This window comes from Arachis stenosperma, chromosome 4, assembly GCF_014773155.1.
Source record: "Arachis stenosperma cultivar V10309 chromosome 4, arast.V10309.gnm1.PFL2, whole genome shotgun sequence".
Taxonomy (NCBI): Eukaryota; Viridiplantae; Streptophyta; class Magnoliopsida; order Fabales; family Fabaceae; genus Arachis; species Arachis stenosperma.
This window is the reverse complement of record NC_080380.1, coordinates 125,393,423-125,465,511: the sequence shown is the minus strand read 5'-3', so window position 1 is coordinate 125,465,511 and position 72,089 is coordinate 125,393,423. Positions and strand designations below refer to the sequence as shown.

General features: G+C 36.5%; 1 protein-coding gene and 1 non-coding gene across 2 annotated transcripts; both read left to right on the top strand.

Annotated features, from left to right (window-relative positions):
- The first annotated feature begins 36,991 nt into the window (after positions 1-36,991).
- On the top strand, positions 36,992-39,605 carry LOC130976864 (protein LURP-one-related 10-like). The gene is made up of 3 exons (XM_057901804.1): positions 36,992-37,315; positions 37,975-38,211; positions 39,141-39,605. The coding sequence occupies exons 1-3, from the start codon at positions 37,115-37,117 to the stop codon at positions 39,369-39,371; spliced, it is 669 nt and encodes a 222-aa protein (XP_057757787.1). The 5' UTR covers positions 36,992-37,114; the 3' UTR covers positions 39,372-39,605.
- A 29,649-nt stretch (positions 39,606-69,254) lies between these two features.
- Positions 69,255-69,362, top strand: LOC130977784 (small nucleolar RNA R71). The gene has a single exon (XR_009085460.1). It is a non-coding gene; the product is annotated as a small nucleolar RNA R71 (small nucleolar RNA).
- Positions 69,363-72,089: the final 2,727 nt, after the last annotated feature.

Here is a 72,089-nt window from a genome sequence, read left to right as displayed (position 1 = left end):
TAATTCCTCTGCAGTATGTTCTGAATCTTCAATTCCTTGTATTATTGACTTGAGAAGACACAAATTAAAAATATTTTTGGAATTTTTTAATAATCAAAATGCAACAAGAATCAAATAACAATGCATGCAAGACACCAAACTTAGCAGTTTGTATACTACTGACACTATATGAGACACATAAACACTCAAGTCAAAAGAATTCAAAGATCAGAGTAAGAAATCATCAAGAATTACTTGAAGGTCCTTAAGACACATGAATGAATGCATGCTATTGACACCAAACTTAAGATGAGACACTAAACTTAAGCAAGAAACATCAAATATTTTTGGTTTTTATGATTTTGTGATTTTTTTGTATTTTTCGAAAATTAAGTAGGAAAAAATATCAAAATTCTTAATGAGAATTCCAGGAATCAGTGCAATGCTAGTCTAAGACTCCGGTCCAGGAATTAGACATGGCTTCACAGCCAGCCAAGCTTTCAAAGAAAGCTTCGGTCCAAAACACTAGACATGGCCAATGGCCAGCCAAGCCTTAGCAAATCACTGCTCCAAAAGCAAGATTGATAGAGATCAACAAGCTATTGTGATGATCAGTTGAAACCTCGGTCCAATAAGATTAGACATGGCTTTTCAGCCAGCCAGATTTCAACAAATCATCATGAAACTCTAGAATTCACCTTCAAGAATTTCGAAAAAAAAAATAAATGCCTAATCTAAGCAACAAGATGAACCGTCAGTTGTCCATACACAAGAACAATCCCCGGCAACGGCGCCAAAAACTTGGTGCACGAAATTGTGATCAATACTTTTCAAAACATAAACAATCCCTAGTAATGGCTCCAAAGACTTGGTGCTCAATACCATGGCATAAACACAACTTCGCACAACTAACCAGCAAGTGCACTGGGTCGTCCAAGTAATAAACCTTACGCGAGTAAGGGTCGATCCCACGGAGATTGGTGGTATGAAGCAAGCTATGGTCATCTTGTAAATCTCAGTCAGGCAGACTCAAATGGGTATGGTGATAAACGAATAAAACATAAAGATAAAGATAGAGATACTTATGTATATCATTGGTGTAAGAGCTTCAGACAAGCGCATGAAGATGCCTTCCCTTCCGTCTCTCTGCTTTCCTACTGCCTTCATCTAATCCTTCTTACTCCTTTCCATGGCAAGCTTGTGTAGGGTTTCACTGTTGTCAGCAGCTACCTCCCATCCTCTCAGTGAAAATACGTCCCTGATGCTCTGTCACAGCATAGGCTAATCATCTGTCGGTTCTCGTTCAGGCCGGAATAATATCCATTGATACTTTTGCGTCTGTCACTAACGCCCTAGCCTGCTAGGAGTTTGAAGCACGTCACAGTCATTCAATCATTGAATCCTACTCAGAATACCACAGACAAGGTGAGACCTTCCGGATTCTCTTGAATGCCGCCATCAGTTCTCGCCTATACCACGAAGACTCTGATCTCACGGAATGGCTGGCTCGTTTGTCAGGCGAGCACTCGGTTGTCAGGCGATCAACCATGCATCGTGCAATCAGAAATCCAAGAGATATTCACTAAGCCTCGAATGCTTGTAGAACAAGAGTGGTTGTCAGTCATTTTGTTCATGGGTGAGAATGATGATGGGCGTCAATCATCACCTTCATCAAGTTGAAGAACAAGTGATATCTTGGACAAAGAACAAGCGGAATTGAATAGAAGAACAATAGTAATTGCATTAATACTCGAGGTACAGCAGAGCTCCACACCTTAATCTATGGTGTGTAGAAACTCCACCGTTGAAAATACATAAGAACAAGGTCTAGGCATGGCCGAATGGCCAGCCTCCCAATTGATCTAAGATAGCATAAAACGAAGATAGCTACCAAAGTCTTCTATTACAATAGTAAAAGGTCCTACTTATAGATAACTAGTAGCCTAAGGTGTACAAAGATGAGTAAATGACATAAAAATCCACTTCCGGGCCCACTTGGTGTGTGCTTGGGCTGAGCAATGAAGCATTTTCGTGTAGAGACTCTCCTTGGAGTTAAACGCCAGCTTTTACGCCAGTTTGGGCGTTTAACTCCCATTTAGGTGCCAGTTCCGGCGTTTAACGCTGGAATTTCTTGAGGTGACTTTGAACGCCGGTTTGGGCCATCAAATCTTGGGCAAAGTATGGACTATCATATATTGCTGGAAAGCCCAGGATGTCTACTTTCCAACGCCGTTAAGAGCGCGCCAATTGGGCTTCTGTAGCTCCAGAAAATCCACTTCGAGTGCAGGGAGGTCAGAATCCAGCAGCATCTGCAGTCCTTTTGAGTCTCTGGATCAGATTTTTGCTCAGATCCCTCAATTTCAGCCAGAAAATACCTGAAATCACAGAAAAATACACAAACTCATAGTAAAGTCCAGAAAAGTGAATTTTAACTAAAAACTAATAAAAATATACTAATAACTCAACTAAAACTACCAAAAACATACTAAAAACAATGCCAAAAAGCGTACAAATTATCCGCTCATCAATGACATGTAAGATATTCTAATTATCTATATGATTATGTATTATATAAATGTTAAGTTAGCGTGTTTAGAAAATTAATTGATATATCAATTATTTAATTAAATATTTTAAAATGAATTTTCTATTTTTGTAACTAAGAATAAAAAAGTTACAAAAGTAAGTAGTATTTTGTAACAAAATATTATGACACAAAAGTTTAAATTGTTACGAAAAATATTTTGAAGATCAAAATTTGTTATCACTTTTGTAATGACTTTTAGTTTTTTGTATCAAAAAAATTTGTTACAAAATATTACTTTGAATTGTAACAATTCCATTTTTTGTTACAAAAACTTTTTGTAACGGGACATACTACAACGGCCCTTTTTTTTGTTACAAAATCCTTTTGTTTCAAAATTTCGATTTTTTGTAACAAATTTTTTTGTTACAAAAATTGCTTTTTCTTGTAGTGCACCTCTATTAGCTTGGTTTTTTGATATTTTGTTCCAATTGCTAATTGCTCATTGTTTCAATTCATGCTCATTTACTTTTCTTGTACTCAACTCCAAAACACCAAGAGAACTCCTAACCAATGATGTGCATCTTAGAGCAACTCCTAGGGAGAACGACTCGGGATCCTACTCCCGGTTATTGATTTGAATTGTGGTGACACATTTTCTAAATTTGACGTGAGGATTGCGTGTTGGTTTAGACTATACTCACGACGAGATTTTATTGGTAATTTCTTTACAGACACAAAAACCTTCGCATCAAATTTTGGCGCCGTTGCCGGGGAGTTGCACATGAGTGCCATGTTGTTGGTTAGTGTAAATATGTTGATATGTGCATACTTGCATTTTCCTTGATTGTGTGTTAGTTCAATTGTTAGTTAGGATTAGTCTTTGTTTAGTTCACTTTGTTGTCATGAGCTCTATAATTTCTTCATTGAATTATGCATTCTTTACTAGATCTGAGCTTAGCTACATTTGATCCTGACATTGAAAGAACTTTGCTTCATATTAGGCAAGCTCGGAAACGGTTGGCCTTTGAAGGTGGTGAAAGGGTTTTTACCAATTCACCAACCATATCCGAGGTTGATTCTGAATCGTCATTTGAAGATGGCACTGTTTACTCTTCCATCGATACTACTAATAGCTCTTCCATTGATCTAGGTACAGACACTATGGCCACTGCAAGGTGAATTACTCTTAAGGAAGCGGGTGCTCCAGATTTTGTTCTTCAACCAGCTCAAGTGCGTCATCCAGAATTGAATGCTAATTTTGAGCTCAAAACCGCTTTGATTAATCTTCTTCCCAAGTACCAAGGACTTCCCGCTCAAGATCCTATTAGACACCTTAGGGACTTCCAAAGTGTGTGCTCTACTACTAGGCGTGAAGGCTCCAGTGAGGTCGCAGTTTAGTTGTACGCTTTTCCTTTCTCTCTTGAAGGAAGAGCCAAGGAGTGATTCTATACTTTGTCTAATGAGGTTGTTTGCGATTGGGATTTGCTTAAAAGGGAGTTCTTAGACATTCTTTCCTGTGGAAGTGACAGATATATTACGGAAAGAAATCTCATGCATTGTCCAAGGTGAATTGGAAACTCTATACGAGTATTGGAAGCAGTTCCGAAAGCTTCTTGACTCATGCCCCAACCACATGATTGACACTCTAGTGTTGATTAGCTATTTTTGCCAAGGAATGAAGCCTTAAGACAAGATCCTCTTGGATGCCTCAAGCAATGGTTCCTTGAAAAAATATAGAACCGCGGAAGAAGTATGGCAATTGATCACCGATTTGGCAGAGTCCACCCTACATGCTAGACAAAGGAACAATCATCCTAGAGCCATAAATGAAGTTTTCTCTAGTGGTGAGACCGCCATCCTTACCTAAATCTTGGGTGAGATGACAAGTATTCTAACGCAACTCCAACTTAATCAACCACAACCTCAACCTCCTCAACAACAACAAAGTCAACAATTGGTTCCCCAAAGAGTGTACAAAAATTGCTCTTGTTACTCCCATTACACAGATGAATGTCCAAGTCTCCAAGAAGATAACACCCTAGCGGCTACTAATGTTTATTATAACTCTACCAAACAAGGGTATCATCAACAAGGAGGCAACTATAATCATGGTTGGCAAGACAATTCCAACCAAGGATGGCGAGACAATTACAACCAAGGAAGTCGGGACAATGGAGGGAATCAAAGGTGGAATAACAACCACCAACAAAATCGGTACCCACAAAACCCACTTACCAACAACTAAACCAAGGAAGAAACTACCAAACCTACCAAACGCTTTACCAAAGGCAACCACCTTAACTCACCCAACCACAAACCCCTCAAATCACATATCCTTCCTCTTTCTCCAACCAAGATGAGACACTCCGTTCTATTCTTCAAGGACAAAAAGAGTTTCAATCTTCACTCAACTCTAACATCAATGGTCTTACCTCTACCATCCAAGCTCTTCTAGCCTGAATGGATCCACCCTCGACCTCCACCACTCAAGCTCCAAGTTCTAGTGCACTACCCTCTCAACCTTTATCCAACCTCAAGGGTGGCATCAATGCCATTACCTTGAGGTCCGAAACTAAATTGCAAGAGAGGAATCCCGAAGCACCTAGCCCAAGGGAAGTCACTCAAGATGGGGATAGGGACTAAGGTAGAAGAAATTGAAGAAGAGGGTGAGGTAGATGAGGTAGTTGAAGAAGAGGTCAACCAACAAAGAGATGGAGTTTCTAAGGATGGAGATGTCTTGGAAGAAGTTACTCCCATTCCATTTCCTACATTGGCAAGGAAGACTAAGAAGCGTGTAGAACTTGATCCCAAAATGGTGGAGATGTTCAAAAAGGTTGAGGTAACTATCCCTCTTTTTGATGCTATCCACCAAGTCCCTAAATATGCAAAGTTTCTAAAGGATTTGTGTATGAACAAGGAAAGAATTCATGAGTTAGAAACTATTCCATTGGGGAGCTCTATTTCGGCTTTGATGGGAGCAATACCTAAAAAATGTGTTGATCCAGGCCCTTGCTTAGTCACTTGCACCATAGATGGAGTCCAATTCATAAATTGCATGTGTGACCTTGGTACCTGTGTTAGTATTATGCCTCTATCTGTGTATCATTTGTTGAAGCTACCACCGTTGAAACGGTCGGCATCTCGGTTTGTATTGGCGGACAAGAGCATAATATCTGTAGTTGGTATTGCGGAGGACGTGCTAGTGAGTATAAAGGGATTGGTCTTTCCCATTGATTTCCACATTCTTGAGATGCCGCCTAGTGAATCCGAAAGAACGTTGTCTATCCTGCTTGGGAGGCCATTCTTAAGGACCTCTCGGTTCAAACTGGATGCTTTTTCGGGTACTTATTCTTTTGAGATTGATGGAAGAGTTGTGAGCTTTAGTCTTGATGAAGCCGTGAGACACCCGCCGGATGATCATTCAATTTTCTAGTGTGATTTGATTGACAATGTGGTGGCTGAAGTACATAATGCTAGTCTTGATGAAAAGTGTATGATTCAAAGTCCAAGTGTAGAGAGCCCCTACGAATGTGAAGAGAACACCTTACCCACTCCGGTCTTACCGGATGAGCAAATGCCGAGTCATAAACAAAGTGTAGAGTTGAAACCACTTCCTCCCCACCTAAAATATGCCTATCTTGATGAAGATCACAAGCTCCCGGTAATGGTTGCAAGGGAGCTCACTTTTCAACAAGAGGAGAAGTTGCATCATATCTTGAGGAGAAACAAAAAGGCTATAGGGTGGAGTTTGGCGGACCTAGTGGGCATAATCCCTCAAGTGTGTGAACACCGAATCTTTCTAGAAGAATGAGCTAAACCCATTCGACAACCTCAAAGGCATTTGAATCCTACCATTCTAGAGGTTGTAAAGAAGGAGGTGACCTGGTTATTGGAGGCAGACATTATGTATCCCATTTCGGATAATGAGTGGGTAAGCCCCGTATAAGTCGTCCCAAAGAAGTCCGGTGTTACTACAATCAAGAATGAGAGTGGGGAGCTCGTAGCTACAAGAGTGCAAAACTCATGGAGGGTGTGTATTGACTATCGGCGTTTGAACATGGCCACTAGGAAGGATCACTTTCCATTGCCATTCATCGATCAAATGCTTGATCGATTGTCTGGTAAGTCTTATTACTGTTTTTTAGATGGCCATTCTAGGTATTTTCAAATCCACATTACTCCGGAAGATTAGGAGAAAACTACCTTTACATGCCCCTTTGGAACTTATGCCTACAAGAGAATGTCATTTGGCTTATGTAATGCACTGGCTACTTTCCAAAGGTGTATGATGAGTCTATTTGCTGATCTTCTTGAGCATTGTATGGTGGTGTTAATGGATGATTTTAGTGTCTATGGGGACTCCTTTGACCTTTGCTTAGACAACCTTGCAAAAGTGTTAGAGAGGTGTACTAAATCAAACTTTGTTCTTAATTTTGAGAAATGTCATTTTATGGTTAGATAAGGTATTGTTTTAGGACACATTGTCTCTAATAATGGTATTTCGGTGGATCCGAAAAAGGTCAATGTTATTTCTAGCTTGCCTTACCCATCTTCTATGAGGAAAGTCTGTGAGTTCCTTGGCCATGCAGGTTTTTACCGGTGATTTATTAAGGACTTTAGTAAGGTGGCACTACCTCTTTCTCGGTTGTTGCACAAGGATGTTGAATTTTATCTAAGTGAAAAATGCATGGAGGCATTTGACAAGCTCAAAATTGCTTTGACCCAAGCTCCCATTGTAAGAGGTCCTGACTGGAGTCGGTCATTCGAGATAATGTGTGATGCATTAAACTATGTGGTGAGAGCGGTGCTAGCTCAGCGCGAAGGTAAAAATCCTTATGTCATTGCCTATGCCTCTAAAACTTTGGATGGAGCCTAATCCAATTATACTACCACTGAGAAGGAATTGTTGGCTATTGTGTTTGCCTTGGACAAATTCTAGGTTTATTTACTTGACTCAAGGGTGGTAGTATATTCGGATAATGCGGCATTAAAATATTTGTTGGCCAAGAAAGAGTCTAAACCAAGGTTGATAAGATGGGTGTTGCTCTTGCAAGAGTTTGACCTAGAAATCAAAGATATGAGTGGTTCACAAAATCTAGTGGCGGACCACTTGAGTCGCCTTGAACATACAAAGGGCGATCCCACTCCTATCAATGATGCATTTTCCCTTGAGGGCTTGCAAGCGATATCCGAAATGATCCCTTGGTATGCATCTATTACCAATTACTTGGTTGCTTGCACCTTTCCTCCCAATTTCTCCAAACATCAAAAGGATAAGCTTAAAAGCGAATCCAAATATTATATATGAGATGACCCATACCTATGGAGATGTGGTGTAGATCAAATAATTAGGAGATGCATCCCACAATCTGAATTTCAGTCTATCTTGGAAGCTTGCCACTCCTCTGAGGGAGGTGACCATTTTGGACCTCAGAGGACTGCGAGAAAGATTCTAGATTGTGGATTTTAGTGGCCAACACTCTTCAAAGATGCTTCTCTCTTTTGTAATTCTTGCCCACAATGCCTTAGATTTGGAAATATCTCCAAGAAGGATGAAATACCCCAACAAACTATGTTATTTTGCGAGATTTTTTATGTTTGGGGTATTGATTTCATGGGGCCTTTCCCAAACTCTAATGGTTTCCTCTATATTCTGCTATCTGTTGATTATGTTTCTAAATAGGTGGAAGCGATTCCCACCTGGGCGGATGATGCTAATGTGGTTCTTTCATTTGTTCGGAATAACATAATTTGTTGCTTTGGATCACCACGAGCAATTGTGAGTGATCAAGGCTCTTATTTTTGCAACAAGAGAATGATAGGGCTAATGAAGAAGTATGGTATCATCCACAAAGTGGCCACGGCCTACCATCCCTAAACGAATGGCCAAGCCGAGGTTTCCAACCAAGAGATCAAGCGCATATTAGAAAAGATTGTGAAGTCTCATAGGAGGGACTGGAGTGCTAAGCTCACTGATGCGCTATGGGCCTACCGAACGGCTTACAAGATGCCAATTGGCATGAGCCTGTTTCAGTTGGTCCATGGCAAAGTTTGCCATCTACTGGTGGAGATCCAGCACAAGGCGTATTGGGCCATCAAATAATGCAACTCAGGTTTCGGGGGCAGAATCGAAAGGAAGTTATAGCTGGTGGAATTGGAGTGTCTAAGATTGGAAGCTTATGAGAGTTCGAAGCTCTACAAGAAAAGAATGAAAGCGGTGCATGATAAGAATATCAGAAGAAGAGAATTTAGAGCTGGAAATCTTGTCTTTCTCTATAATTCTAGATTGAGATTAATGCCAGGAAAGATAAGATCAAGGTGGGAAGGACCTTATAGAGTGGAGAAGGCGGAGCCATATGGGGTATATCACTTAAGTCATCCTTCAAGCCCCACAATCTTCAAAGTTAATGGTCATCGTCTGAAGTTATACTATGGAGAGAAGATGAAAAGCAAAAAAGAGGTTGAGGTGTTCCTCCTTGAGGATGTACCCGAAGGCGAAGAGATATAAGCTCATGACCGTCCAACTTAAGGACGTTAAAGAAAAGTGTTAGGTGGGAGACACCCCACCATGGTAATATCTTCCTGTTTGTATCTTTTGTATACAGTTCTTGAACTCTTTGCTAATTTTGTGATTGCTTAGTTCTAGAGTTTGTTTAGATAGACTTGAGTTTGCTTGACTTAGTTATGATATTCATGAGGATTATCATTTATCTTGGTTAGGTTAGTTTCTTAGTGTGGAAGAAAACACTTCATTTTGAGTATTGCATGGATTTTTGAGTGTTTTTGACCTTTTTAGCTTGAATGCCTGCCAAGATTATTTGAAAATGCATTTCTTTATGTTTATGAAAAAAAAGGGGCTATCTACAGGCACACATTCTAAACGCGTACGCATCGATTACATTTCTCCTATTCTTGGTATACAAACCCGAGAGTTGTGCGAGAAGTATGCCAACACTATGCCCCACGCGTGACCCTTCTCACGCGTGCGCGTCCTATGACGCGTATGCGTCCCTCGCTATTTCACGCATGTAAGCGTGGATGACGCGCATGCGTCGATCGCACAATTTCACCTCTTGGTACAATTTTCCCGAGAGTTGCACGAACATCGCGCGACCATTGTGCTGGGAGCACAACTCCTTCACACGCGTAAGAATGGGTGACGCTTACGCGTCATTCTGCTTTCTGACCATCCACGCGTGCACATCGCATGATGCGTACGCGTCGATGTCCCTAAAGCCAACTCTTGGTACTTAAACCAGAGAGTTGTGTGAGATTCATGCTGACTTTGTGCTACTCGCACAATTGTTCCAATGCGTGCGCATCCCATGACATGCACGCGTCCTCCCCTCTTCTGCTGCCCACGCATACGCGTGGGTGACGCTCATGCGTCCCTATTCTTTTCTACTCATCCACGTGTACGCATGGTTGGTGCGCACGTGTCGCGTCCACGCGACGCAACAATAATACAGCGCACCCTGTTTTTCATTTCTTTCTTCTTTCTTCTTCTGCTATTCTATCTTCCATCTTCACTTCTTCACGCCCTCTTACCTCCTTATATCCGCCCACTACCACCGGCGACCACCACCTCCGGCGGTCCCACATTCTCTCTCCTCTCTTTCTTCCATTTATCTTCTCCTTTCTTCACTTACACTCCACCTCACCTTCTTCCTCATCTCAAGGTTTTACTCGTCTTCCCTTTCTTTGTTTTGTTTCAATTTTACTCTCATTATTTGCATTGTATTGCATCTCTTCTTAGTTAGATTTTTATTAATCCATTCTTGTTATTTGCTTGCTTTCTTTTTCTATTTTCCATGGGTGTTGAGGTTGGAGTTATCTCTTGCATTGATGGGTTATCTTGATATGTTTTGACTTCTTTGTGATATATGGTGTTGTATGATGATTGGTAATACATTTTGAGGGTGCTGTTGAATTTCCTCAATTGGCTTGTTGTTTGAAAGTTGCACACCAAGTGTTTGTTGAAAGGCACCAATGAGTTCTTGATTCAAATTTGACACTATGCTTTCAACTTGGCGCCCTTTCTCATTACAGTTGCTTGTTCTTATGTGCATTGAGCTATTGTTCCTTATATTTCCCATTCACATGCTCATTATCTATGACTTGATTCTTTGTGGCATTTTGCAAGACTAGTGTTTTCACTTTCTCTAATTCCACCTCACTTCAATTGTATGCTTCAGTGTGATGGAATTAGACTATGTGTATGACTTTATTGTGCTTATTGCCCTTCTTGCATATGCTACTTTGTCTTGTTATTGATGCTTGAGCTTATGCCTCTCATGCCAATAACTTGCATGCTTATCTCACTCTTTCATCTCATGCTAGGTGACTTGCCCTATGTTCCATTGTTGTCTTACTTGCATGTTGCAGCTGTCATGTCCTCAAGACACCTATTCTTTTGTGGCATTATTCTCACTTGCATGTTACTATTAAAGTGTTTCTTTGAGTTTAATGTCTTCTCTTTTCCTTTCTTTTTCAGGATGGCCATCAAAAAGGGCAAGAAAAAGGCATCGAAGAAGCCGCTTACCAAAAGGACACCTCAAGGATCCACCACCAAGGCGCACTAAGCACCAAAGGCTAAGCCACTCCCCAAGAGAGCAAAGAGCATCATCAATATTGATGAGCAAAAGAAGGACAACCTTGCAAGGGATTCCACTAGGTTTTCCAACCGCTATTGTGAGCTCATGTTCCCCGTTATGATTGAAAGAAATTATCATTCTGAACCTCTTCTCACCCCTCCGGCGCATATTGTTCAGTTTGTGATACCCCGCTTTGAGCGGCGACAATAGGGATTTCTCATGCGCCAACCGCAGGAAGCCAATCTTTCTTGGGTGGTGGAGTTCTACTCCAACTACCACTCACCTTCTCTTGAATCAGTTTTTATGCGTTGGAAGCGAGTCCCCGTTTTGAAAGAAGCTATTCAAGGTGTACTCAAGGTCTTACCAGTGGCGGATAGGGTAGACGGTTACCAAGAGGTCCTTTCGCAGTGCGGCACATACGGTTTCGATTGGGATGCTATCTTTCGCGTAATTGCCAAACCAAAAACATTTTGGACCCAATGGAGACTCGGGCCCCAGCCTAAGAGCATTCATGCGCGTTATCTCACTGTAGAGGCTCGAGCCTAGGCCTAGATCTTATCTCATTACGTGCTTCCAAGCACTCACGAGTCGTCGATCACAACAGACCTATCCCTCCTTGTGTGGTGCATACTCACAGAGAAGACGATCAACCTCCCTCTGCTCATCCGACAAGCCATGGGTCGTGTTCACGTCAAGGATAACCTACCGTTTTCCGTACTGGTGACAAAATTTGTTGTTGCTGCTGGTGTTTCCCCGGAGGCTAAGGACCGGAAAGCAATGATTCTGGCTATGGGCGATGTCGTCCCATCTGGAAAATATCTCAAGCCTCCGGCAGAGACCGAAAACCTTGACATAGCTATCCCCTCCGACATCCCTTCCACTTCATCAGCACCACCGCAATCGTCCCACCAACTGCTTGTAGATCTCCATAAGAAGATGGACCGATATGAACGGTGGAACCAACACCAATTTGCTTATGTGAAGTAGCTTTTGAGTTTTGTGACCCCACCTATGGAGTAGCCAGAGATCTCCACATCCACTTCGAACTTAAGTAAAGATAGCATTCATGAAAGGGATGGTGGAAGTTCTGGACCCGATCGCCCCTTGCGCCTTATCAATAGCACGGAGGACCGTGCTAATTCTTAGGTGTGGGGAGGTCGTTTGACCGATCTCCGTAGGTAACACCCATAACTTTGATTTTCTTTTGTTAATTAGGATATATTGCATGAGTAGTTTTTGCTTTTTAACACTTTTTGCATGATAGTTGTTTCTTGCTAGGACTACTTGGTTAGGGTGATGACTTATTTTCCAAGAAACTATTTTTAGGGCACCCTACCAATTTGAAAAATTTTTGGTGTTAAACTTTCTTGAAGAATGTATTTTGGGACATGGTTTTTGAGCTAAGAACACATGTGAGTTTTGAGCCCAATTGCGTGGTTACATCATATAACCACTTATTTCTACTCTTGTGTGCATTGTTCTCCTTTTATGATTGCAATCCTTGATTTATTTGACTCTATATATCCATTATTGTGTGTATGAATGCATGTATATGATTGAGGCCATCATTTCACTTAGCGACTTACCCAAATAGCCTTACCTTACAACAACCATTGTTAGCCAACTTTGAGCTTATTTTAACCCCTTTTATTCTTAATTTTAGCACATTACAAGCCTTTAAGCGGAAAATCATAAATGTCCTTTATTTGAATCTTTGATTAGTTTAGGATAGTGAGTGTGTGTCATTCAAGTGTGGAAAAACATGGGACATTGGTTGAGGTAACAGTATATTTTGTATTTCATTAAAGATATTGGGATTTGGGTATGTATTCATGCATCAAATACTTAAGCCATATGCATTGGAACCATTGTATATAGTCCACCAAAAGAGAAAAAGCAAAAAGAAAAAAAAAGACATATGAAAAAAAAAAGTTCAGTAAAAAAGGGACAAAAATGCCCGAAAGCAAAGTAATAATATGAATGCATAGGAATGTGAATTAAAGAAAAAGCATGAGTATGTGAACAAGTGGACATCATGGGTAGCTAGATGTCATATTAGATTTGAATAGATTGTCATAGGTTAGGAGAAAGCTTAGGTTAGTCAAAAATTCAAATTTCAAGCTTACTCAACCATATGCATCTATACCTTTACCCTAGCCCCATTACAACCTAAGAAAAGATCTCATGATATATGTATGCATGCACATAATAATTGTTGATTGTTAGAGGATGAAAAAAATTTAGAAAGTATGAGTAGAGGGGAATTGAGTGGTCAACCCTACACACTGAGCGACTAGAGTGCAAACACTTCCGGTGAGGGTTTGAGGCTTAATTCCTTGTTCCTGGCTTTTATGAACTTTCTTCATGCAAGTTATGCACACTTCACTTTGATTTTTGGATTCGTAGAGTTCATGTATTGATTTATCATTTTGCCCTATTTGCTCATAAATGTTCTTAGGATATTGATTCACTCTTGACCAAGTAGGTAGAAGCATTCACATTAGTTGCATTCATATAGGTAGATTGTATCTCATAAGATCCCATTCTCTTATGATTCCTTGGTCTTTTGATTTCTTTTAGCATGAGGACATGTGATGAGCGGATAATTTGTACGCTTTTTGGCATTGTTTTTAGTATGTTTTTGGTAGTTTTAGTTGAGTTCTTAGTATATTTTTATTAGTTTTTAGTTAAAATTCACTTTTCTGGACTTTACTATGAGTTTGTGTGTTTTTCTGTGATTTCAGGTATTTTCTGGCTGAAATTGAGGGATCTGAGCAAAAATCTGATCCAGAGACTCAAAAGGACTGCAGATGCTGTTGGATTCTGACCTCCCTGCACTCGAAGTAGATTTTCTGGAGCTACAGAAGCCCAATTAGCGCGCTCTCAACGGCGTTGGAAAGTAGACATCCTGGGCTTTCCAGCAATATATGATAGTCCATACTTTGCCCAAGATTTGATGGCCCAAACCGGCGTTCAAAGTTACCTCAAGAAATTCCAGCGTTAAACGCCGGAACTGGCACCAAAATGGGAGTTAAACGCCCAAACTGGCATAAAAGCTGGCGTTTAACTCCAAGAGGAGTCTCTACACGAAAATGCTTCATTTGCTCAGCCCAAGCACACACCAAGTGGGCCCGGAAGTGGATTTTTATGTCATTTACTCATCTTTGTAAACCTTAGGCTACTAGTTTTCTATAAGTAGGACCTTTTACTATTGTATTTTCATCTTTTGATCATGCTTTGATGATTAAACCCTCTTTGGGGGAGGCTGGCCATTCGGCCATGCCTAGACCTTGTTCTTATGTATTTTCAACGGTGGAGTTTCTACACACCATAGATTAAGGTGTGGAGCTCTGCTGTACCTCGAGTATTAATGCAATTACTATTGTTCTTCTATTCAATTCCGCTTGTTCTTTGTCCAAGATATCACTTGTTCTTCAACTTGATGAAGGTGATGATCTGTGACACTCATCATCATTCTCACTCATGAACAAGGTGACTGACAACCACTTTTGTTCTACAAGCAACCAAGGCTCTAGTGAATATCTCTTGGATTCTTTAACCGGAATCTTCGTGGTATAGGCGAGAACTGATGGCGGCATTCAAGAGAATCCGGAAGGTCTAACCTTGTCTGTGGTATTCTGAGTAGGATTCAATGATTGAATGACTGTGACGTGCTTCAAACTCCTGAAGGCAGGGCGTTAGTGACAGACGCAAAAGAATCACTGGATTCTATTCCGGCCTGATTGAGAACCGACAGATGGATAGCCGTGCCGTGACAGGGTGCGTTGAACATTTCCAATGAGAGGATGGGAGGTAGCCACTGACAACGGTGAAACCCTTGCATAAGCTTGCCATGGAAAGGAGTAAGAAGGATTGGATGAAGACAGTAGGAAAGCAGAGAGACGGAAGGGAAGACATCTTCATACGCTTATCTGAAGCTCTCACCAATGATATACATAAGTATCTCTATCTTTATCTTTATGCTTTATTCGTTTATCACTATACCCATTTGAGTCCGCCTGACTGAGATTTACAAGGTGACCATAGCTTGCTTCATACCAACAATCTCCGTGGGATCGACCCTTACTCACGTAAGGTATTACTTGGACGACCCAGTGCACTTGCTGGTTAGTTGTGCGAAGTTGTGTAATGCCATGGAATTGAGCTACCAAGTTTTTGGAGTTCATGACCGGGGATTATGAGAGTTGTGAAAAGTATTGTTCACAATTTCGCGCACCAACATGCTTGGTTTAAGTGTGGGAAGGTTGATAAATCCCATTTTTAGGGTTTATCTTGTATGGAATTTGAGGGTTTTATCAATATTCTTTCACACTTATTCATACAAAATGCATGGTTTTGTGTCTCCTTTCTAATTTTGCTTCATGGTTGAAAACATGTCTCTTTGGCCTCAATTATGCCATATTTTAATCCTCTTCTATTACTATTCGATGCCGTAATTTGTTTGTTAAGTGATTTCAGTGTTTATAGGGCAAGGATGGCCTAGAAGAGAGGAAGGAATCATGCATAAGTGGAAGGAGCATGAAAATTGGAGCTTTGGAGCATTGACATCGACGCACAAGCGTGGCCTACGCGCACGCATAGATGCATGTTGCTGGGATTGGCGCGCGAACAAATTGGCGCATTTGCGTGGTTGAGCAATAATTCCATGGATGCGTACATGTGACCTACGCATCCGTGTGATGCTCGGCACATGACATTTTAAGTGAAATCGTGGCTGGCATTTTCACACAAGCTACAGGGCTCAATCTGAAGGAATTCTGAGAGAAAAGACCCAAAAGAACCAAGGGAATAGGGGGGAAGACACACATTACACATTGTTAGCTAGTTTTGGAGTTTTATGTTTCTAGGGAGAGAAACTCTAGCTTTTCTCTAGGTTTTGGCTTTCTCAATTTGAATTTTACTTGGATCCTTTGGTTAGATCTATTGTTAATTCAATTTTCCTTTGGTTTGATTTATAGATCTACTTCTTCTACTCTTGATTTAGTGATCTTGTTGCTCTAGTTATTTTAGATCTTGGATTTGGATCTTGTTACTTTGATTTCTATTAATGCATTGAGGAATTTCATGTTCATTGTTGTTAATTGCTTGATTGCTATTAGTTGTTTGTAGTAGATAACGTTGATTTGAATTTTCTTCTCAATTTCACAATGTCTTTCAATTTTGTTAACCAAGTGTTTGATGAATTGTCAACTATAATTATGGAGTAGACTTTTCACTCTTGGCTTGGGAGTTGGGTAATTGGAGACGCTTGAATTGTCAAATGTCTTTTGTTGATTTGTAATTGGAATTTGCTAGTTGATTTGTATGCCACTAAAGCTAGTCTTTCCTTAGGATTTGACTAGGACTTGTGGACTCAAATTGATTATCTCCACTTGACTTGCCTTTATAGTTAGAGGCTGACTAAGTAGAGCAATAACCAATTATTGTCACAATTGATGGAGATTATGATGATAGGACTTCCAATTCTCACCCCTAGCTAAGGCTTTTACATTGATTGATTGTCATTCACCTTTATTAGCTTGATTTCTTGATATCTTGTTCCAATTGTTAATTGCTCATTGTTTCAATTCATGCTCATTTACTTTTCTTGTACTCAACTCCAAAACACCAAGAGAACTCCTAACCAATGATGTGCATCCTAGAGCAACTCCTAGGGAGAACGACTCGGGATCCTACTCCCAGTTATTGATTTGAATTGTGGTGACACATTTTCTAAATCTGACGTGAGGATTGCGTGTTAGTTTAGACTATACTCACAACGAGATTTTATTGGTAATTTTTATACCGACACAAAAACCTTCGCATCAGTTGTTTATGACTTTGGATGCCAAACGTTTGTAAATATGCCTCAAAAAGCTTTTTTATTGAGAATTTAGGTCAATCTCTTGAAATCATTGCTTGTTCTCCTCTTGTTTTGACTATTTGCATTGATGGAATTTGATTTTTTTTATTGATTTGAGGTTTCTTACCTAATATTGATACACATTACCTTATGGAATTTGATTTGTTTAATTTTAGTTTAATTTAGTTTAGGTTTGATTATAATTTCAATTTTAATTTTCAATCAATTTCAAAGTTAGTTCAGTTTAGTTTTCTAATCTTAGTGGATTTAGTTTTCAATTTTGAATTGAAGTGTTTAGAATTGTGTAATTGTGTTAATTGCTACGTTGATGACTGTTTTGCTGAGAAATTATTGTTGAGATTGTTTGATAATTTGATATTTGTAGACATATCAACATGTAGAGGTGCTGCAGATCAAAGTATTGGTCATGGTCGTAGCTGTGGTTAGGGTAGAGGGAGGATTTCTTCCGGTATCCCTGGAACATCTAGCTCCTCTTCCTCTAATCTAACCACCCTGGTGATGCCACAGATTGCAGGTTTAACGGACCAGCCGTTCATCATGGTCCCTAACCCCCAACTATGTGCCTCTATCTACGGCGATGACGCCGCCTCCTACCGCTCAGTAACCTGCATCCACGTTGATGCCATCTTCAGCGATGGATGTCGCAGCCTCAGAGTCCAGCCACGGCAATGAGCCAACAGCTGATGCCCCACCACCACCTCCCATCGTACGATTGAAGATTTGGTCTGATGGCGGTACAGGGTAAGTATCAAATTAATGAGTCTTATGTATTTTCTGTTTATAAACTGAAAGTGCCTGAAAATTGATTCTAGTTTAGCGGATTTAAGTTTGTATGATGGCTTGTGTTTTTAAGTTTCAATGATTATGGTTAACTTTGTTGCTAAAAGTTCTTGATAATTGATTCCTGTCTAGTGGATTTAGGTTTATTTGGTTGCCTGTTTAGTGTTTCCTGTTTCAATGATTATGGTTGTTGCTGAAAGTTCCTAAAAATAGACTCCTTCTTAGTGGATTTAGGTTGGTTTGGTTAGCTGTCTTGTGTTTTAAGTTTCAATGATTATGATTAACTTGGTTGCTAAAAATTTTTGATAATTGATTCCTATTTTGTGGATTTAGGTTTATTTGGTTGCCTGTTTAGTGTTTCTTGTTTCAATGATTATGGTTGTTGCTGAAAATTCCTGAAAATAGATTCTTTTTTAGTGGATTTAGGTTGATTTGGTTGGCTGGCTTATGTTTTTAAGTTTCAATGATCATGATTTATTTTTTTGCTAAAAATTTCTGATAATTAATTCATGTCTAGTAGATTTATGTTTATTTGGTTGCCTATTTAGTGTTTCTTGTTTCAATGATTATAGTTGTTGCTAAAAGTTCCTGAAAATAGATTCTTTTTTAGTGGATTTAGGTTGATTTGGTTGGCTGACTAGTGTTTTTAAGTTCAATGATTATGATCCACTTTATTGATGAAAGTTCCTACTAATTTATTCCTGTCTAGTGGATTTAGGTTGATTCTTGTTTGTGAGTTGTTAGATTTACGCCGAACAATAGTGTACTCAAGAGATGACCAATGTCATCAAGCTGATGTAGGACCATCCCTGGCCCAATGACACGAAGATTCCTGCTGAGACAAGGGAGCAATGACTTCAGAAATGGGCGGTAATTAATATTTTCTTATGTTCAAATCTCTTTAGCTAGTTTATATATTCTATCTTGCTTAACTAATTTTAAAGTTTCTTTGTTGCAGATGCACTTTAGGTGGGACGCTGAGCACGACCTTACCATCAGGAAGATATTTGACCATAGAATGGGTCCATGGCTCCAGCAGATGCTGGATGATATTCATCACGGGCAAGACCATTGGACGCAATGGCTCCGATCGGACATAAAGAAGGCTCTGTTTATTCCTTTGGAGACCGATGAGGGGTTCTGGTATCAGCGTCTTACCAACAGAGTTAACAAAGCTTCGGCCAGGTCATCCAAGTATACTGACAGTTCAGCTACCTTCATGAAGACGAAGGTCAGGGTTGGTATGTAAAGTGACTTTAATTTTGTTAATAACTTAGTTATATTCTTCTGCATATCAATACTAGGCATCCAAATCATATTATTTCAATGCAACATCTATAGTCGAAGTCAATGGGTCGCGAGGCGACATTAGTGGAGACGTTTAAGTACACCCACCGCTGAGTGAGAACAAAGAGACATTTGCTGATTAGAGGTCTCAGGACCATTATGTGAGAAAACATAAATCTGATTATCTTTTGCTATAAAATTATTAGAGATTAATTGTATATCTGTCGGTATACTAATCATAATAACATGTGTTAATTACACAGGAGTCCTACACACAGAGACTAGAGGCCGCGACTCAGCAGTCTCAGCAAGATGGGGATGACGCCGTCAATGGGTTTGCAGTTGCAGTTGTCGAACCTGATACGGTTTGGCACGAGACCGTCTCGGTGCCATACAAGAAGCCCGTATACAATGGGATTGTTCTTCGCCAGCAGCCTCCACACATTCACGTTGAGGCCGTCGTCAGGCTCAGCTCCACCATCAGTCGAGCCTTCGAGCTCAAGGAAGGCGTGGGTTTGAGGCTATAGGTGCTGGAGCTCCAATGCAGTCTTCAGCAGCAGGCTCATGAACTTAGCGATTATCAGGAGATCCTCAATCGTGTGATATCTACTAATGAGCTCAGGTTAGAGTGGAGGGAGTCAATGGAGCAGATGTAGCGTATGGAGGCTCAGATGGAGGTGTACCAGGCCTAGATGCGCTCTACTGGCATCGACCTTGCTGGTGGCAGCGGTCCTGCTGGTGGCATATGGACATCACCGCCTTCTGCGCTGCCGACTTAAGGCCACGGGACTGACGATGACGATTACCTAGATCTATAGTTATTAGTTTTTCGTTTTATTATTTCATTATATTTATTTGATGTACTTGACTTTTAATTTATTTGAATATTGTATTATTTATTTTAAATAAAATTTTTTCATTAGTTATGAATGGACCACTAATTGTGTGAATACAAATTTATATTTAAAATAAAAATTAACCGTTTATTTCAAATTTAAAAAAAATAAATAAAAATTGACATTACCGTCGGAATTATCGTATGAATACATTTTTTGGCGCTAACAACATGTTGGAAGAATCTGTCGGAAACCAATTGGTTTTTCAAGCCGATATCCATTGTAACTTCTGATAATAATTACCGTTGGACGAAAAAATTCTGACGATAAACATTTATCGATAAAATTTATACCGTTTGATTGTTTCTGACAATAAAGTCAAAGATAATTAAATTATTCGTCGAATTTTATGCGTTTTTTCGATGGTACTCAATATTTTTTTTATAGTATAAATTAGGACTTTTAATCGTCACTCTTTAATATATAAAAAAGGGATCAATAGACACGTTAGTATCCGTTGAATATATCTATTGATATATATACTAGTGTGTATATATATATATATATATATATATATATATATATATATATATATATATATATATATATATATATATATATAATTCACTTGATTTATATGTTAAATACAAATCAATTAACACCTTATACAGCATATTTTGCTACAAATACATAAGTTTGTCTGGACACACTCTTAACTTTTTACATACTCTTATAAATGATTACAACATGTGTTATTCTGATGCATATTTTAAAAATTAGTTTTATTACCATAATTTAAAATGTTACAACTCAATTGATTTTATATGTATAGAAATGATCCAATCATGAAAATTTCTCTAGTAAAAATAAAAAGAGTGGAATTGTGATAGATGAAGAAGAATAGACAAAGTTTAGAAAAGAATGAAAAATAAAGATAAAAAGAATGAATATATTCTCATATCGTCTCTAATTGTATGTTAATAATTATAATATTTTTTTGAAATAAAGCTATGTTCATATATTTATTATTTAAGGATGGGCATCCGTTTAACTTTCCGCCCAACTTTGGTTTCTTTCAGGTCATAAGGCACTTTTAATAGATTTCAAAGCTTTATAAATTGCAAGTAAAGTTAATTATGGTGTAAAATGTAATTTACCAACTTTGTTTGAAAAGTAACATGTATGCTTTTCCTTTATTGATCTCTCTCAAAGAATTTTCAAACGACACATATATTGTTTACATCAATGTCAGCTGACCCTATACATTATTAATGTAAAGCTTGGTAATTGGGGAGCTGTCACGCCATGGAAAATCCTATATAGCTTCATTGTTCTATTGTTTTGATTTGATATGGTTTGGGTGATTATTGAGGTGTATGGATTAAGAAATAAAGAGCACAGTGATAACTTAGTTTCTTAGAAAGAAATTTTATGCTGGATAAATCTGCTCTTGAAGAATGGAAAGTATTAAAGAGAGAGTTTTATTAGATAGACAATCATTTTTGTAAATAATGTAAACAATGGATTTTAGAATTGGCCCAATAAAGTAAAAAAATACTCCACTTCTAAATTATCCTCTAAATCCTAATATTAGGATAACCATTCGCAATTCTGAACACCTAATAAATTGAACATCTACCAATTGTTAATTGTGTATGAGTAAATCGAATCAAAAGAAATAATCATCGTATTAAAAATAATGAACATAATCATCTGCATACCTATTGAATTGAACATTTGACATATCTATTATTCACATTGTTTAGTATTCTCATTGTCTACTTATATTTTTTCTTAAAGAGATTATTGAAGTTTGATAGTTTGCTTTTGTTAGACATATCAAGTTCTTCTAAAAAACTATTTGATGCCATTAGTAAACAGAAATTAATTTATCTAATTTTAAAATTTTGAAAAAATAATATATTTAATTTTAAAGTTTAGAAAGACTAACATATACATTAATTACTAGTTCTCATAAAGAAATTGAATTTAAATTTAAAACTAATATTATAAATCAGGTATGCTATACATACAAACCTTTTTGACTTATAAGTCTTACAAGTTGGTACAAACCCAACAAAATACACGCGCATTACACTCCCATATTCAAGAGTAAATACACGTACGTTACTCAACCACTTCCTGTTTCCAAAGCGCGCTTGATAAACCACTATTTTATGGTTTATCTTGTACTCAATTGAGTGGATTTTATCAACTCTTTACCCACTTATTCATACTATTTGCATGTTTTACATTTGCCTTCCTAATTATGTGCTTTGATTGAAAACATGTTTCTTTGGACTTATATTTGCTTATTATTAATCCTCTCTTATTTCCATTCGATGCCGTGATTAGTGTGTTGAATAGTTTCAGATTTTCTAAGGCAGAATGACTTAAAGGATGAAAAAGGAAACATACTAAAAGGAAAGGAGAAAGCAAAACGGAGTTTTAAGGAAACTGGTATCCACGCGATCGCATGGAGGACGCGATCGCGTGCCAAGCACGAATCAGCAGCAACGCGGCCGCTTGACTGACGCGACCGCGCGCCTTAAGCAGAACGCACATGACGCGGTCGCATGACTGACGCGACCGCATGGCAAGGAAAAGCTCCGAATGACGCGACCGCGTGACCCACGCGGACACGTGACAGAGGCCACGCACCAGAAATTTCAGAAAACGCTCATAACGAGTTCTGAGGCCCTTTTTGGCCCAAATCCAAGTCCAGAAGGCACAGATTAGAGGCTATAAAGTGGAGGAATGTATCCATTCATAAAAAAGCTTTCATAATTCACTTTCCATGATTTAGATTTAGTTTGGAGAGAGGTTCTCTCCTCTCTCTCTTTAGGATTTAGGTAGAGTTTTTAGAAATTAGGATTTAGGACTTCTCCCAGTTTTAGGAGTGACTCTCGATCCCAGGTTCACTGTTCCTTTCTATTTAATTTCGTTTCTATTTTTAGTCACTTTAGTACTTTAATTGAAATTTATCTTTTGAATTCGGCTTATGACTTTCATGTTAGGATTTTCTTATTTAATGATATTTGAAGCATTTCAGTTTATGATTGTTCCTTTTTATTATTCCCAATCTGAGGATATTGTTATTCTAGTAGATTTAGTTTTTCCTCTTTTGGCCTTGGTTAAATAATTGGTGACTCTTGAGTTATCAAATTCATTGTTAGTTGAGAATTAGAATTAATTCATCCACTTAACTTACCTTCATAGTTAGAGGTTAACAAAGTGAGAGAAACATCCAATTCTCATCACAATTGATAAGGATAACTGGGATAGGACCTCCAGTTCTTATACCTTGCCAAGAGATTTTATTGTTATTATTTTATTTTATTTATCATATAACATATTCGCACCTTACTTCCAAAACCCCAAAACACACTTTTTCATAACCAATAATAAGAACATACCTCCCTGCAATTCCTTGAGAAGACGACCCGAGGTTTGAATACTCGGTTATCAATTTCAAAGGGGTTTGTTACTTGTGACAACCAAAATATTTGTACGAAGGGATTTCTGTTGGTTTAGAATCTATATCTACAACGCAACTATTTTTATAAAATTCTTTACTGGCAAAAATCCTAACGTCAAAATGGCACCGTTGCCAGGGAATTACAAACATGTGCCTTATTATTGGTTATTGTAAATATTTTTCAAAAAATATATATATATATATATATATATTTTTTTTTTCTTTTACTTGTTTATTTGTTTCTCCTTTTTCCCCCTTATTTCTGATAACTACTATGAATTCTCATCCCTCTCGCTTTGAGTTTGGTTCTAACTTTGTTGAAGGAAATAGAAACCACAGCAGGAATATGCATCAAGGTCAGACCAATCAAGGATGGATGGAGTCAAGAGGATCTAATCAACCCTTTAGGCAACAACACCATCCTAGATATCATGGACAAAGACCAAGCTACAATGCTTCCCAAGCTGATAGATATGGTGGACCACCTTGTAGCTACCAACAAGCCCCACCCTATGCTCATAGATCATCCTTTCAACACAACCTCAACCCACCATACTCACAAGCCCCTTTCCACCATTCACCTCCATATGACCCTAACCCTCAACCGCCATACCAACCACCTTATGAGCCATATGAACCATATATAGAACCACCCCAATTCCAACCCAATTACTCACAAGAACCACCACTTCAATATTCACCATCTCTATATCCATCAATCCAAGAGTATTATGATCCTACTTATGAAAACCGAGTGCATCAAGAGGCAAAGGATCGTCTCAAGGAAATAATGGATCGATTTCAGGCAACCACTCAACAACTGGGGCAAGTATTAATTCAATGGGCTTCTAGACGCTTAAATACACAAGGATCAGCCACAGCCCCATGTGGACAGTCTAGTGAAGAAGCTATCATTGTTCAAGAAGAAGAGTTGGTTGAAGACTTAGGAGACGCAGAACCTCCATGGGAAAGACAAGACATAGAGCCTCCTTCCAAGACGGTTGAAATTGATGCTGAAGAGGGTGTACAACCTCCAAGGCATATCATGGTTGAAGACTTGGAAGAGGTTGATCAAGAGATGGAGATTCAAGAAGAAGAAGCACAACTTTCCATGCCCTTGGAAAGCAATGAAAAGGAGATTGAATTGAAAGAGAGCTACCAAGAGGAAGAGGTTGAAATTGAAGAAGTTTGCAAAGAGGTGGTAATTATCAGAGAAGAGCACAAGGGAGTGGAGCTTGCAATTTCATTAAAGATACCTCCCCCTAAGTCGCCATCATCCTTCACAACATTCAAGTGGGTAAAATTCATATCCCATAGCTTTCTAATCCCACTTGAATATGGGCTACTGGAGACGGATGGTCAACTTAGAACTCTTTGTGACATTAAGAGTAAGCGGAAGATGGCCAGTGGTAAGAATTGTCCTGCAAGGTTCATCATGGTTGGAAGCTTTAAGCTTAAACGTAAAGGTTGGTATAGAGCTCAACTGAATGGGTCTAGGAAGTTGTTTGGCCACTTTAGTGAGAATTCAGATTGCTTGCTACCCGAATGGAATCATGATAATCAACACGAAGACGGGTGTAAAAGCAAGATTTGGGATCCTGGAATCTGTTCTGACATCCAACACCCCGGGAGCCTAAGAATCTTTTTGAAGCTGCTCAAGGGTTTTACATGCCTAGTTTGGGACCCCGGAGGTTACTGGAATCACAAACACTGGTGGAGATTCCTGGATGAGTTCAAGCATAAGCCACCATAACAGGAAGCTCATCAAATGTCCAACTTAAGGACTTTAACTAAAAGTGCTAGGTGGGAGACAACCCACCATGGTATAATCGTCCTTTTTCATTTTTATTTAGTTTTATTTGTTTTTGAATTTTATTTTATTTTGTTATATTGAACCTGGAGTTTTGCATCACATTCATATTAACACTGCATTCTGCATTTTTTAGTTTAAAAAAAAAAGCGAGCACGCGACGCGACCGCATCAGCGACGCGTCCGCATCGCAAGGAGATGGGAGACAATATTAATATGAACAGAGAGTTACGCAGGAGCAGCGCTGGAGGCGTGCCAATGGCACAAATCGTCCCACGCGACCGCGTCGTTGACGCGTCCGCGTCATTTGGAAAAATAGCCTCCCACGCGACCGCGTCACCCACGCGGCTGCGTGACCTGAAATCGGCGTAAAAAGGGTGTATGGCCGAAAGTTAAGCTGGAATTGGGCTGGACCCGTGCTAGTAGCACAAGCCCTGCCACGCGAATGCGTCACCCACGCGTCCGCGTCATATTGGAAATAAGGCCATCCGCGCGATCGCGTCGACCATGCGACCGCGTCACCCTGGATTTTGGCAATACTGACGTTTTGAACAGAGAGTTGTGCGGCCGCGAGGCTGCACTCACGCCACTAGCACAAATCGCGTCACGCGATCGTGTGCCCCACGCGTCCGCGTCGCCCAACCTTATCGCGCGCCACGCGACCGCGTCACCCACGCGACCGCGTCGCCAGCGGCGCACAACCTATCCAGATTAGTGCCAATTTTCTTATCTTTTCTCTTCTAATCCTAATTTCTTCCTTCTCTCTCCTTTCTCACTTTCTTTTTCTACTTCTCATTCTTTTTCACTTTCATTTTATTTTATTTAATTTAATTGCATACTTTCATTCATTGCATATTTTATTTTTCTAAAAGTTATTATTGGTGTTCAAATATTCTTATTCAACTGTTACATCTTTTCTGGTATTTTCTTGGTGCTTCATGACTTGTTTAATTCTGATTGAGTAATATTATTTAAATCAATGCCAATCTTTTATACCTATATTACTTTTGCATTGACATGAATTTATATTATCTCTCCTTACCCACACTCTCTTCCCTATTGTTGCAACTTTTTGCACTCTTGATTTGCCATGTCCTTCTATTATTTTCTCACTTGCATGTTGTAGCTACCATGTAATTGAGACCCTTATTTTTGGCATTAACCAACCCCTGTTTTATTTGTTTTCTATCTTTGCTTTGGGTTACTTTCCTTCCCTTTTTCTCTCAGGATGGCCACCAGGAAGAGACCGGAAGACGTTTACATGGGAGAGACAAACAAGTTCCTACGCACATTCCTTGATGAGAAAAGCATCAGTTGGAGTAACCCGTCTACCTGCACATCTCAGCATGCACCGAGGACGGTGCAATCTTTAAGTGTGGGGAGGTCGATACCGATCTCCATGGGTTAGTACTTTCCTGTCTCAAACACCAATATTTTATTTTCTTTGTTAATTGTTCCATTTGCATATTTAATTTCATGTTTATTTGATTTTTGCATTTAGTTACTGCTTGGTTAAAATAATAAGTTTCTTCTTAAGATCCTATTTTTTGAAAAATTTTACTAATTTAAATTGAAAATTTTTTTGTTAAATTTGTTTGAAGTTGTATTTGGAACATAGTTTTTGAGCTAAAGAACACACAACCTGTGAGATTTTGAGCTTATTTACATGGTTATATTATTTAACCATAAATATTTTATTCCTGTGTGTTTCCTTCTCCATGATTGTAATCTGTATTTTGTTCCAGTCTATATGTTCTTTGTTTAGTATATTTACATGCTTGCGTATGATTGAGGCCATATTTGATTATCAACTCACTTACCCCAAATAAGCCTACCTTTTACATCACATTTGTTAGCCCCTTGAGCTTTTAATCCCCTTCTGTTCTATAACCACATCACTAGCCTTAAGCGGAAAACAAATTAATTATCCCAATTGAATCTTTGGTTAGCTTAAGATAGAGATTGTGTAGCAAATAAGTGTGGGGAAATTTTGGGAACATGGGTTGATAAGGGAATGTAATATGTTTCTAATTTATTTGAATATTAGGAATTTGGGAACCTACTCATGAAAAACCAAAATAGAAAAATAATAGAAAATCCATGTGCATTGATAAGTTATGTTTATTTCTCTACAAAAAAAAAGAGAAAAAGAAAAAAAAAAAATATATATATATATAATATAAATAAATAAATAAAGGGGACAAAATTACCCCAATGTTAAGTTAATGAAAAAATCAATGCACATGTAATAAATTAAAAAGAAAAAGTTGATACATGAGTATGAAAATTATACAAAAGTGGGAATTATGGGTAGCTAGGCATGAATTTAAAAGTATATAGAGTATATGTATATTAGGTGAGAGTTTAGATTAATTAAAGATTCAATTTATAAAGCTCACTTAGCCATATATATACCTTTACCCTTACCTTAGCCCCATTACAACCTTGAAAAAGACCTCATGACGTTTGCATTGGTATATTAAATATTGTTGATTGGTTAGATGAAGAACAAGGTTTAGAAAGCATGACTAGAGAAGAGTAGAGTGAATAACCCTATACAGTTGAGAGATTAGAGTGATACACACTACCAGTGAGGGTTCAATGCTTGATTCTATGTTCCCTGCTTTCATGAGCTGTCTTTTTACAAGTTTACTTACTTTTTATTGTATGATTTGAATTAGTGAAATCTGGTTTATGTTTGTCTTGAAGAGCTTATTTACTTTTAACCAAGTAGGTAGAAACATTTTTTTTTGCATGTAGTTGCATTCATATAGATAGGTTACATTTCATACATTCTACCATTCCTCTTCATCTTTATAGCCTCTCTTGAGCTTAGCATGAGGACATGCTTTTGTTTAAGTGTGGGGAGGTTGATAAACCACTATTTTATGGTTTATCTTGTGCTCAATTGAGTGGATTTTATCAACTCTTTACCCACTTATTCATACTATTTGCATGTTTTACATTTGCCTTCCTAATTATGTGCTTTGATTGAAAACATGTTTCTTTGGACTTATATTTGCTTATTATTAATCCTCTCTTATTTCCATTCGATGCCGTGATTAGTGTGTTGAATAGTTTCAGATTTTCTAAGGCAGAATGACTTAAAGGATGAAAAAGGAAACCTACTAAAAGGAAAGGAGAAAGCAAAACGGAGCTTTAAGGAAACTGGTATCCACGCGATCGCATGGAGGATGCGAACGCGTGCCAAGCACGAATCAGCAGCAACGCGGCCGCATGACTGACGCGACCGCGCGCCTTAAGCAGAACGCACATGACGCGGTCGCATCACTGACGCGACCGCGTGGCATGGAAAAGCTCCGAATGACGCGACTGCGTGACCCACGCGGACGCGTGACAGAGGCCACGCACCAGAAATTTAAGAAAACGCTCATAACGAGTTCTGAGGCCCTTTTTGGCCCAAATCCAAGTCCAGAAGGCACAGATTAGAGGCTATAAAGTGGAGGAATGCATCCATTCATAAAAAAAGCTTTCATAATTCACTTTCCATGATTTAGATTTAGTTTGGAGAGAGGTTCTCTCCTCTCTCTCTTTAGGATTTAGGTAGAGTTTTTAGAAATTAGGATTTAGAACTTCTCCTAGTTTTAGGAGTGACTCTCGATCCCAGGTTCACTGTTCCTTTCTATTTAATTTCGTTTCTATTTTTAGTCACTTTAGTACTTTAATTGAAATTTATCTTTTGAATTCGGCTTATGACTTTCATGTTAGGATTTTCTTATTTAATGATATTTGAAGCATTTCAGTTTATGATTGTTCCTTTTTATTATTCCCAATCTGAGGATATTGTTATTCTAGTAGATTTAGTTTTTTCCCTTTTGGCCTTGGTTAAATAATTGGTGACTCTTGAGTTATCAAACTCATTGTTAGTTGAGAATTAGAATTAATTCATCCACTTAACTTACCTTCATAGTTAGAGGTTAACAAAGTGAGAGAAACATCCAATTCTCATCACAATTGATAAGGATAACTGGGATAGGACCTCTAGTTCTTATACCTTGCCAAGAGATTTTATTGTTATTATTTTATTTTATTTATCATATAACATATTCGCACCTTACTTCCAAAACCCCAAAACACACTTTTTCATAACCAATAATAAGAACATACCTCCCTGCAATTCCTTGAGAAGACGACCCGAGGTTTGAATACCCGGTTATCAATTTCAAAGGGGTTTGTTACTTGTGACAACCAAAGCGTTTGTACGAAGGGATTTCTGTTGGTTTAGAATCTATATCTACAACGCAACTATTTTTATAAAATTCTTTACTGGCAAAAATCCTAACGTCAGCGCTACTCACCATTATAAATAACTCTTCTTCTTTTTCCTAGATGAAAACCATAACCGTCATTTTTCTTTGCGTTTCTGCTCCTCTTCCTCTTCTTCCTTCTTCTTCTCCTCCTTATTTGTATTTCTCCTCCTTTTTCTTCGCGTGTTTCATCTTCATTGTCGTGTTTCTCCTCCTTCTTCTTTTGATTTTGCAACATTATGTATTTTTTTCTTCTTTGTTTGATTTTTTTCTCCCAAAAAGAATTATGAGAATATGAAATAAGAAGATGGAGAAGAAGAAGCAGTAGAAGATGAGGAGGAGGAAGAGGAAGAGTTCTTAATTATTCAGAACTCATCAGAATAAAAATACACCCAAATATCTTCATTTTAGACCCAAATATCTTCGTATTACACCAAAATATCTTCGTTTTTACACCCAAATTTACTGCAGATACAGAAATGAGTTATGTTACGTGTACACAAAAATCAGCCACCAAAGTCAGCAAAGACTGCAAAATACACCCAAAATACACCACAGAAGGGTTACAAAATACACCCAAAATACACCATATTAAAACAAGCATAAACTATATATAGAATGCAAATACAACTATAAAACCATCATAAATAATAACAAAACCAGATTCATGAATCATAACTAAACAGAAACTAAAACAATTCAACTAAAAGAATAAGACAATTCACCCTCCGTTAGATGAAAAGTTATAAACTGTAAATACACCCAAAATTTTATAAAAATATACCCAAATATTCCTGATCTACACTCGAACGTCTGATATAAAATGGACAAGACTATATTAATTTTAATCAGAACTAGTACATTACATTCAATTCAAACAAGGAAGAATTAACAGCAAATTAAATTTCAAGGGCAAGGTTCACGCACTGGTTCATCTGATAATTTGAAGTTGAATTATCCATTATTTTCAAAAACGATTTCAGAGATTGATGTTAAAAAACAATGGAAATCGAGAATAATAAAAAAAGAAAATAAAGAGAGAAAAGCACGTAAATGAAGAAGGAGAAAGAGAAGGCAAGAAATTCGAAAAAGGAAATGAAATTCATTCAAAAATTAAAAATCTGTTAGAGGCACGTGAAACATATGTGCATAACAAGCGCCTTTGAGCATAATATCAATTAGAGAACTTATAAAACTTATATAACAAAATCACTTATACGTAGAGATTAATCCATTATAAATTCCACCCAAGATACTTTTACTCCATTTATTTCTGTTTTTTTTTTTTTTGCTCCAAATTAGACAAATAAATATCTATAACTGATGACGTCAAGTGATTTTTAACAGAAATTTGACTTGTCCAACAAAAATAAACGTCAAAGATCCATTAGATGCTTTTTATTTTTTAAAGGCAAATTTGTCTGATGTAAAACTTTTAAATGACTAATTATTAAATTGCCACTTTACTATAAATACCCACAAAAATAAACTATAAACGAAATTACTAAATTGAACATTAGATTTATTAACTGGCACATTATTGTTTGATAATATGGATTTTGTTTATTAAAAATTATAAAAAAAATGGTTGTTAAAAAATTTCCATTGTATTTTAATTTTTATATATATTTAACGAGTGCCAAGAGCCCAAGACAAGTATCTTGGCTAAATATGGTTGTGAGTTGTGACTTGTGACGATGGTCGGAGGAAGACATAAATGCGATGATGGATCAGAGAATGTCGAGCACATGCATAGGGTAAGCACTTTTAGTAGCTAGAAGGACAATAGTGTTCAGTGTTGACATTTCTCTATTTATGAGTAACCAACAATGGCTTGTTAGAAGTCAAAAATAATCATTGTCAGAAGTCAGAATCATTATTATCACTTCATTCTAAGGGTTTTACTTTAATCTCAACTGTTCTATTTAATCAAACAGTTAAAACTATTATTTTCTCTAATCATAGTATCATACTTACACACACATATATCTCTTAAATTTGATATTTATAAATAAATTCTTTAATATTATGAATTTTTTTTATTCTTTAAAATTTTTAATTAACTCGATCAAATTAGTTGAATTATATTTTTTTTGGTCACATGGATTGGATAATCCTTACTTTTAAGCTTTACATTACAAACACACTCACATTATACACTCACACTCCCAACATTAAAAAATTTCACTACTTGGTCTATCCCAAGTCATATTAAGAGGCATAAAATTTTGTCACTTGAACTAAATTTCAACTGCGATTTATTTTCTTAAAATATTATAATACTACAGTTTTGATATGAAATTAAAGGCCCAAAACACTTTTGTTTTTTCAGAAAACACACAGTTTGTAAATAAAGCGATCCAATAAAGAGCCCCAACTACCAAAGATTTAGTCTATACAAACTAAGATAGTCCATGACCAGAAAAAAAATACTAACATAAAAAGGATACAAATACTTTGACAAAAAGAAAAAAGGATACAAATAGGTTGAATTTTTTACTTATCAACTATTTTTCTAAAATTATTTACCAAATTGCCACTTTTGCAAATGAAAAAGTATAGAAAACAATATTTTTTTAACAACGTAAATAATAAATTAAAAAAAGTTAATCTTAATTTTAAATTTTAAATTTTAAATTAATTAAATTTATTCATATGTTAATGAATTTTAGATATAATCTATTATTCACATCATTTTTGTTGTTTATCTAGTAAAATTGTTTTCAAATATATTACCTAATTGCCATTCTTTTACGTGGTTGACTTGAAGGAGCCGAATTGACTCGTAAACTTAACCAAAAAACGCTGAACCCAAAGGGCTAGCAAAGTGGAAAACACTGACCTGGATGGTGCCTCCCAGAAAGAAGATGCTGACGTGGAAGGAGGCGTGGATAGGTTTATTTGACACCACATGTGAAGGAGGCATGGACCAATTTGGCACCTCCATGTTAGAAGCGATGGGCGCTTTAGCAACCCCATCCCCGCGCTAAATAAACAAACCAGACTATCATTTTTTTCTCTCTCTCCATCATTTTTCTTCAAATTTATATTCTCTCTCTAGAGTTTTTCTCTCAACTATCTCTTTAATCACATTCTGGCTAGTTATTCTTTTTTGTATGCACTATTTTATTTTCAGATATAATTGTTTGCAGTAGTATAAGACCTATTTATTAGGGTGAGTATGTGTATGTTAGGAGAAATTTAGTAGACATATGGTCATATTATTTTGTCTTATTTGTCCTCATAATAGCTATTTTGTGGTTGATATTATTTAGGACATTATTGATAGGTCCACTTATTATGTTAGTTCATTATAATGGTCAGCTAATAGATGATGAGAGCATAGAGAACAATGATCTATACGACGGTTCAAAGTTGAAGGCCATTAATATTAAGAGTTCATTTACCTTAGATATTCTTAAGAATTGGGGAGAATGTTACGGAGGCTCCCAACACTGTAAACACTCATTCATCTCAAATTTTAGCTGAGAGAATTTCTGATACATCTATACCTAAAAAGCATGAGACACTGTTTTGAATCTAGTAATCCTTTAATGAAAGATATCTTAAACGATATTAGCGGTCATGAAGATAAACCATTGAATGCAGAAATGGGGAGGAAGACATGGAAGCCACCCAAACGCCTCCTATTATGCTGGACATGGAGGTTGCACCCCAGTAAGTCCAAGTTGTGACAATTGCTCCACAACATTTCTTTGTGTCACCCAACTCTTAATTTTTTTATATTAATTGGGATGCCATGAGTCATGACTTTTCAGAAATGAGAAGAGAAGCACAATAGACTCCAAAGACAGAGTTAAAAGTGGAGTTAAAGTGACAAACAAAGAAGCAGGTAAAACAGGCTTTTCGAGACTATTCAATTAAGAGACATCAACCTTTTAGGATGGAGGATACTTACTCAAAGAGACTGATTGTAATAGTTGCAATTGGAGGGTACGAGATATATGTAGTAAGGGGTCAGGATCTTGGGAGATTAAGTTGTACAACAGACCTCACACATATGTTAATGCTACAATTCCATAATATCATGATAAATTAAGCTCTACATTGATTTGTTGTACTGTTTTAGAAATGGTTCGAGTCAAACCTGAGGTTCCTATGAAGTTGATTATTGAGAGAATTCAGGATGAGTAAGGATATAATGTTTCTTATAGGAAAGCTTACAAGGTAAAATGAAATGGCGATTGTGAAGGTTAGTTTTTGATGATTGGGACCAGTCATACAACTTGCTTTCTAGCTAGATAGATAGAGGCGATGAAAATATGCATGCCAGGCACAATTGTGTTACTTCAAATTGGTGATTTTGTTTACAGCATCTGTAGTGATCCTTTAAGGGAGGTGTTAAAAGAATGTTTTGGGCTTTCAAGCCATGTATTGATGGGTTTAGGTTTTGTAAGCCCATTATACAAATAGATGACACTCATTTATATAGTAAGTATGACCATATGATATTAATTGCAACTACTCAATATGGGATATATGAATCTTTTGCTACTAGCATTTGTCCTTGTGGATGGTGAGACTAAAGTTTCATGGTCATTGTTCTTAGCTTTTTTCTGATATCTAATCGACGTAAGAGCATCAAAGTAGGATGTCTAATATGGGCTCAAAGAAGATTATCCTTGAGGTGGATTCAAAATTTGTTGTGGACATGCTTAAAAGGACAACAAACTTGAAGGAGCAACCTGAAGCTATTGTGAGGAAAATAGCAGAATTTCTCAACAGGAGATAGCAAGCTAGGATGACTCATACATTCAAGGAAAGTAATAAAGAGGCTGATTGCATATTAAATGAAAATTTAAAAGCTAAACCATATTATCATTTTATTGATTAATTTAGTCCTAAATTTATAATTATATTTGCTTATGACTATAGAAGGAATGTCTTATTCTGATTAATTTTTGTTCTGTAATTTTATTCGATGAATCTTTAGTCCTGTTTAAATATAAAAAAATGTTGAATAAATTAACATTAATTAACGAGAAAGTCTAGGGCAAGTGCTTTCATTAAAATTTTGTTATTATTTAACCAATAAAAAAAATGAATAATTTCACATTATTAAAAATATTAATAATAATTAATTAATTACTACAAATTACAAAACCTGATGAGTTCCTAATACTTCTCTTAACTAATCTTATATGACATCAAGAGCACGTCTAAAACCTAGCCCTAGGCCATAAGCAAGAGTTAATTTGGCTTAGACAGTTTGACTAGTAATACCGATTAAATCAATAATATAATAATCCAATGCGGTAATGAAATCGAGTGTTGTTGTTGAGTTGATTTTGATTAGAAAATATATTTTATTCCATTCGTATTTATATAATAAAGAAGAAGAGATGAGTATTGCAAAATGAATATTCAAAACATAACATGTTTTCACATTTTTTTTTCATTCGTCCACATTGTGGAAAGAGTTTGAATGCCCTACCTAGGTTTTAAGTTTCTGTCAACTACTTCAACTTATGAAAAATCTATTGCAGTAACCTCGTCTACAATACTCCCTTTCTTTCGGAGCATAACACGAATGACCAGTTTATTAGCATAGGTTGCAACTATCATTTTAATCGTTATTTTAGCATGACATTGTAGTGTATTTTTTATTTTAGCTGAAATTTGTTTCAGTTATTTCATTAAAATGTTTGCAAACTTTTTAATAATCAAATAAGAATTACGGAGAAACGAAACACGATATCACATATAAACAAGATGATTTTTCCTAATAGGCGCTGTTAAAAAATTTATATGTGTTATATAGAAATAAGTAAATAATCATTTATAAGCTTCTTTTATAGTATCAAAATTTCTATAATTAAAAGATCTAAAATTCTATCTTTATTAAAAAAAAACATAAAATAATTAAAAGATAAAAAGAAAATATAAAAACTCAATCATATTAAAAAAAACTCTTACTTAAAAAATATGTTAAAAATATAACAATTTATATATTTTTTATTTTAAAAAAATGACATCAAAACAAAATATCGTATCGTCTAAAATGGTAAAGCATTTATTTTATTGAGACATTTTGTGTCTTAGTGTTGTATATATTATATTTTTAATGAAATATTTTTTTTTATCACAATTGGTAATATTATATATAATTAAAAATAAATTAGAATTCTTTAAAGAGAATAAATATATTGATTATCGAATATGGTTGAAGCCATAGTTTAGAAATCAAAAGAAGCCATAACTTGAAGCGATAAAAGAAGAGAATAATGACTACTAATTAATCAATATATATATATATATATATATATATATATATATATATATATATTTGTTATTACTATCTACATCTGGCAGAATTTTAGAGAGTCTATTGCAAGAAGCCAAGAAATTAAAGCTTTGCTCAGGCTAGACGCTTCAACATGGTTTGGAACTTGGCTAGTTATAGAAGTCAATAAGCTAAGGTGGACTCTCTATCTGCACCATCCATCAAACATCATGAGTCCAAAATATCAAATGTGAACATCAAGCCAGCGAAGCCACTTAATAATGCAATTTTAATTTGTTATACGAAATTCCAAGGAGATTTTTATAAGATATTTTTTCTATGTACATATATATACATGGCTTGTTAGTTTTCTGACTCTTTGTTTGTGCTGGACCTCTTGTCTTGCTCCACCTTTTAATTTTGAGCTTGACATGTTTACTAATAAAAAACAAGAAAACAAAATTTTAATACCACTTTCATATTGTGGAATTGTAGCAAAGAGGGAAAAAAAACCAATATACTATATACAAACATTTCACGTTATTAACATAATATCTAAAAAAAATTATATTCAAATAGTGTATTGTAAGTCTAATTAGATAATTGTATCATTGTCTAATTCTATAGTTTAAATTTGTAATTTTGAGATTAAAAAAATTATTAAAAATATAATTATATATATATATTTTTATCAACTTAAATTTTTTTTAAAAAAAGTACTTTTATAATATAATATCAGATTTTTTATGATAAAAAAATTTAGAATATGATCTTTGTTAAACTTTAAAAAAATTTGTATAAGACAAATAAAAATAAAAGGTAGGACTAGATAAAATTTATGCAAACTTAGAAAATTAAATAGACATGTTAAAGACATAACTATTATATTTTAATAAATTTAAGCTTTAAGAAAATGATTTCATAACAGAAACTCATTTGTTGTTCTAAAATTCTTTTGTTACTATAACAAAAATATTTTCAGTAAAAATTTTTAGTGAAATAATATAATGAGTTAATGATTATTATATATTTTATTTAAATTATGTTTTAATAACAATTATATGCTTACTGTTAGTACTAAATGTTATAATAGTAATTATATTCTTTTTACAACTATTAAAAATGTCTTTAGCGGCTGCTAAAATCTTTTAGTGATAAAGTATAAAATAATTAATGTCTAATGGTTGACAAATATATTAGCAGTTATTTTTATTACTGTTAAAAACAAAATAAATAATCAACAAAAGTAATTTTTTTAATAGTGTTCATGACGTGTCGTAATAAAAAAAATTGTACACAAAAATTCTATGAATAGTGAAGAACTAGATAAGATCATTAAGCTCAAGACTCGAAAGGAATACCACTTTGGCGCTGTTGTGCAACTCAGCTCATCAGTGATTCCCTTTTGGTAAATATAAAATACATGCATGGCGGCAACGGTGATCTCAGTTATCAACTCGGATTATTGTGTTCCTAATTCTATCAAACTAAATATTGATATGGATAAGGGCGTCTCATACATCAACGATGAAGTCATTTTTCGTGTTAAAGAACCTTCTATATCACTTCGCGATCGCCGTGCTGTTTGTGATGTTTCTGGGAACCCCATTTTCACTCTGCAGAAAAAGGTTTAATTTTCTATCTTTGCTTTTTATGCATGTCACCGGCTGTAGTCACAAAATCAACCAATATATGATTAAAAGAAATTTTATTACGCCAACAAATTATTTTTGTAACTAAATCTAATCATTTTTTTTATGTCTCTTCTCTGGTCTTCTTCTTCAAGTAAAATTTCTCGTTATAATCCTTAAGCTATTTTTTATTTTTTGATAAAAAATAAAAACAATATATCTTTCTTTCGAAAATTTTTTACCAATTCGATCCGATTAAGGTTTTGATCAGATTGGTTTTAGTACCAACAATGTCACGTGAGTACAAAATATTAGTTACTATAGAGAAATAAATATTTATTATTTATAAAAAAATTAATGATACTGATATAAAAAATTGATTATTCTGTTATGATAACTGTGATTACTCTGCCAGTCAATTATTTTGTTAGAAAGTATGTCACACTTATAAAATATACACAAATATGGCTCGTGGTTGATTTTTTTTTTTTTTTTTTTGTGTATTGAGTATTATTTATAGAGTTTAATAAAACTACGCGGTTATCCAATTAGATCGATGTGTTTAAATAATTTTTTAACTTGTAAATTTAAACATTAGCTATTTTTATTGATGCCAAAATTCACTACTAATTTTGTGAGGAATACTATTTGCGCAGCTAATAACGTTGCATGGGCGATGGGAAGTTTTCAAGGGAGCTAGTACAGATTCCGGTGATTTGGTCCTTTCAGGAAAGAGATCGTCGATATTAGTTCCACACAAGAAGAATATTGATCTTGATGTCTTTCTTGCTAAGAATACCGAAGAAATTGTTTGGGACTTTAAGGTTTCTGCTGGAGCTAACAAAAAAACTGCCGATATTTCTGCTCGTGGATCTTCTACCATTCTTGCAAAGGTAATAAAAATTTCTAAAACAGCAGTGCTAGAGCCAAAATATTTTTAAATTTGTAGCCACTAATTAACCACAATTAATATATCTAATAGTATAAAATTATATATTCTTTTTTTGATAATTAAATATTAATTAAATTTTAATGAAAGTACTGTTTCTCATCCTCAAATATGTTGATTGATTTCATTTTAGTCTAATAAGTTTATATGCATGTCTAGATTTAATTTATAGTGTTTATAGCGTTAATAAAAAAAATTATAATTTTTTATAACTTCCTTTCTTTTCAGGGTTGGATTCTTGTAGTTTAATTATAAATGTTATTAGTTACCAAAAACAAATGTTTTATCTTTTATAAAGTATTGATTCTCAACTTCTCATCTTAAAAAAAACAACCATATATATATATATATATATATATATATATATATATATATATATATATATTAAAAATTTGTCATCAAATAAAAATCAATATTAAATATATATTAAAATATAAAATATATAATAAAAATAAATTAAATAATATATATAACTACAGGATTTAGTAATTAATTTTAATATGTAATAGTATTTTTGTAATAAAAAGCATTATTAGCACCAATTGAGTTACGGTATTGAATAATATTTTTCACGTTACAAATTTTATTAACCTTATTTATAATAAATATTATAATATTCCTACGTTATTAACAGCATATTTACCAATTTTTAGCAATTTTTATTTATAATTATGTTTAATGAAAATGTCTAATAAAAATATTTTTTTATAGCTGTGTCTAATAAAAATATCTTTATAGATATATTTTTTGAATGTGTCTTTTTATACATATATTTAAAATATAATAATTAATTATTATTGACAATAAATTAATAGATAGTATATTAGTACCCTATACTTTTTCTAAAATATTTGTGAGTGCATATGAACGTAGATGAAAAATAATCGTGGCATGTTTGAAGTAGAGGTTCAACCGAATGTGGACTATGGCTTCATCATGGCACTGCTAATGATGGTTGACGAGATAGATCATTTAAAGTCTGGTCATAATAATCATAATACAACTGAGGTTGCAGCGGAGGCTTTCGGAGAAGCGTCGGCTCTAATTGCCATTGATGCGGCTGTGACCACGGATGGCGATGACGTAACTGCAGATCAGCCATAATAATAATAATAATAATAATAATAATAATAATAATAATAATAATATCATAATTAGTTTAGTTTGTTAGAGTAAGGTATGTTTGTTAGGGCGGTAGGTTAAGTTTGATAGTTTCTATTCACTTGTATTTGCTTTTGAGAATAATCTATTTATATTTATGTGAACAATATTTGTTCCGTGATCAGATTATACCTTTCATTTGTTATTATTGTATATTTAAGTTACTTCTTGATGGAAGTCTATATTCAAAAACTTCTAGACAAAGAGCTTCTATGTTATTCCTGCATGTTTTTCCTTTTTTATTTAGCTACTCTGTTATTAGTTAGTAGAAATTATGTTTGGCTCTGCTAGTTGTTTCCGTTGTATATATAACCTATCACTTGTATATTATCGATAATATTAGAGAGATATAAAAAAAACACAAATTTACTTTATTTAGTATTTATTAATTTTAATAATAATTAATGAATATTAAAGAAAATAAATTTTAATTATTTTTTATTAATTTTTTTATTATTAAATATTTTTGTGTATATTATATTCTGTTATTATATGCTCTCAATAATCAACAGAATTTGTTGCCTCTGATTTTATTGGGTGAGATAAAACCTCTGTTATAGTAACTAAGTAGTTGTATATTTAATTGGTTAGATAAATTGATATGGCAAGTTAGTTATTGTACCAAAAAAGGAAGAGTTAGTTAGAGTAGAAGGTTAGTTAGTATTGAATACTTGCAGGATGTGTAAACAAACTTTGTAAGAAAGGTTCATAGAAATGTAGTATAGTGACCTGAAGTTTCTCTCTTCAGTCATCGTTCTTTATAGCAATGTGTTTCGTGAAGTTCTTATATACTAACTCTTTGGAACTTACCAATTTGAACGTGGATAGAGAGTTAGGTTATTGAAGGATCCAGCTTTGAAAGAGAAACGGAAATTGAATCTTTTTTGAAGAATCAAAGTGATTTCTATAATTTTCTTCTTTCCTTAACCATTCTTTCTTTTCGTCTCTTCTTGCCTTCTCTCTTGAATACACACGAAAGAATTTGACAAAGGTTTGATTGTTTCATGAATCACATCATTCGGTGAAAACAATGACTCTGATTAAAACTTCAGAGAGAATGATCTGGATATACATCATCTCAAAGATTCATTGATATAAGTGACGTCATGGCTTCTAAAGGAAATTCATTCTCCTCTGTTGATATTCAAGTTCTTGCGCAGCTCATGAATCAATTAAACCTGCTACAACAATCAAATTCGACAAGAAATTCAGCAAATCCAACGTTGGATTTCACAAATCCATGTTTCCTTCACCCTAGAAAAGTCCAGGTTCAACCTTGATTTCAACAATTCTTGGAGCCTACAATTACCAGACATGGGAAAGAGCAATATGGAGGGCACTGAGGTCCAAGACCAAAGAAAAATTTGTTGACAGAACCATCAGGAGACTAACTGAGGATGATGCACTCCTTGAAACTTGGGAGCGATGCAATAATTGCGTAGTTTCTTGGATCAACCAGTCCTTAAGCCCAGACATTGCTCAGAATGTTGTATGGATTGATTCAGCAGAAGAATTATGGAACAAATTGAAGCACATGTATGATCAATGAGATGTCTATAGAGTAGCTAAATTGGAGGAAGAGCTATTTGCTATTAAGCAAGGAGAGTTATCAGTTATAACATACTACACAAAGCTGAAAGCAATCTGGGATGAGTTAGACAATCTTAGGCGAATACCAACATGTTCGAGGTGTATAGGCAGCTGCAATTGTGAGTTCAGCATTATGAGGCATACAAAGAAGAATCGAATGTAGTGAGATTACTAACAGGACTGAATGAGCAGTTTTCAACAATAAAGCCTCAAATAATGCAGATGAAGCCCTTGCCTAAGGTGGATATGGTATTTTCTTCTCTACTTCAGTAAGAAAGACAGATACACATGAATGATGTCATAGATGAAAAATCTCTACTATTTAGCTCCAAGAATGAGAGAATGGAGAACTCAAGCACTGCATCTAGAGGAAGAGGAAGAAATGAAAGAGAAAGAGGAGTTTTTGGGAGAAATGGTAAAGGAACTAAACAGTGTTCACACTGTGGCAAGAATGGTCATATGGCTGATATATGTTACAAAAAACATGGATATCCTCCACATTACCAGAACAATGGTTCATCAATCAATAATATAGTTGCAGAGGAGGAAGATGCAAAAAACAACAACCAAAACCAGAAGGTTAGTGATGTTAAACCAGATTTTAATTTGAGCTCAAAATAGGAAAAAGCATTACTTGCTCTCTTGTTCTCTTCAAAATTAATGTCTGGGTGCCACTAGCGCTACCACTGCCACCACCAGTGGTGATGTCACCAGCAGGGTTGATCCCAGCGGCGCGCATCTGAGTCTGGTACACCTCCATCTGACTTTTCATATGCTACATCCGCTCCAGCAACTCCCTCCACTCTAGCCTAAGCTCATCTGTAGACTGTACGTGGGTGAGGATCTCCTAATACCTCTTTTGATAATTATTGAGCACTTGAGCCTACTAATGAAGGCTATGCTGGAGCTCCTGCACCTGGAGCCTCAAATCTACGCCTTCCTCGGGCTGGATGGCTCGACTGGTGGCGGAGCCTGACGATGGCCTCAACATCGAGGTGCGAAGGCTACTCATGAAGAACGACCCCATCCAGTATACGCGATTTTTGTACGGGGTTGAGGCGGTCTCGCGCCAAACTGCATGAGTGTCGATGCTTAGTAATGATATGCAAAACAGATAACATAACGAAGTTATTAACAATATTAAGAGAACTACATACCAGCCTGACCTTCATCTTCATAAAGGTCGCCGGCCGCCGGTATACTTGTACGACTTGGGGGATGCCCTATTAGCTCGGTTGTTGAGACATCGATGCCTGAACCCCTCATCGGTCTTCCAATGAGCTAACAGTCCCTCTGCACGTCTGGTTAGAGCCAATGCGTCCATTAGTCCCGCCCATGCTTTACGTCATCTAGCATCTGTTGGAGCCGCTGACCCATCTTATAGTCGAATATCTTGCGGATGGTCAGGTTGTGGTCAACATCCCAAGTGAAGTGCAGTTGCAACAGAGAAGTTTTAAATTTAGGTAAACAAGATAACAGGAATTAAACTAGCTAAAAAGGTTTAAAACATAAACAGTAAAGAAAATTACCACTTACATCTCAAACCACTACTTTCTGGTCTCAACGGGGATCCTCGTGTAGCTAGGCCATGACTGGTCGTACATCAACTTGATAACAGTCATCATCTCTTGAGTACACGCGTTCGGGTTCGGCAAAAACATGACAACAACCCACAATAACAGGAAATCCAAATCAACCTAAATCTACTAAACAGGAATCAGGTTTTAAGAGCCTTCAACAATAACAAGAATCATAATCATCAAAAGTAGAAAATAATAACCAACACTTAAATCAACCTAAATCTACTAAATAGGAATCAGGTTTCAGGAACCTTCAACAATAACAGGGATCATAATCATCAATAGTAGAAAATAATAACCAACATTTAAATCAACCTAAATCTACTAACAATAATCAGGTTTCAGGAACCTTCAGCAATAACAGTAATCATAATCATCGAAAGTAGAAAATAATAACCAACACTTAAATCAATCTAAATCCACTAAACAGAAATCAAGTTTTAGAAACCTTCAGAAATAATAGGAATCGTAATCATGATAACTAGAAAATACATGAGGAATAATAGGTTACTTACCCCATACTGCCATCAAGCCAAATGTGAAACCGTGTGATGGGAGGTGCTGGAGGGGCATCAGATGCTACCTCGCTTCCAAGGCTGGACTTCGGAACCGCGACATCCATCACTGGAGGCAGTGTCGCTGTGGATGCGGGATGCTGAGCGGACGAAGGTGGCGTCGTCGCCAAGGATGGTAGCACGTAGTTGGGGTTAAGGACCATAATGAACGGCTGGTACGCTCACCTTGCAACATGTGGCATGACCAGGGTGGTTGGAGTAGAGGAAGAGGATCCAAAAGACTCGGGGGTACCAGAAGAAACCCTCCCTCTACCCTGAACATGGCTATGGCCACGACCAGCAGCCTGATCCGCAACACCTTTGCCTATCATCATGTATGCAATATCAAATTATTAAACAACTTCAACAATAATTTCTCTATTATTGAGTCTCAACGATAATTTTAGCAACAATGTCAGCAACAATCTCAATAATTCAACATAACTTAGCATTAACAAGTAATCTGTACAATATCAATTTACAAAATTCAACATTAATGACAAAAAAATATATAGTTATAAAATAAACAAATACTATTCATACACTTGTATACTCCCTATATATTTACCTTCAATCTTTTCAGTAGCTAAAATAAACAAAATTTTCAATTCTTTTAAATTTCAAATAACTCAAATTATTCCATAGGATTCTCTAAATCCAAATAGTACAATGAATAGAAACCAATGTTGGACCTTCCAATGTCAAATTCAGAATATCAAAACAACAAAATAGTAATTAACACAGTGAATGAGCACAATCAAACAATTAACCAAATAAACTAAGCAGTAATTTCTCCATTAATTCAATCAGCAAACTCAGAATAGTTACAGACACTTTAGCAACAATCAGAACCTATAAATCTAAACTAAACTATCCTAACCACCTAAATCTACTAAAATAACTAAATTAAACTAACTAAACTAATTAAACCAATCTAATGAACTAAAACTAACTAACATGATTCGAAAAAAATAAAAAATTCAAACAAAGTACCTTGAATGTAGGGTACAGAAAGCAGCGCAGAAGGAGGGAGGAAGTCGACGGTACCGGGTTGTTGCCAGCACTAGAGGTGGTAGTCGTGAGCCGCCGGAGCAAGGAGCTGCAGTCTGGAGAATGAGGAAAGGACTGCGGCAACGTTGAGACGGAGGGGAAGGAAGGGTTGGCAGGGGAAGGGGTGCTGATGGCGGCAGCTGGAACATGAGAGAGAGGGGGTGGCAACGACGGCCTAGGCTAGAACGAGTGAGAGAGAGGGGGATGGTGGTTATGGTGTTGAGGGTTCGAATGAGTGGGAAGGGGTTCGTGATTTGAATTTACACCACCTTTACTGTCAAATATGTCCCATGGTAAACCATTTTTGGTTTACCAAAACGCATCACACACATCAATTTATTTTATTTTCCCTCCAAAAAAACCGGCGGAGTTATTGTCAGAAAACCAAATCCGCCGATAATTTAAAAACCCTACGAATTCTAGGTGGTTGCCAATGGTAAATCCGATGAAAACATCACCATTATTGTCCAACGATAAATCTACCGATAATCAGCATTTTTCTTGTGGTGGAAATGGGCCAGGAGGTAATGGTTTAGTGAACACATCTACAGCTTATTCGTTGGAACGAATTGGCAGCAATTTGACTAACCCATTGCGAGCCTTCTCGTGCATGATGTGACAATCCACTTCGATGTGCTTGATACGTTAATAGAAGATCGGATTTGCGGTGATGTGTAGTGCATATTTGTTGTCATAGTACAATGGTATAGGCTTTGAAAGAGGCATTCCGAATTCAATGATCATGAAGGCCAGCCATTGTGCCTCACAAAGAGCCACTACTAGTGCCGCTGTGTGTCCGGGTAGCCAGCCCAGTCCAAGTCAGAGTATGCAGCTGGGCTCAAATCAAAAGATGCAGGAAAAAAGAAACCTTGGGCAGGGGCAAGCTTGAAGTATTTCAATATGCAAAGCGCAGCTTGGTTATGAGCAATAGTGGGATAGTCGAGGCATTGACTAAGCTTCCCAACGGCAAAATTGATATCAGACCTCGTGTTGGTTAGATATAGTAAGTGGTCGACGAGTCTTCGATATAAGGAAACATCTTGGAATGGTGCAGCGCAATCTTTGGATAGTTTGGTTGAATAATCCATGGGTGTGGTGACAGGCTTGGCATTGGTCATAATCCATGGGTGTGGTGACAGTGCAATGCCTTTGCTATTGTATGCCACTTCCATCCCAATGAGGTACTTTAGTTTCCTAATGAGGTACTTTAGTTTCCCAATGCATCATCAAGTACCTTCTTGATTCTGTTAATCTCTTCTAAACAATTTCCAGCAAGAACTAGGTCATCGACATACACAAGTATTGCTGTGAAGGTTGAATTTGAAGCTGGAGTAAACAAAGCATAGTCATGCTTTGATTGTATGTAATCGAAAGCACTAAGTTCGAAACATAGCTTTTCATGCCACTACCTGCTAGCCTGCTTTAACCCATATAGTGACTTGTCCAATTTGCACATTAAGTTGTGGTTTGAAACAGACAACCGTGATGGAACTTTCATGTATACTTCTTCGTGCGAATTCCTATATAAAAATGCGGTATTGACATCTAGTTGCTGAACATGCCAATCCTTTGCAGTAGCTATGGAGAGGAGGATTCAAATCGTTGCAGCCTTCATAACTGGCTGAATTCTTTAGCGACTAAACCCATTTTATGCCTCTCGATCGTGCCATCCGGTTTGAATTTGATCTTAAAGATCCACCTGCAACCAATATCATGTTTCCCTACTGGGAGTGTGGTTAGTGTCCAAGTTTAATTCTAGTGTGTCTAACTCAACTTTGAACGCATCCCTCCAATCGGAATGTGCTTTGGCCTGATCATAGTGCTTAGGTTCATGCAACTCTAAGACTGCTAGGGAGAAAGCTTTGTGTGTGGGTGACAGCTGTGAGTAAGAGATATGGTTTGAGATATGATATTTGTTAGATGATTGGTGCAGTAGTGTAGTGCTAGTATGCATGAAATGATAATCATTTAGGTGTGAAGGTCTTCTTCTCTCCCTATCAGATCTTCTAAGGTAAGGTATAAGTGATGAACCTGGATTTCTAATGGGCAATGTAGTGGATGATGCATGAGGTTGTGTTGCACTATGATTTATACGTGTTTGTGACTCTAACGCAATGTTTCTTTCATGGTTTGGTACATTTATGATAATGTCTTGATTGAATGATGCATGATCTGGTGGTGTTGTATTATTATTGGTATATATATTTGTGAAAACATGTGTGAACACATCATCATACAAGTGACTAAAGCTTTGGTTTAGTGGTTTGTGTGACTTAGTCTCAGTAGCAACCGTGTCATTAGAATAAGTGAAGGGCATTTCATTTTCATAAAAAACTGCATCTCGTGATACAAACATTCCATTGATTTTTAAATCAAGAAAAATATAACCTTTCGCTCCTAATTTAAATCCCAAGAAAATGACTTTCCTAGCTTTGGTATCAAATTTTTTTCTACCAGCTTAAATTTGAAATGGTGACGTACCTTTCAAAAATTTGCTTGGCATTCGGTTTATTACATGGATGGCTTGAGTCGCTGCCAAATTCCAATAACATCTTGGAATCATGGATTGAAACATAAATGCTCTAACAATATAAATCCCGTTAAATTTGCGAATAATTAATCAATACATTAATTTTTGATAAAGAAATTAGAAATGTAAATTTTATAGTAAAATAGGATAGAGATACTTAAAATAAGAATTTTAAAACTTATTTCAAAAGATTTGGCCCAAGATTGGGTTGAGCGGGCCAAACCAGTCCAACCGGACCCGTGGGCCTAACTAACAACCAAATTAAATGAGCTGAAGCTCATTCTCTTCCCTGGCACCATGCACACAAGTTGGAAACAATGGAAAAGGGGGAAGAACGAAGGTGAGACCCCAAACCCTCACCACAAATTCAAATCCATGTAACTTTTGATCCGGAGTTCTGATCGCCGCACCGTTTACGGCCACACGACCAGCGCGTCGAGCTCTACAAAGCTCATAACTTTATTCCAGAGGTAAGCCACGTTTTTCTTTTCACTTTCCTCTTCCTCAGTTTTGAATTCAATGTGTAATCATGTTGGATTTTACTTGAATTCGGTGTTTAGGTTCAAATTAACTCGCGAGTATTATCGGGTTTTGACCTAATTCTCCATCAGTAAGGTGAGGATAACTCTAACCCTTGTGAGATCTGAATTCAAGTGAGAGTTATATTGATTTAGTAATGTTCATTGGTATTAGATTGAGTTGTGATCTTAATTGAGGCTTGTTGATGGAATTGGTGGTATTGAAAAGCTAGATGTTGAGCTGAGGTAGCTGAGTTTTTTGTTTGGGATGTTATTTTGGAACCTTGGAATTTGTGGAACGGTGCTAGTTGAAGCGTTCCAGACATTACGAGGAATCGGCCAAGGTATGGTTTAGGTTTCTTGTATTTAATATATAATGTTCTGTGAAAACTTAGGCTAGAGAACCATAGGATAAGCTGGAATGATTATGTGTGTTGAATATTTAGGAATTATGATATTGATTGATAATGGGGATTAAACATGTGTTGGTGATTATGGTTATGGTGGGGATATAATGCCTCTTTGGTATTTGATATTGTTGATAAATTGGTGACATTGATTATATGTATGTATGATAATATGCTGGTGATTTTGTTGTTGGAAGTAAGAAGTTTAAGGTGTGAATTGGATAAAAGTGGAAATATAATGGTTTGTGATATGATGAGTGGTTAAGTGGTGTTGTATAGGATTACTATGAAGTGTGTTTGTGCTGGATATATGTATAAGTTATGGGGGTTGAATTTAGTTATAATGAAATTGAATATTTTTGGTTTGGGGTACTGTCTTCCCCATGTCAGTCGAGAATTTTTTCCGTGGATAACATTAAGCTTGGGGTATTATTTTTCCAATGTCATCTTGGAGTATTGTTTTTTCCATGTCAGCTTGGAGGTGTTGTCACTTCTCCTCATGTCAGCTTGGGACTCTTCCCATGGATGTTATTGAGCTTGGGGTGTTCTCTTCCCCATGTCAACTTGGGGATTCTCCCCATGGTGTATTTTTGAGCTTGAGGACATGTCGGGATGGCTACGTAACCGACAGTTGATATCAACAGCCATAGGACAGGCATGCATCATGTGCATATTGTTTGAATTGCTTGCTCATGAATTATTTGGGACTGCCTATGTGATTATAATTTGCTATTTGTTATACTTGTTATCTGTATTACTTTTAATTTACATGTGTTTGCATTGTTTGCTTATTTGTCTGTGCAAACTCATCGGAGACAGAGGAACAGAGGAAAGACGAAGAGATTTAGGGTTCTAGTTAGGTTTAGTCAGATTTAAGGAAATGGTTAAGTTTAGAAAGCCTTAGAGAACCACCCTTATTCATGGTTTCTGTTTTAGTTATATAAGTTTTATAATATGAGTGTCGGTATTCTAGGATTGCCTCTAGCATTCCCAGGACCTTATATCTTATGTGTATGTCATATTTACCATGTTGAGAACCTCCGATTCTCATCCTATATTGTGTTGTTGTTTTTCAGATGCAGGTCAATAAGCTTCTCGGTAAGCGTCTGGACTCCTGTAGCGGAGTGATTTTCTGGGTTTTATTTTGATGTACAATTTATGTTTATATATATACTAAACTCTCCGAACAGCTACTTTATTTTGTACCTCTTAAAGGTTTATGGAGAATTAGGGTTTATCTTTATATTTTGGATTTTGGGGTATATATATATGTATGTAAATATTCTCCGGCCAGCCTTAGCTTCGCATGCTGAGTTAGGAGCTTATTATTTTGTATCCTTCAGTCTCCGCTCTTAGTTTCTATATTTTCAGGTTTATGAACTTTAGTTTTCTTCTTACACAAGTTTTCTGTTTATGTGAGAGCTACAAATTTTATTTTAGACTTTCCTTTAAAGGCTCCTAGTTAAACATCTTCTTCACTATTATTATATATATTTTATTATTTTTTAGAGGTCGTAATTCGACGCCACCTCAGTTTTATGACTTAAGCATAATACTCTGTATGGTAGGGTGTTACAAGCCACTTGTAATATGTATTGATGCTTGCGTTCCACTATACTATTTTGTTGGGGAAGGGGGATTGTACACATGATGTTTGATGTATGATTCCTTTAGACACATAGTAACTATTTAGTTAGAATTCCTTGTCATTATCCGTTCTTATTATTTTGACATCTACTTCAAATTGGATTTTTAATTGAACAAATTGTGGGATAATTGTAGTAGTTTATGATTTTAATTTCATAAAGTATATCCAAGTATGTCTACTACAATCATCTACCACTGTCAAGAAGTACTTGTGTCCTTCAATTGATGGTGTGGCAATCGGCCTCCTATGTTTAAATGAATCATACCAAAACATTCATATGAATGTGATAAGCTAAAAGGGAAAGGAAGACATTTCTACCTTGCATAGTGGCACACATCACAAGGTTTAGACAATTCAACTTTATTCATTGAATCAATGGATGGATACAATTGTTGCATTATATCCAATCTATTAGGTGGGACATGCCCCCAACCTGAAACGCCATAATTTTGTTGCTAAAATTTTAGTCATATCTTTGTTTATTTGTTTGTCATCCTATGATGAATTAATGCAATGTGAGTGATGCTTTTGTGCTTTATTTCTTTTTACAGTGTATAGTCCATTTTGTAGTTCAGCTGCACCAATCGTCATCTGTGTTTGATAATCTTGAACCTTATATCCAAATCTGTTAATCACAAACTGACAATTTATGCATTTAATTATGTGAGAGACATAAATTAAATTGTAAGAAAATGAAGAAAAATACAGTACATTGGTTAGAAACAATGATTCTGAAAATATAATTGTACCCGCAATATGTGAGGTTAAGGTGTAGTTACTGGGTAGTTTAGCTCAAATAGGTTTAATTTGTTTATATGTGTGAAATTGATTTAAGTTGTGTGTGATATGAATGGTATTCCCTGTGTCAATGATCCAGGGAGCTCATTGACACCTCTCAATGATCATGATTATATCATTAGCTTGAGTAGATTTCTTAACCTGATTAACCATGGCTTCTCCCCAGTTCTACCCCCAGCACAGTCTCTACCTCTTGTTGGTGGTACTTGAAAGTAGCTGGAACTTGTTCTGTTAGCAATACTCATCAGGATCTTGGTATCATTCACGAAAACTTCAAGATTCAGGAACTACCTTTTTTTGTTGAAGTATCAGAAAAAACGTTTTCTCAATTTTAGGAAGATCACTCATCAACATTATCTGCAACCTCACTCTTCCATACTCTTCATTAAAAACTCGCAAAAATCTCGAAACATACGTGTCTTTCTTGTATCTTCTCATATCTCCAAGTTCACACCTACAATCTTCAGCACATGCACAAGCTTTTATTGGTCTCAAATTCTCCGATTTCTCCCAAATTTCTTCCAATTTTGTGAAGTACACTGTGACATTCATATCACATTGTTTGATCATAAAAAGTTCTTCCTCCAATTCAGCAATTCTAAACACATCACCTTGATAAAATCTATGTTTTAAATCATTCCACAGATGTAGTGTATTTTTATTTCACAGCACACTCTGAGCTATTTCTTGATTAAGAGATAGTTTAATCCACGAGACTATGAAAGTATTGGATTGATCCCATGCCTGAAGCACGGGTCGTTCTTTTCAGGTTTGATTATAGATCTATCAATCAAACAAACTTTGTTCTTGGATTTCAATACAGACCACATAAATTCAGACCAAGAGTGATAGTCTTAATGATCCAGTACCTTTGAAATAAGCAAAACGCCAGGGCTTTTCCCGGGATGGAGGTAGTACGGACTCAGCAGATCCATCTGATGGTTTGCTTGAGAAGCTGCATTCTGCAGTGTATTGATTTGCGCCACTAGTTGCGCCAAGCTGTTAAGATCGATGTTGCCAAAATTCTGGTTCACAGCGCTAGCCGAGTTCATCATCTCTAAGTTCATCACCTAAGGATTCAATTTCGATCTGGCTTTTCGACAATTCTTTTTCTGTAATCAAAACGCATCTCTCGATCACAAATTTTCGATAACTCTTGAAACTTTCACGCTCACCGCACCATAAAAAATGTTTGTGATTTGGTTCAAGAGTGAGATGAAGAGGGGAGGAGACTAGAGTTTGTGAGAGAAAATTCTCTTAAATTCATATGGTGACAAACTACAAAAAAAAAAAAGAATTGTGCACAATTCCTGTTTATTTATACTACCACCTATTCTACCCGAAATAAATATTTGTCTAACAAACTAAGCTAACCAACTAACAAACTAATTATTCTTTCTAATTGGCTTTAATGTGATTAAATTAGAGTGCTGCTACTTCCATTTTACTCTATGCACTTGCAGATGTAGTTCTGTGTCTAATATGTCTTCAATTTTTGAAAATTAATTTTTTTTATAAATTATACATAATAAAAAATATTTTAAAAAACACTAACTATTTCTATATTTCTATTATATATGGTATAAATTATTCTTACAAAAATACCACTACGTAGTGTTTGAACAACTAATTTTTATATTTATAGATAATAATTACATAAAATAACATTAATGTATTATAATTATTAAGTAACAAGATTAAAACGGTAATGTATTTTTGGATTAAAATATCCCGTTACAAGTACTTTATTCGTTTTTGTTTTTAAGGTAAAATAAAATAATAAAAAAAAGAAAAAAGAGGAAAGAACGGGAAGAAAGACAAAAACGTTATGCTAACAATTCTGCAGCAGCTGATGCCAAATCAGCTCACTGGGAGAAAGCAACCGCACCATTAACCAAGTCGATATTTACATGGGCTTTTTTCTCTTAAAATAAATAAAAATTATATTTACTTTTTTAAAATTTTTTTAATTTTTTACTATTTAAACATTCTGTAATTATTTCGTAAACAGACTATGGTGCAAATACTAACTACGAAATAAACTAAGAAATAATAACGCAAACGCTGCCAGTACAATAGAAGTGTATGGCACTATAGCGCAGTCGCTTGCAGCGTAATAGTGGAATAATGCTATAGTCATGTGCTGCGTACAAAATTGTATGTGAATTTCTCGTGAACAATTGCTATATATATGTATCCCATCCTCCCTCCCAATAACTTTCAACTTTCATGTATTTTTTCTCTCTTCTCAAAAACACAAATTCTCCAAAATGGCTAGCAAGCGTATAATAGCAACAATATCATATAAAGATGGTGCACATTTTGAATGCAGTACTTCTGTTGTTATGCATACTTGGCGGTTACATTTGTTGACAGGACTTGAAAGTTTGATTTTGGTCAACATCAAAATGCTTGGAATTAAGCATGTACAAAAAATTGGCGATCAGTGCACACTACAAAAAAATGCTAAATACCGTTGGACGTTACTATTACTGTCAGATTAGTAATTTTGTTACTAAATTTGACAGTAATTAGTGTCGCAAAACTTTCTATCATTAGCACGACATTTAGCGTCGGATATTACGCTGAAATTTTCCGATGACAACGTAGGTTTAGTGAAACGCTACGTATAGGCGATGATGAACGGTTTACTGTCGGATTTTTCGGCCAATAAATCTGACGGTAAAATTGGGACTATTACTATAGCCTAATATATTTATATAATAGATATATAGAATATTATTCTAAATTTTCAGTTTTATTGGATGGACTGATGTAAACAACAAACATTTAATTACATTAAATATACATTTAAATACATTAAATATACATCTAAATGAAATATGCATTAAATATTCTAAACTAAATATTAAATATAATAATATATAAATAAGATTATTTAGTAAGATAAATATAGTAAGATAAATATGAAATATAAAAATAAATATGGAATAATATATATTAAGATATAAGGGTATATAGAATAATATAAATAGAACTAAAAAAAAGAGTGTTTTTATTAAATTAAGAACGCCCTGTGATCTTCAACCAATTCTGTGCTTCAATATAATTACCGAAGGTAAGGGCTATAGCTTGTTTCCAATATTCAATGGCTTGATCAAACCAAGCCTCAGCAATTTTGGAATCTCCCTGTCGAATGGCCTGTTCTCTGCGGTCGGAATCGGTGAGTAAATTCCTTCCCTTAGAATCATACTTGAGAGTTTCCTACCTCATATGGCTCAGCAGTCAATTGTTCCATTTTTCTGGAATTAACCAAAAGAGAAGGCAGTCCTCCCCCAATTTCGATCTAGAGTATGCTCCTATCCACTGATTAAATAAATGACTATCGGGAACGAAATAATCCGTTAATCTTTTTTTTTTAAGTATCCCATTTTGATTTGCACAAAAAAAGACGAATAGGAAAAAAATGACCCCGTCGTTTTCTCTCTCTCTTTTTCTGAAGAGAGAATTTTTCTAATTTATTAGAAAAAAATATGCAAGTCTTTTTCGTAAACTAAAACGATGGACGGAGGGTTATAAAGATAATTCTAAAATATTTTATTTATTGAAGAATAAAGCTATTACTTAATAAATTTTTGAGCTGAATGTCATCCTCACTGCTGCTGGAGCTGTCGCCGCCGTTGCCGCTATTGGTGTCTGTTCCCGTCGGAGGAAGTCACCTTGTCGCCATCACTGTCGTCTCCTGACACCACCACGCTTCTAGCATCATACATCATCATCAGAGGTAATTTTCCTATATTTTTTTTATTTTTCTAATTTTTTGTGAGTTTAGGATTTTGTTAGGTATTTTATTAAATTCCTTCTTAAATTTGTTTAGTGAACTGTGTGATTAGATTTTGTTATGATAATTTAGTATAATTAGAGATTAAATAATATTAGGGTAGGTTACGTAGGGTAAAATTAAGAGTGCTTGAGCTATTGAAAGATTAGGGTTTGTTATTATATCGTTTACTTATGGTATAAAAGTTGTTAATTTGGTGAAATTAGAATTAAGTTTTAATTAATTGTAGTGTTGAGTTATATTTATTCTTTTCAAATCAGTTTTTGAATTAATTTTACCTTGTGAATTTAATAAATTATCTTTTTTTGCTAGGACGATGCTATTTTCTCTGGGATCAATTGGAGTTCGCATCTTTTGCAGTATGCGTAGTCATATTCCAAGTTAGTTTTCTATCTTTAAGTATAATAAAATGTTTAAGTTTTATACTGGACTTACTTTCTTAGGATAGAGTTTTAGGACGAAAGTAAGAGAAGATTGCGTAGTGGTGCCTTCTTAAAACCCTTGTTTGCTGGAAAATTATGGAACAATAAGGGGTTGTGTACTAGAACGACTAGAAATTATTGTTGTAGTGAATGCGTGTTTGTTTTTATTTGTGCAAAAGTGATAAATTTATTTACTGGATGTCTTTGAATTAAGTAGAATTTCTGCCAAAATTTTGTTTAATTTGTTTGAAACATGTTTGCTTTGTGAAAAAATGATAATTGGACTTGGTTGGAGATTTTAATTATAGAAGAAACTCTGGCGAATTTTTTTAAAATGTTAATAAGTTATATTGTTGGTTGAAGGATGTGTACTGGATGTGGACAGAACATGGAGAAGTGGATGAGCATGGAATCAACCGGTCTGCCTCGGATATGTTTGATCGACCGGGTAGGTCGAATGAACACTCAACTGTGTCATCACGGCAGAGTGGCCCTAGATTACTGATGCGGTATTTACAACCCACAAACTAACCGACAAGTGCACCGGGTCGTACCAAGTAATACCTTACGTGAGTAAGGGTCGATCCCACGAGGATTGATGGATTAAGCAACAATAGCGTTTGATATAATTAGTTAGACAAATAGAAAATAGTGTTTGGAGGTTCAAAAGCATTAACAGTAAATTTAGAATATTAAAGACAGGCAGATAAATAAGTTGGGAATAAAATATTGAGAAAACAGTTAAGGTTTCAGAGTTATCTATTTTTCCGGATTAACTTTTCTTACTAACTAATTTAATCATGCAAGATTTAATTCATGGCAAACTATATGTGACTAGACCCTAATTCCTTAGACCTTCCTAGTCTCCTCTAAAATTCATTAACTGCCGATTCCTTGGTCAATTAATTTCAATTAAAGGGTGATGATCAATTTCTAGTTTATATGCCACAGAAATCCTAATTATCCACAAATAAGGAGATTATATGTCACGTATCCCATTTAATACAAACAATTAGAAATTTAGGATAATATGTTTTCAAACTGTTGTTCAAGTAAAGATCTTTTCCAAGTTTTACAAGAACTCAATTAGAACATGGGTCATACTTCCGTTCCACCCATATTCATAAAATAAAGAGTGAAAACAATTATTGAAATATAAATCAAAACATGCATTAAATTAGAAAGATCAAACGAATTAATCCATACAAATAGACAGAGCTCCTAACCTTAACAATGGAGGATTAGTTGCTCATGACTCAGTGAAAATAAGAATTCTGGTAAAAATGTACTGTGTTCTCTAATGGCATCTAAATTCCTATTTATAACTAATCCTAATAAATTTAAAATCTAATTATCTAAGATTAGAAATAATATCTTTTCCTAAAAGATAAGATTTGAATTTAAATTCGAATTAATTAACAAGTCTTCAGCTGATGGGTGGGGACCACTTGATTTGTCCATTCTGCACCTTCTAATCTGTGTTTTCTAGGCTGGAAACTAGGTCAAAACAGCCCAGAAATTGTAACACAGCATTTTCTGTGTTTTTCTGCACGTGGCGCATGTCACGCGTATGCGTCAGTCACGCGTACGCGTCGCCATGGATACTTCCAAATCACGCGCACGCGTCAGACACGCGTGCGTGTCGCTCCTCGTAGCCATCTCCTTTGATTCTTGTGCTGCAGAAACTCCATCAAATTTCGCTGAATGCTACCTAAAAATAAATAAAATTGCCCAAAACTTAAAATAGCATTTGTAGTGGCTAAAATATAATTAATTCTTAATTAAACTCAATAATTTAAGTGCAAATTCACTAGGAAAAGATAGACAAGATGCTCACGCATCAATTACCCCAATTAGGCTTTTTGCCGGTCCACAATAAGGGTTGAAAGGTACATATTTCTAGGGCAAATAGCATTCATGTTTTCGCTCCCGGATTTGATTCTCGAACTCGAGCAAACTAGAAATAACATAAGAAAGGTTGGTGGAGTGAAGGTTTCAGTTGATTGAGACTAACTATTAGTACTAAATACCACACATTAATCTTAATCATACATGACTTTCGGATTTGGCAGTTGATTTTTATGTACGTTCGGCTAATCAGACAGGGGGATCTCTCCGGCTTCGATTAGGTCCGTTATCTTGTTCTTTATCAAGCTGTTTTCAATGGAGGGCTATTTTACGCTTTGGTTTAATTTGAATCCAAAACTCTTCTGTCGTGCCTGAGGCCATAAATCCGAAGTAGCGCATGTGAACTAAAAGTCTATACCTTCGATCTATCACCGCGTTCCAATAGGCATGTGGGTCGATCAACTAGAGTTTGGGTGGTTAGAGAACTAAATAGGAAAGAAATAAATTGGGAGGATAACTAAGAGAGATACAATAAAATGGTGTTTGATGGAATTGGTGTTACCGATATGGATGATGCTGAGCAAGAGCCTAACCTGGAGGTAAAGAGATTTTATCATCTATTAGAATCTGTTGCAAAACCTTTGTTCGATGGGTGCATTCATTCGAAACTGTTTGCATATGTTAGAATGGTGAGTATTAAGTCTGAGTCAAATCATACCCAAGAGTCTTTTGATTAGTGGGCCACCCATTGCAACGAATTAGTACCTGTTAAGACTATTGGCATCCCCCACAGTCACTACGAAGTAAAGAAGTTAGTTTCAAAATTAGGGATAAATTCGGTGAAAATCGATTGTTGTTTGAATGGTTGTATGTTGTAATACAAGGCGGGCATATACCTAACTGCTTGTAGATTTTGTGATGCACCGAGGTTTTAGGTCGAGAGAGAACATATTGGTAAATGGCGGAAAAGATAATTCCAAACAAATGGATGCACTACTTGTCCCTAATCCCTAAGCTAAAACGATTATATGTATCGATGAGTTCCACCTCTCACATGAGCTGGCATAGTAACAAGAGAGATAATGGTTTTATGACCCACCAGTCACACGGAGATGCTTGGAAGCACTTTGATCGGGCCTACCCTACATTTGTGCGCGAGCCTAAAAATGTTAGATTAGCTTTGAGCTTTGACGAGTTTACACCGAACTCTAACTTTTGTAACGCGTACTCTTGTTGGCCTGTTATGGTGACTCCTTATAATCTACCTCCCGAAATGTATATAAAGGACCCATATATATTTCTAACTTGTGTCATACCTGGTCCTAGCAATCCAAAGGGCAAAATGGACGTCTTCTTGCAACCCTAGTAGATGAATTGATGGTGTTGTGGACTAATAGTGTAGAAATGCATGATATTTCAATGAAGACAAGATTCTAACTGCATGCTGCACTGAGGTGGACTATTAACGACTTTCTTGCATACGAGATGTAGTCGGGTTGGTACACTCAAGGCAAAATTTTCTGTCCTATTTGTATGGAGGATACAAAGGCATTTTGGTTGACGAATAGGGGTAAGAATTCGTGATTTGGTTGTCACTGAAAGTTCCTCGATGTTGATTATCTTTTTCGGCACAACAAGTACTCATTTAGGAAGAATAAAACTGAACAAGAAGAGGCACCCATATGGTTGAGTGGTTTTTATGTTAGTAGAATCCCAAGAATCATTGATAATAGGGCAGGGTTGAGACCTCTCAGATATGGCAGGGAGCATAATTGGACAAAATAGAGTATATTTTGGGAGTTGCCTTATTGGAAAGACAACTTGGTTCATCATTGTCTTGACAAGATGCACATTAAAAAAAACGTGTTTGATAATATCACACACATGATAATGGATAATAAGTGTACAAAGGATAACGATAAGGCAAGGTTAGACTTGGTGGAAATTTACAGGCAGTCAGATCTGAGATTAAAGAGACTTGAGAACAGCTAGTGGGCTAAATCAAAGGCGGTATTCACTCTAACGAAGGATCAGAGACAACATGTTTGTAGATGGATTAGGGGATTGAAGCTCCCTGATAGTTACGCCTCTAACCTGGGTAGGTGTGCAAATATCTCACAGGTTAGGATTGTTGGATTGAAAAGTCATGATTGTCATGTTTTTATGGAGTCATTGCTTCCTGTCGCGTTCAAAGAATTTCCTACCAACATCTGACCACCTCTCACAGAAATAAGTGAGTTCTGTAGGAAGTTATGTGCCACAAAATTTAGCATTAATGATCCCACAGTAATGGAGAAGAACATCCCCATCATACTTTGAAAGTTGGAGAGGATATTCCTGCCAGAATTTTTTGATGTTATGAAATACTTAGCAATCCACCTACCAGACGAAGCAAGAGTATGTGGGTCAGTTCAATTTAGGTGGATGTACCCTTTTGAGCAGATGACTGGTTCATTCAAGTGCATTGTGAAGAACAGATCTCGGATTAAGGGTAGCATCTATGAAGCATTCTTAGCTAAAGAAACATCCTCATTTTACTCCTTCTATTCCTATCGATGAGAAGGCAGGAACCTCGTCATGTGTACCAACCCATCCAATATTTGTTCCGGAAGGAGTTGTGATGGGCGCGGGTAGTGAATATTGGTTAGAAAAAAGGAAATCGATGCCACACTTCTGATGTGTTGCTTAATTGTGACCAGGTTTCACCCTACTTGAGGTGATATTTTAAAGATTTTGTAAATATTGTAATTAGTAATTATGATAATAACTTTTTTATCTAATCAAAATTTTGGTACATTGAAATTTCATTATTTATCCTATTGTATCGTAGGTTATTCCAAGAAATAGATCCTGATATATAACTGAATAATTTTTCATATTAGTTCAGAGAATATGTCAGAGCACATCTAAATTGATGGGACAGAGGATCAGAAACCTTACTAAATTTATGATCTAACTCTTTCGAAAATGGTCGTTGATACCGATGATCCAATCACCCTTAGATCGGATATTATAGATGATGACATCATTGACCTTAGAGTAGATAACAACACACTACCGCTAGAGGATGAAAATATTTAAGAAGAAAAAGGGGTCAATGGAGATGAAGAAGAAGAAGATAAGTTCAATGATCAGAAAATTATCTCGGAAGAAGATGATGATGCACAAGAGGAATATGATTAGAGAATTAGGTATAAGGTTAGTAGAGTTGTTAATATTATTATTAAAAACATGTGTATAAATTAGATTCTTGTATCAATAAATGACATAGCATTTAGAAATACATTTTTTGATTACTCTCTTACATTTTTCTATCATGGTATCAGAGTATAGATTTTTTTTACGAAGAACCACTACTCTCCAGCTTAGTTTTTTTCCTTTTTCGGTCATCTTCCTGATGCTGTATTAGACCACAAACCATCCCATAAGCTTCTCCATGTCATTCTAAGTTAAAAGAAAGAAACAATAACCGAATCCGACATCAGACGTGCCTCTACGTGCCACCACAACCTCTATCGTTGCAAGCTATTGTATTATCTCCAACATTCTCAGTGCTCTATTTTCTCACTCATTTTTAATCATCTTCCCGATGTATTTTAGTGATTTCCATTCGACCATCATGTTCTTCTCTTTGTGAAGAGTACAACAAACAAAACGTCATCGCAGTTGGAGTCACTGTGCACTCTCACGCGCCGCTGATGAGCGGATAATTTATACGCTTTTTGACATTATTTTTAGGTAGTTTTTAGTAGGATCTAGCTACTTTTAGGGATGTTTTTATTAGTTTTTATGCAAAATTCACATTTCTGGACTTTACTATGAGTTTGTGTGTTTTTCTATGATTTCAGGTATTTTCTGGCTAAAATTTAGGGACCTGAGCAAAAATCTGATAGGAGGATGAAAAAGAACTACAGATGCTGTTGGATTCTGACCTCCCTACACTCAAAATGGATTTTCTGGAGCTACAAAACTCCAAATGGCGCGCTCTTAATTGGGTTGGAAAGTAGACATCTAGGGTTTTCCAGCAATATATAATAGTTCATACTTTATTTGAGTTTAGATGACACAAACTGGCGTTCAACGCTAGTTCCATGCTGCATTCTGGAGTAAAACGCCAAAAACACGTCACAAACCAGAGTTAAACGCCAAAAACATGTTACAATTTGGCGTTTAACCCCAAGAGAAGCCTCTGCACGTGTAAAGCTCAAGCTCAGCCCAAGCACACACCAAAGTGGGTCCCGGAAGTAGATTTTTGCACTTAGACTTATTTCTGTAAACCCTAGTAACTAGTTTAGTATAAATAGAACTTTTTACTATTGTATTAAGGATCTTTTGGACTATCTTGGAATTAATCTTTGGACGTTTAGTTCTTAGACCTTGGGGGCTGGCCATTCGGCCATGCCTGGACCTTTATCACTTATGTATTTTCAACGGTGGAGTTTCTACACACCATAGATTAAGGTGTGGAGCTCTGCTGTTCCTCGAGTATTAATGCAATTACTATTATTCTTCCATTCAATTCATGCTTATTCTTGTTCTAAGATATTCACTCGCACTTCAACATGATGAATGTGATGATCTGTGACACTCATCATCATTCTCACCTATGAACGCATGCCTGACAACCACTTCCGTTCTACCTTAGATTGAGCGCGTATCTCTTAGCCTCCATTCCGAAAGATCGGAGCCTTCGTGGTATAAGCTAGAATTATTGGCAGCCATTCCTAAGATTCGGAAAGTCTAAACCTTGTCTGTGGTATTCCGAGCAGGATCTGAGATGGGATGACTGTGACGAGCTTCAAACTCGCGAGTGTTGGGCGTAGTGACAGACGCAAAAGAATCACTGGATTCTATTCCAGCATGATCGAGAATCGACAGATGATTAGCCGTGCGGTGACAGCGCATTTGGACCATTTTCACTGAGAGGACGGGAGGTAGCCATTGACGCCGGTGAAACCCGAACATACCACTTGCCTTGGAAAGGAGTAAGAATGATTGGATGAAGGTAGTAAGAAAGCAAAGATTCAGAAGGGACAAAGCATCTCCATACACTTATCTGAAATTCCCACCAATGATTTACATAAGTATCTCTATCTTTATTTTTTGTTTAATTATATTTTAATTATTAAAATTCCATAACCATTTGAATCTGCCTGACTGAGATTTACAAGATGACCATAGTTTACTTCATACCAACAATCTCCGTGGGATCGACCCTTACTCACGTAAGGTTTATTACTTGGACGACCCAGTGCACTTTCTGGTTAGTTGTGCGAAGTTGTGAAGAAGAGTGATATTACAATTGTGCGTACCAAGTTGTTGGCGCCATTGAGATCACAATTTCGTGCACCAAGTTTATGGCGCCGTTGCCGGGGATTGTTTGAGTTTGGACAACTGACGGTTCATCTTGTTGCTCAGATTAGGTAATTTTCTTTTCAAAAAGTTTTCAAAAATTTTTCAAAAATTTCTTCTTTGTTTGCATTTTTCCAAAATATAATTTTCGAAAAATCTAAAAAAAATTAATAAAATAATAAAAATCAAAAAATATTTTTTGTGTTTCTTGTTTGAGTCTTGAGTCAATTTTTAAGTTTGGTGTCAATTGCATATTTTTAAAATTTATGCATATTTTCGAAAAATTCATGCATTGCATTCTTCATGATCTTCAAGTTGTTCTTGGTAAGTGTTTTTGTTTGATCTTCATATTTTCTTGTTTTGTGTCTTTTGTTGTTTTTCATATGCATTTTTTAATCCATAATGTCTAAACATTGAAAATTTCTAAGTTTGGTGTCTTGTATGTTTTCCTCTCTTGAAAATTTTTCAAAAATAAGTATTGATGTTCATCTTGATCTTCAAAGTGTTCTTGGTGTTCATCTTGACATTCATAGTGTTCTTGCATGCATCATGCATTTTGATTCATAATTTTCATGTTGTGAGTCATTTTTGTGTTTTTCTCTCTCATCATTAAAAATTCAAAAATAAAAAATATCTTTCCCTTATTTGTCTTAGAATTTTCGAAATCTTTGGGTTGACTTAGTCAAAAATTTTAAAAATAAGTTGTTTCTTGTTAGTCAAGTCAAGATTTCAATTTTAAAAATCCTATCCTTTCAAAATCTTTTTCAAAAATCACATCTTTTTCATTTTTCTTTTATATTTTCGAAAATATTTTTAAAATTGATTTTCAAAATCTCTTTCTTATCTTTATTTCATGATTTTCGAAAACTTTACTAACAATTAATGTGATTGATTAAATATTTAAAGTTTGTTACTTTCTTGTTAAGAAATGTTCAATCTTTAATTTCTAGAATCATATCTTTTAGTTTCTTGTTAGTTAAGTAATCAATTTTAATTTTAAAAAAATCAAATCTTTTTAATTTCCTGTTCATATCTTTTTCAAACATATCTTTTTCAAATCATATCTTTTTCAAAATTGATTTCAAAAATCTTTTCTAACTCCTTATCTTTTCAAAATTGATTTTCAAATCTTTTTCAACTAACTAAATAACTTTTTGTTTATTTCTTATCTTTTTCAAAACCACCTAACCACTTTTCTCTTTCTAATTTTCGAAAATCACCATCCATCTTTTTCAAAAATAATTTTTGAAAACTCCTCTCTCTCACCTCCTTCTATTTATTTCATTTATTTACTAACACTTCTCTTCATCTTAAAATTTGAACCCTCTCTTCTCCTCTGTGTTCAAAATTTTCTCTTCTTCATTCTTATTCTTCTTTTCTTCTACTCACATAAAGGAATCTCTATACTGTGACATAGAGGATTCCTCTTCTTTTCTATTCTCTTCTTTTTCATATGAGCAGGAGCAAGGACAAGGTGGTGCACGAAATTGTGATCATCAATGGCGCCATCAACATGGTACGCACAATTGCAATCTCAACTCTTTATCACAACTTCGCACTACTAACCAGCAAGTGTACTGGGTCGTCCAAGTAATAAACCTTATGCGAGTAAGGGTCGATCCCACAGAGATTGTTGGTATGAAGCAAGCTATGGTCACCTTGTAAATCTTAGTCAGGCAGATTCAAATGGTTATAGATGATGAATAAAACATAAAGATAAAGATAGAGATACTTATGCAATTCATTGGTGAGAACTTCAGATAAGCGTATGAAGATGCTTTGTCCCTTCCGTCTCTCTGCTTTCCTACTGTCTTCATCCAATCCTTCTTACTCCTTTCCATGGCAAGCTGTATGTTGGGCATCACCGTTGTCAATGGCTACAGTCCCGTCCTCTCAGTGGAAATGTTCAACGCACCCTGTCACGGCACGGCTATCCAGCTGTCGGTTCTCGATCATGTCGGAATAGAATCCAGTGATTCTTTTGCGTCTGTCACTAACGCCCCACAATCGCGAGTTTGAAGCTCGTCACAGTCACTCAATCATTGAATCCTACTCAGAATACCACAGACAAGGTTTAGACCTTCCGGATTCTCTTGAATGCCGCCATCAATTCTAGCTTATACCACGAAGATTCTGGTTAAAGAACCCAAGAGATATCCACCCAATCTAAGGTAGAACGGAGGTGGTTGTCAGGCACACGTTCATAGGTGAGAATAATGATGAGTGTCACGGATCATCACATTCATCAAGTTGAAGAACAAGTGATATCTTAGAACAAGAATAAGCCGAATTGAATAGAAGAACAATAGTAATTGCATTAATACTCGAGGTACAGCAGAGCTCCACACCTTAATCTATGGTGTGTAGAAACTCCACCGTTGAAAATACATAAGAACAAGGTCTAGGCATAGCCGTGAGGCCAGCCTCCCAATGATCTAAGAACTAGATGTCCAAAGATGATCTAGAGATCTCAAGTGATCAAAAAGATGAAAATACAATAGTAAAAGGTCCTATTTATAGGGAACTAGTAGCTTAAGAATTACAAAGATGATTAAAAGACATAAAAATCCACTTCCGGGCCCACTTGGTACGTGCTTGGGCTGAGCATTGAAGCATTTTCGTGTAGAGACTCTTCTTGGAGTTAAACACTAGCTTTTGTGCCAGTTTGGGCGTTTAACTCCCACTTTGGTGCCAGTTCCGGCGTTTAACGCTGGGAATTCTGAAGGTGACTTTGAACGCCGGTTTGGGCCATCAAATCTTGGGCAAAGTATGGACTATCATATATTGCTGGAAAGCCCAGGATGTCTACTTTCCAACGCCGTTGAGAACGCGCCAATTAAGATTTTGTAGCTCCAGAAAATCCACTTCGAGTGCAGGGAGGTCAGAATCCAATAGCATCTGCAATCCTTTTAGTCTCTGAATCAGATTTTTGCTCAGGTCCCTCAATTTCAGCCAGAAAATACCTGAAATCACAGAAAAATACACAAACTCATAGTAAAGTCCAGAAAAGTGAATTTTAACTAAAAACTAATAAAAATATACTAAAAACTAACTAAATCCTACTAAAAACATACTAAAAACAATGCCAAAAAGCGTATAAATTATCCGCTCATCACAACACCAAACTTAAATTGTTGCTTGTCCCCAAGCAACTGAAAATCAAATAAGATAAAAAGAAGAGAATATGCAATGAATTCCAAAAATATCTATGAAGATCAGTATTAATTAGATGAGCGGGGCTTTAGCTTTTTGCCTCTGAATAGTTTTGGCATCTCACTCTATCCTTTGAAATTCAGAATGATTGGCTTCTATAGGAACTCAGAATCCAGATAGTGTTATTGATTCTCCTAGTTAAGTATGATGATTCTTGAACATAGCTACTTTATGAGTCTTGACCGTGGCCCAAAGCACTCTGTCTTCCAGTATTACCACCGGATACATACATGCCACAGACACATAATTGGGTGAACCTTTTCAGATTGTGACTCAGCTTTGCTAGAGTCCCCAATTAGAGGTGTCCAGGGTTCTTAAGCACACTCTTTTTGCCTTGGATCACAACTTTATTTCTTTCTTTTTCTTTTTCTCTTTCTCTCTTTTTTTTTCGTTTCTTCTTCCTTTTTTTTTTGTATTTGCTACTTTTTCTTGCTTCAAGAATCATTTTTATGATTTTTCAGATCCTCAGTAACATGTCTCCTTTTTCATCATTCTTTCAAGAGCCAATAATTTTAACATTCATGAACCACAAATTCAAAAGACATATGCACTGTTCAAGCATACATTCAGAGAACAAAAGTATTGCCACCACATCAATATAATTAATCTGTTATAAAATTCAAAATTCATGCAATTTTTCTCTTTTTCAATTAAGAACATTTTTCATTTTAAGAAAGGTGATGGATTCATAGGACATTCATAACTTTAAGGCATGGACACTAAGACACTAATGATCATGAGACACAAACATAGATAAACATAAGCATAAAATTCGAAAAACAGGAAAATAAAGAACAAGGAAATTAAAGAACGGGTCCACCTTAGTGATGGCGGCTTGTTCTTCCTCTTGAAGGTCTTATGGAGTGCTTGAGCTCCTCAATGTCTCTTCCTTGTCTTTGTTGCTCCTCTCTCATGATTCTTTGATCTTCTCTAATTTCATGGAGGAGGATGGAATGTTCTTGGTGCTCCACCCTTAGTTGTCCCATGTTGGAACTCAATTCTCCTAGGGAGGTGTTGATTTGCCCCCCAATAGTTTTGTGGAGGAAAGTGCATCCCTTGAGGTATCTCAGGGATTTCATGATGAGTGGGATCTCTTGTTTGCTCCATCCTTTTCTTAGTGATGGGCTTGTCCTCATCAATGGGGATATCTCCCTCTATGTCAATTCCAACTGAATAACAGAGGTGACAAATGAGACGAGGAAAGGCTAACCTTGCCAAGGTAGAGGACTTGTCCGCCACCTTATAAAGTTCTTGGGCTATAACCTCATGAACTTCTACTTCTTCTCCAATCATGATGCTATGAATCATGATGGCCCGATCTAGAGTAACTTCAAACCGGTTGCTAGTGGGAATGATTGAGCGTTGGATAAACTCCAACCATCCCTTAGCTACGAGCTTGAGGTCATGCCTTCTCAATTGAACCGGCTTCCCTCTTGAATCTCTCTTCCATTGGGCGCCCTCTTCACAAATGTCTATGAGGACTTGGTCCAACTTTTGATCAAAGTTGACCCTTCTAGTGTAAGGGTGTTCATCTCCTTGCATCATGGGCAAGTTGAATGCCAACCTTACATTTTCCGGACTAAAATCCAAGCATTTCCCCCGAACCATTGTAAGCCAATTCTTTGGGTCCGGGTTCACACTTTGATCATGGTTCTTGGTGATCCATGCATTGGCATAGAACTCTTGAACCATTAAGATTCCGACTTGTTGAATAGGGTTGGTAAGAACTTCCCAACCTCTTCTTCGGATCTCATGTCGGATCTCCGGATAGTCACTCTTTTTGAGTTTGAAAGGGACCTCGGGGATCACCTTCTTCAAGGCCACAACTTCATAGAAGTGGTCTTGATGCACCCTTGAGATGAATCTCTCCATCTCCCATGACTCGAAGGTGGAAGCTTTTGCCTTCCCTTTCCTCTTTCTAGAGGTTTCTCCGGCCTTGGATGCCATAAATGGTTATAGAAAAACAAAAAGCAATGCTTTTACCACACCAAACTTAAAAGGTTTGCTCGTCCTCGAGCAAAAGAAGAAAGAAGAGAGTAGAAGAAGAAGAAATAGAGGAGATGGAGGTGGCGTTTTAGTTCGGCCAAAAGGGGGAGAAGTAGTGTCTAGGTTGTGTGAAAATGAAGGAGTGAAGATAGATTTATATAGGGTGAAGAGAGGGGTAGGGTTCGGCTATGAATGGGTGGGTTTGGGAGGGAAAGTGGTTTGAATTTGAATGGTGAGGTAGGTGGGGTTTTATGAAGGATGGATGTGAGTGGTGAAGAGAAAGATGGAATTTGATAGGTGAAGGATTTTTGGGGAAGAGGTATTGAGGTAATTGGTGAATGGGTGAAGAAGAAAGAGGGTGGTGGGGTTGGTGGGGATCCTGTGGGGTCCACAGATCCTGAGGTGTCAAGGAAAAGTCATCCCTGCACCAAGTGGCGAGCAAAAATTGCTCTCTGTGCCAATTCTGGCGTTAAACGCCGGGCTGGTGCCCATTTCTGGCGTTTAACGCCAAGTTCTTGCCCTTTTCTGGCATTTAACGCCAGTCTGGTGCCCCTTTCTGGCGTTAAACGCCCAGAATGGTGCCAGACTGGGCGTTAAACGCCCATCTGCTAGCTTCACTGGCGTTTAAACGCCAGCAAGTTCTCCTCCAGGGTGTGCTGTTTTTCTTTCTATTTTTCATTCTGTTTTTGCTTTTTCAATTGATTTTGTGACTTCTCATGATCATCAACCTACAGAAAACATAAAATAACAAAGGAAAATAGATAAAATATAACATTGGGTTGCCTCCCAACAAGCGCTTCTTTAATGTCAGTAGCTTGACAGAGGGCTCTCATGGAGCCTCACAGATACTCAGAGCAATGTTGGAACCTTCCAACACCAAACTTAGAGTTTGAATGTGGGGGTTCAACACCAAACTTAGAATTTGGTTGTGGCCTCCCAACATCAAACTTAGAGTTTGACTGTGGGGGCTCTGTTTGACTCTGTTTTGAGAGAAGCTCTTCATGCTTCCTCTCCATGGTGACAGAGGGGTATCCTTGAGCCTTAAACACAAAGGATTCTTCATTCACTTGAATGATCAATTCTCCTCTGTCCACATCAATCACAGCCTTTGTTGTGGCTAGGAAGGGTCTGCCAAGGATGATGGATTCATCCATGCACTTCCCAGTCTCTAGGACTATGAAATCAGCAGGGATGTAATGGTCTTCAATCTTCACCAGAACATCCTCTACTAGCCCATAAGCTTGTTTTCTTGAATTGTCTGCCATTTCTAGTGAGATTCTTGCAGCTTGTACCTTAAAGATCCCTAGCTTCTCCATTACAGAGAAAGGCATGAGGTTTATGCTTGACCCTAAGTCACACAGAGCCTTCTTAAAGGTCATGGTGCCTATGGTACAAGGTATTGAGAACTTCCCAGGATCTTATTTCTTTTGAGGTAATTTCTGCCTAGACAAGTCATCCAGTTCTTTGGTGAGCAAAGGGGGTTCATCCTCCCAAGTCTCATTACCAAATAACTTGTCATTTAGCTTCATGATTGCTCCAAGGTATTTAGCAACTTGCTCTTCAGTGACATATTCATCCTCTTCAGAGGAAGAATACTCATCAGAGCTCATGAATGGCAAAAGTAAATCCAATGGAATCTCTATGGTCTCAGTGTGAGCTTCAGATTCCCATGGTTCCTCATTAGGGAACTCATTGGAGGCCAGTGGACGCCCATTGAGGTCTTCCTCAGTGGTGTTTACTGCCTCTCCTTCCTCTCCAAATTCGGCCATGTTAATGGCCTTACACTCTCCTTTTGGATTTTCTTCTGTATTGCTTGGAAGAGTACTAGGAGAGAGTTCAGTAATTTTCTTGCTCAGCTGTCCCACTTGTGCCTCCAAATTCCTAATGGAGGACCTTGTTTCATTCATGAAACTTTGAGTGGTTTTGATTAGATCAGAGACCATGGTTGCTAAGTCAGAGTGGTTCTGCTTAGAATTCTCTGTCTGTTGCTGAGAAGATGATGGAAAAGGCATGCCATTGCTAAACCTGTTTCTTCCACCATTATTGTTGTTGAAACCTTGTTGAGGTCTCTGTTGATCCTTCCATGAGAGATTTGGATGATTTCTCCATGAAGAATTATAGGTGTTTCCATAGGGTTCTCCCATGTAATTCACCTCTTCCATTGAAGGGTTCTCAGGATCATAAGATTCTTCTTCAGATGAAGCATCCTTAGTACTGCCTGGTGCATTTTGCATTCCAGACAGACTTTGAGAAATCAAATTGACTTGCTGAGTCAATATCTTGTTCTGAGCCAGAATGGCATTCAGAGTATCAATCTCAAGAACTCCTTTCTTCTGATTTGTTCCATTGTTCACAGGATTCCTTTCTGAAGTGTACATGAATTGGTTATTTGCAACCATTTCAATTAGTTCTTGAGCTTCTGCAGGCGTCTTCTTCAGATGAAGAGATCCTCCAGCAGAGCTATCCAATGACATCTTGGATAGTTCAGAGAGACCATCATAGAAAATACCTATGATGCTCCATTCAGAAAGCATGTCTGAGGGACACTTTCTGATCAATTGTTTGTATCTCTCCCAAGCTTCATAGAGGGATTCACCTTCCTTCTGTCTGAAGGTTTGGACTTCCACTCTAAGCTTACTCAATTTTTGAGGTGGAAAGAACTTTGCCAAGAAGGCATTGACTAGCTTTTCCCAAGAGTTCAGGCTTTCTTTAGGTTGTGAGTCCAACCATATCCTAGCTCTGTGGTGCACGAAATTGCAATAACACTACAACTTCGCACAACTAACCAGCAAGTGCACTGGGTCGTCCAAGTAATACCTTACGTGAGTAAGGGTCGATCCCACGGAGATTGGTGGTATGAAGCAAGCTATGGTCACCTTGTAAATCTCAGTCAGGCAGACTCAAATGAGTATAGATGATGAACGAAAATAACATAAAGATAAAGATAGAGATACTTATGTATATCATTGGTGTAAGAGCTTCAGACAAGCATATGAAGATGCCTTCCCTTCCGTCTCTCTGCTTTCCTACTGCCTTCATCCAATCCTTTCTTACTCCTTTCCATGGCAAGCTCGTGTAGGGTTTCACTGTTGTCAGCAGCTACCTCCCATCCGCGCAGTGAAAGCTAATGCACGCACTCTGTCACAGTACTGCCAATCACCGGTTTGGTTCCCTCCCCTACCGGAATAGAATCACTCTTTTGCGTCTGTCACTAACGCCCAGTAGGTTACAGGTTTGAAGCACGTCACAGTCATTCAATCATTGAATCCTACTCAGAATACCACAGACAAGGTTAGACCTTCCAGATTCTCTTGAATGCCGCCATCAGTTCTTGCCTATACCACGAAGACTCTGATCTCACGGAATGGTTGGCTCGTTTGTCAGGCGAGCACTCGGTTGTCAGGCGATCAACCATGCATCGTGCAATCAGGAATCCAAGAGATATTCACTAAGCCTCAGATGCTTGTAGAACAAGAATGGTTGTCAGTCACCTTGTTCATGGGTGAGAATGGTGATGGGCGTCAATCATCACCTTCATCATGTTGAAGAACAAGTGATATCTTGGTAAAAGAACAAGTGGAATTGAATGGAAGAACAATAGTAATTGCATTAATACTCGAGGTACAGCAGAGCTCCACACCTTAATCTATGGTGTGTAGAAACTCCACCGTTGAAAATACATAAGAACAAAAGTGATCATTGGTTTCGGCCCCAGAGAGGGAACCAGAAGAACCAAGATGAAAATACAATAGTAAAAGGTCCTACTTATAGAAAACTAGTAGCCTAGGGTGTACAGAGATGAGTAAATGACATAAAAATCCACTTCCGGGCCCACTTGTGTGTGCTTGGGCTGAGCAATGAAGTAATTTTCGTGTAGAGACTCTTCTTGGCGTTTAACTCCCATTTTGGTGCCAGTTTGGGCGTTTAACTCCCATTTAGGTGCCAGTTCCGGCGTTTAACGCTGGGATTTCTGTAGGTGACTTTGAACGCCGGTTTGGGCCATCAAATCTTGGGCAAAGTATGGACTATCATATATTGCTGGAAAGCCCAGGATGTCTACTTTCCAACGCCGTTGAGAGCGCGCCAATTGGGCTTCTGTAGCTCCAGAAAATCCACTTCGAGTGCAGGGAGGTCAGAATCCAACAGCATCTGCAGTCCTTTTGAGTCTCTGGATCAGATTTTTGCTCAGATCCCTCAATTTCAGCCAGAAAATACCTGAAATCACAGAAAAACACACAAACTCATAGTAAAGTCCAGAAAAGTGAATTTTAAATAAAAACTAATAAAAATATAATAAAAACTCAACTAAAACTACCAAAAACATACTAAAAACAATGCCAAAAAGCGTACAAATTATCCGCTCATCACAACACCAAACTTAAATTGTTGCTTGTCCTCAAGCAACTGAAAATCAAATAAGATAAAAAGAAGAGAATATACTATAGACTCCAAATTATCAATGAAACATAGCTCCAAATTAGATGAGCGGGACTAGTAGCTTTTTGCCTCCAAACAGTTTTGGCATCTCACTTTATCCTCTGAGGTTCAGAATGATTGGCTTCTTTAGGAACTTAGAATCCAGATAGTGTTATTGATTCTCCTAGTTAAGTATGATGATTCTTGAACACAGCTACTTATTGAGTCTTGGCTGTGGCCCAAAGCACTCTGTCTTCCAGTATTACCACTGGATACATACATGCCACAGACACATAATTGGGTGAACCTTTTCAGATTGTGACTCAGCTTTGCTAAAGTCCCCAATTAGAGGTGTCCAGGGTTCTTAAGCACACTCTTTTTGCCTTGGATCACAACTTTATTTCTTTCTTTTTCTTTTTTTTCTTTCTCCCCTTTTTTTTTTCGTTTTTCTGCTTTTTTTTTTTTTTTTGTATTCACTGCTTTTTCTTGCTTCAAGAATCATTTTTATGATTTTTCAGATCTTCAGTAACATGTCTCCTTTTCATCATTCTTTCAAGAGCCAACAATTTTAACATTCATGAACCACAAATTCAAAAGACATATGCACTGTTCAAGCATACATTCAGAAAACAAAAGTATTGCCACCACATCAAACTAAATAAGCTAGTTTTAAGGATGAATTTAAAATCCTGTACTTCTTGTTCTTTTGTGATAAAAACAGTTTTCATTTAAGAAAGGTGATGGATTCATATTCATAGCTTTAAGGCATAGACACTAAGACACTAATGATCATAAGACACAAACATGGATAAACATAAAGCATAAAATTCGAAAAACAGAAGAATAAAGAACAAGGAAATCAAGGAACGGGTCCACCTTAGTGATGGCGGCTCTTTCTTTCTCTTGAAGATCCTATGGAGTGCTTGAGCTCCTCAATGTCTCTTCCT

Coding starts and splice junctions, on each gene's coding strand:
- LOC130976864 (XM_057901804.1), top strand. CDS start 37,115: ATGGCGGCAACGGTGATCTCAGTTATCAACTCGGATTATTGTGTTCCT. Junction 37,316..37,974: donor TTTTCACTCTGCAGAAAAAG/GTTTAATTTTCT, acceptor CTATTTGCGCAG/CTAATAACGTTGCATGGGCG. Junction 38,212..39,140: donor CTTCTACCATTCTTGCAAAG/GTAATAAAAATT, acceptor ATATGAACGTAG/ATGAAAAATAATCGTGGCAT.